The 60,042-nt window shown below is 33.1% G+C and overlaps 1 protein-coding gene across 1 annotated transcript; it reads right to left on the bottom strand.

Annotated features, from left to right (window-relative positions):
- Positions 1-6,351: 6,351 nt before the first annotated feature.
- LOC133331686 (furin-like protease 2) lies at positions 6,352-53,502 on the bottom strand (the record flags this gene model as incomplete). Its single annotated transcript, XM_061540067.1, has 10 exons — positions 53,349-53,502; positions 37,572-37,875; positions 33,717-34,850; positions 33,458-33,645; positions 33,170-33,326; positions 16,833-17,107; positions 14,138-14,414; positions 11,799-11,998; positions 7,381-7,659; positions 6,352-6,602 (listed from the first exon to the last, which is right to left on the bottom strand). Coding segments are annotated over exons 2-10 (3,057 nt in total), but the record flags the coding sequence as incomplete, so codon positions are not given.
- Between the last annotated feature and the right edge of the window lie 6,540 nt (positions 53,503-60,042).

Below are 60,042 nucleotides of genomic sequence, written 5' to 3'. Positions count from 1 at the left end.
TAAGAAAATCAACACCATATTTAAGATGGGTGGTGAGGGAATGCTTTTTGAAAATGAAAGTGCTCATTTCATTACTACAAATTTATATGTGCATACTTATGAACATTAATATGAAGAAAGTGTGAAAGTCAGCTCCAAAGTCTAAGCTTCAATAACTGGTAGCATATTTCTATATTACCAAAATGTTATACCCTCTGCGGCGGGAACAGTTTGAAGATTTCTGATTTTTTCAGAAAAATTAGGTCCTTTTTATAGAAAAAAGTTTCTTGGGCCATTTCAGAGGCATTTTTTCTGTAGAAATCAAAATCCTTGAAAATTTTTTAAGATAGAAGTTTTTCTTATTGAAAAAAATATGTTGCTCCACTTCTTTTCCTATAAAAATCCCCAGCCATTGAATAAATTATTTCATTTCTTCGGGAAAGAATATTTTTTAACTAAAAAAGTGGCAGGTGGTTTGTCGATAATATATTCCCTCAGCCTATGGTTTGCGGAGGTCTCCGGAATTACACACAGGTTTCATTAATCGCTTTACATATGCTATATGTTTTTATCAAAAAAGCTTTGGATTTAATGCTGATCAAATCAGTCATTCAATTCGCTGAAGATTATAAAATATTGATCCTTGTAAGGAGGGAACCAGATGGGTCGACGGGTCCCACCTTCGTTGGAAGGGTGACATTTGGCAGTAAAAAAATTATTTTGCTGGTTTTGGTTTGGTGCATTCAGTTGTGAGTTACAGGAATAAAGTGAATAAAGGGGAAATTCGGAACATTTTACATTGTTCTTTGATAAAGACGAAAATGCAAGCCAAGGGGCTAAAACTGTGAATGGTGTAAAAATCTAACATAACATTGTTTTAAACCATTTACAATTGACCAGAAACGGCCAGAATTGGCCAACAGGAGAGGTGTCGTGTTCCACCACATATATCTACACTGACTCGCCAAAAACTACATGGTCCCAAGCGGTTATCATCTATTCCTTACATGTCAAAATTTATTTAATGATAAAAATAGGCATCTAAGGATGATTGTGAAAATCGACTACTAGAGTTTTTTGCAAATAGAGAGCAGGACGTCTATAAGTTTTGAAGGCAATTTACAGGTGTCGATATATAAATAATATTTTTTCTATGCTGACTTTTAGGCGTTGATTTATTAACAATATATTTCTTGGTAGACTTTTAGGTATGGAATTATAAAGAAAATCTTTCTAGGCCGACTTGTAGACGTAGTTTTATAAAGAATATTTTTCTAGACCTAATTTTAGGTGTAGATTTATAAAGAAAATTTCTTTAGCTGATTTTAGGCGTAGATTTATAAAGACAAATTTTTTTAGCTGATTTTAGGTGTAGAATATTTTAGGTAAAGGTAAAGAATATTTTCTTATTTTTATCCTTATATTTTTAAAGACAATTTATTAGCTAGGATTGACCTGTAGAACAATTAAGATAGAGTGGTAAAATCTTCCCGACAAATGTTTATTACGAATGTTCGATTTTTGAGTATATCTTCCACATAAAGAACCATAGGTATTTTGTTGGTCCTTTAGAACCAACAGAACTATTTATTAGCTCTATGAAGAGGATGTAATTTGGAATTTAGAGTTTTTTCTTTGCAAAAAACATGTTCATTATAAGTACATGTTTCTACATAGACCCATACAAAGGTTTTTTAACCTTAGTATCTGCAGTTTGGTATTTTGTTTTCTTGTGACAGCAATTTACCACATGACTGTAGAAATGCTTGATTTGGGGTTTTTGAATGTCTAATTATTATCTTAATGTATTTTTCTTTTTCTAAGCCAATATTTGGTCCTGTATTGACAATAATCGGCAAAGACACAAAATTTTATTTGACAAAACATATCATACCAATATGTTCACGTGCCCACAATTTTCGATAAAAATCTTAGAGTATATTTTCAACATAAAATCTCTTTTTCTGAAATTTATGGAGAAAATGTTGACCAATAGGAATGCCTATTACAATTTTCAAAGCCCCATATTAGAATATAAATATTTTCCAAAAAACCGTGTGCTAGATCGTGTGTAACAAACCGTGAAAAAAACTGTCATACGAAATATATATTCCCCATGCTCAGTATACCATTTAAATTCCACAAAAATAGCAAGTGCCACATAACTAAAGCAATCCTTTAACACGGCCTCTCAAACCACCTCAACTTGAGCCTTAATAGTACTACAGCACTACATACATGTGTGTGCTGGCTTCTCTGGCACAAACACACTCATCCTCGCATACACACACCCAACCATTTGACAAATTGCCTACGAAACGTTTTTGTCATTACTTTAGTACTTGATGTCACTTCCATTACCACGCACATAAAACCCCTTGGCCCCATGCATATAACGACGAACCAAAAACAGAAAGGCGCACACAAGAAGAAAAAAAGAAAAATACAGCAACAACCTCACACCAAACTTCGATGTCTGAAAAATGAGTGAGTACGTATGAGTGTTTGTGTGTTTCTGTGGGTGTACCATATATATGGCAAAAAGGACGCAGGACCATATTTGCATATTTTATCCCTTTTTCCCTTCATCGACTAGAAGATGAGAAGTTATTGAGTCGATATTTTAAAGGAAATTGTAAAATTGTTATGGAAGAAGATTTTTACTAAAAGCTGGGGTTTCCTTTATGGCCTGCGTTATTCCTTTTTTTTGCCTTTTCGTTTTTGTCATTGAGGGCCTCCCAAAAAAAGGACAAAAATGGATTGTCATTTTTTGCTTCGTTTTACCGGTAAAAAGGAAATATAAATTGTACTCCTTTATATCATGTTAGAAATTTATATGGTGATTTAAGGTTGACATTTCACATTAATGTGATTTATCGATTAATTGTCAGGTAAGATTTTAGGTTCGATTAATTTTCTTTGATGGAAATAAAAAGATGGGTAACGGGGGCGGAAACGACAGAAAATGTTTAGTAAAACAAAATCACGTAACTGGTGATTAATAGGAGGGCGAAAAAGTTTTTAAATTAATTAGTAGAAGAAAACATTTCTGTTAGTAATATGAGCTGGCGAAGGAGATGAGGGTTTATTTATGTTAGAAATGAGCTGTCGAAGGATTTGGATAAGTGGAACAAATAAGAAACGTTGACCGGGACGATATTTTTGATAGACTTCACCATTTGAGAACTTTTCCATGTTTTTTTTGTCCTAGTATATTTAACAAAGATAACCCAGTTTGAAAAACTTCCTGAAACTTCTATGTACTGAAAATTAGGCGAATCATGAAATTGGATAGCTATTTAATAACATGGACATGTACTGAAAAACATGGACCTACCGGGAAAACGTGGTAATATATCAAAGAATATTGACATAAACTTTCAAAGTACCGAAATTGAGGAGAGGATCTTTATATGGAGCTATGTCAACACATAGGCATATTTTTAGAAATATTCTTCAGCCTCTATGAACCTGGCTATATCTTCAGGATTCTTAAAATTTTATAGAAACATTCTTGAATAAATGTAAATTCGAATTAAAATTTAATATTTAAACCAAAAACCAAATGGTGGACCATCACTTAAGTTGAAAATGCGGCATGGAAAACTATTTACAGCAAAATCGATACAGGCTATTCGGTACGCTGGGCTGTTAAAAATATAATTTTAATCAGACACCCGTCCGAAATGCATATGGAAGCTATGGCTGTATCTGTACCAATTTCAACAAAACGCAATAACGTCGGTCAAGTCTCAATTTGATACGTTGTTCACAATTTCTTGTTAATTGGACAAACATTAGAAGTTTGTGCACCATTTAGGTAAAACGGACGAATATATGTATATGTGGGAGCTATATCGAAAATTGAACCGATTTTTCCGAAACTTAGCACACATCATTCTAGACTCAATTTAGTATATAATATAAAGGGACTTTGGTGCACTATATACATAAAATCGGACGAAAATATATATGGGAGCTATATCTAAGTCTGAACCGATTTTCACGAGATTTAACACGTATCGTTCCACACTAATTTCAGTACGCTATGCTACATTTTGTGCAAATGGAAGGATGTGAAAGGACTTTGGTGCACCATTTACATAAAATCGGACGGAAATATATATGGGAGCTATATCAAAATCTGAACCGATTTTCCCGAAACTTACTACTCATAATTCTAGACTCAGTTCATTTCGCTATGCCAAATTTCGTGCAAATCGAAGGATACAAAGTGGCTTTAGTGCACTGTTTACCTGAAATCGGACGAAAATATATATGGGAGCGATATATAAGTCTGAACCGATTTTCACGAGATTTAACACGCATCGTTCCAGACTCAATTTAGTATGCTATGCTAAATTTCGTGCAAATCGAAGGATATATAAGGACTTTCGTGCACAATTTACATAAAATCGGACGAAAATATATATGGAAAATATGTAAATCTGAACCGATTTTTCCCAATTGCAATAGGCTTCGTCCTTGGGCCAAATAAATGAACTGTGCCAAATTTCATCCAATTCAAATCAAAAATTCGACCTGTACTGGGTTTACAATTTAACATGCATTTTATGAATGCAATTCATAAAACTTTATTTTTGGAGAGAGATAGAGTAAAAAAGAAGTATGGAGTTGTGTGTGGTTTTGGTGACGGATCGGTCGCCATACCACAGAAGAAGTAGTTGCAAAGAATTAAATCACAAGATTTCGTTGGCCAATTTCGTGATTTCAAAGTTCTGCATTTTAGGAACGCAATTCATAAAATATAAGTACTGTTTTCTTGTCGGAGAAAGATTGGCAATGTAAAGGGGGTTCCGACACGAGGTGGACTGTGAACGTAGGCCACACGAGAAGAAGTTGCAACGAATTAAATCATAAGTGTTCGTTGGGCAACTGTTATCACTAATTCGTGAACCCGGAAACTCTTAGTGTAAAATATCAATGGGTTCGTGGCATATGTGGGACGGAGCCCTGTATTGTTGAAAGTAAACATTGTCAATATAAAATCCGTTGGGATCCGATCACAAACATTAATTAAAAATATATAGATAGGGCAAGCCATCCAACATTAAACTGGTCATTCAACATTATTTTCGAAAATGTAAGATCCAATGACCCCGTTGGGTTATAAACCACAGTCATACGTTGAGGATGGGGCGGCTCCTTATCAATAGCTCTTGGAAAGTCTTTCATTTTTTATTAAATTTGTCAGATTTTAATTATGTTTTTGTTATTAAGATGTAATACCTTCATTGTAAAATTTGTTAATTCAATACTTCAATAGTTCTTATAGTGGAAATTGAATATTGCATTAATTTTACCTACTACCTTGGAAATTCGGAATCTGTATGGATCGATATATTCTTTAATATGTCGATAATTGTTCTGATTTAGAATATATTTATCAAATTGCACAAATATTCTAAGATATACTACCAGCAACTTAAAAATTTGAATTTATCAAAATATTGCCCTATGATAACCAATAATGAACATTTTCATAGCTCAAGAAATACTGGACGAATTGGCACATGCTGGAAATTTACCACTTGGAATTTAAAATAAGAAGTGGTTGGCTATTGATTTTGTCTGTTTTGAAAATTTATTTTTTTTTTAATTCAATTTTATATCCTAAAAATACAATATATACCTGAATAATTGTTTAATACATTAATATTTTTATATATCCCTTTAATATGTCTCTACACTTATAAAACCTCATAACAATGTCAACAAATTGTTTGACTTTGACACCATCTTATAACAACTGAAAAGCTGTTCAAAAACAAAACTGTCGTTATAGACAAGATGATACGGTAATCCGTATACGAGACAATGCCACATCAAACTACTGCCACATTTATCCACCATTACTACTAGAAAAGCCGCAGGACAATGTAAGGACATGATGTTGGATTTAACCAATGAAAAGTGTGGCACTTCACAAAGAAGTGGAAAACTCACACACAGAAAAAAATATACAATACTTCACACAATCGAATATGTGTAGAGTAGTAAGCAAGCAATGCAATGATGCAGCCATGACAATCTACAATATCCGGAAAGTTCTTACATTCCAACTTAGTTACACACGTATGCCGACACAAACATAGTATAACACCTTGGATTCATAATCCGCATTTTGATTTGTCTATAAAACCCCATTGGATATACAATTTGCCCCCCAAAAATCCACACCTATTCGCATACACACACACAAACACACCAAAACCAACCATTTGTGGTCTAGCACGGCCAAAACTTCTAGTTATGTGTACATGTGTGTGCGGTGGTTTACGACAAATACCAGAATTTGCTGCTAACAAGGGGGGCACAGAAGTAGAGTAACTATAAGAACTTAATACTAACCTGTAAGACGGCAAAAATGACAGCAAATACAGTAACAATGAGAAGACAGGCAGCAACCGCAATTGCTGTGATAGTTGTTAAAGGTGAACCGACACGTGAGAATAAACCACTAACACCTGTTGTTCCATCCGAATCATCTAACAGGTTACCGTAGAGACCACCACTGTTGCCATAAGAACTACCAAATTGTTGTTGTTCAGCAGCAGCGGCAATGCGACGTTTGCCAGCGGGTGAGGCATTGATGCAACCACCTATGGAAAGAAATATTTGAAAAGTTAAATGTAAATGATTTAATTTGTAAATTCGAGGGATTCAAATTTATAATAGGAGGAAGAATGAAATTATGTTATTAACAAATTCATTTAATTCTTTAAAAAAAACTTTGCAGTTAATTGGTTTGTTTCCGAACGAAAATTGGGTAAAACCTTTACAATTTATGAAGGGAAATACGAAAATTAATAAATAAAGGGCTAAACAGAATACTCGCGTTGAGCCTTCCGTCGCGTTTTATGTTATCGAAAATACAACAACCACGAGGAAACGGTATGCGTTTGTGTTATCGTTTCCTTGTGGTTGTTGTATTTTCGATAACATATAACACAACGGATGGCTCAGCGCGAGCATTCTGCTTAGCCCTTTATAGCAGATTTTTGCAGATTTTGGAACAGATTCAACGTAGCTCGAATTTCCAATAATCGATTTTTTTGCATTGAAAAATCGAAAATCGATTTTCGATTAATTGAAATTTTGTATTGAAACAAGAAATTGCAAAGTCGACTTTTAGTGAATGATTTAAAAATTTCTTTATAAATATTTGATTTATTATTACAAGAAGAGATTGACTAAAAAATATGTTATACATTTGAAAATTTGTTGGGAACAAAAACCGAAAAGTTCTGAAGTCGTTGCATATATTCTTCATTTGTCAGTAATAACTTCATATAACATTTTTTTGCATATCATAGTTTAAGTCTTTAAAATAAATGCGGAATAGTCACACCCATACACCTCCTCTGTTTCCATACATACCTGTATCTTTGTCACAATGACAGCAGGACTGATCTTCCGGCGATGCATCGTTGGCACAACACGGTACACACTGATTGTTCAAACGATCCAAATGTAATGGGAAGGCACATGTCTGACACGAATATTGACCGGGACCTGTACATGACCGACACGATTCATGACACGTTTTACACGTTTGTGTTGGTGAATCATAGTATTGTGAGCCCAAACATTCCATACAGAGGCCACCGTCCAACATAAAGTGAGCCGGGCATGAGGTGCAGGCTAATGGTCCAGCCCCTATTGAAAAAGAAGAGAGAAAAATTAAAAATAAATTAAAGTTGGAACTAAAAAATGGAAATATATTTTTGAAGAAATTCGGAGAAAAAAATTTTATCTATCCACGTTTATATTTACAGTCATGGCCTATTAATGTCTACCGGGTGGCGAATTCATGCCTTAGTCTTTTCTTACTGTCAAATACTAACCACAACGTATATTTGGGTTCATGGCCTATTAAATAAGGTCTACCGGGTGGCGAATTCATGCCTTACTCTTCTCTTAGTGTCATGTTTTTAATCGTGAAATACTAAATAGAACTGGATTAAAACTCAAAATATTTTTGAAAAAACGTAATGATAGTAATTTGCATATATATTTTGGTTCGAATAAAGACAATTTTTGTTCATTTATTCTTCAAACAATAAATTTGACAGTCAATGAAGACTTCGAATTCGCCTCCCTGTTAACCGTAGGAATAAACTTTGTTTGGATTTGAACAAGGTTTATTCATAAGGTTAACAGGGAAGCGAATTCATGCCTCAGTCTTCTCTTGCTGTCGGTTCAATTTATCCTGTTTCGTCTTTTTAATATTATTTAAGGAGGTTTTGACCGTATCAAGCGAGTTCAAATATATAATGCAAGTTTGGATTCATATCAGTACATTCTCCTAAGCATGACTGCAATATTGTAAAATGCTCTTGTTGGGGTGTTTAAGGTCAAAAAATAACACAATCGGAATATTTAGTAGGATGAAGTATTTAAGCATTGTATTTCACGATAAATTTGAATTATAATATTCGGATTTCTGAATTTTATGAACCCAATTCATGAAATATAAGTACAGGGTTCTTATGTGCTAGAGAGATAGAGAGAGAGGGAGAGAGGCAAGGGTAATGTAAAGTATTTTCCAATACGAAAAGTATTAGGGCATCGCATTTCACGATATATTTTATAATGTACGGATTCCAGAATTTTATGAATGCAATTCATAAAAATATAAGTACTGGTTTATTCTCTGTGAGAGAGAGGAAATGACAATGTACAGTGTTTTCCAATACGAGAAGGGCAGTGGATTTAAATCTCACTGGTCATTTGGCCACTGGTCACGTGATCAACAGTTCAAGAGATAACACGGTCCTGAATATTTTGCTAGTAGAGCAATGGGTTTTTTGCTTATGTGACAGTAGAGTCGTATTGTTGAAAGTTTTCGCTGTAAATTTCTGTACCATCCAATTCCGACCATAACAAATCATTAAGCATCTTTAGTTGGCGCAATCTATACACCGTAACTGTTGATTAGCTTCACATTTCCAAAATGTAATGACGGCCTATAAAATTCACCAAACACTCACTCTTCAAGGCTTCTCCAAAATTACACTCTTAGAGTTTCCGATCGCCGGATGCGACTATTCAACGTAGCCAAATATGTAGCTAGCCAGTATGCTTTTTCGATGGAAATTACCATAATTTCGTAGCGGAAACTTGAATTGGGTTTCGCAACCCTGACCCGGCAATTCGACGTACCCAAGGGACCTCATTAGACAAGATGATTTTTCAATGAAATTCTGATCCAGAAAACGATCTAGTTGATGATCGATCGTTTTAAGTTAATGCAATAACTGAACACTTTAAATCTTAAGGGTCAATTTTTTTATGAAAAATTACGCCATCTCTAGATAGTGAATATATTACCATAACTATTGATCCAACCTCATTTTTTAGGCCCAATGACCCCGCCGTACCATAAAGCGTATCACACAGTCACACTTTGACCCTACAAGATGCGACTTTTTGACGTAGCCACTCTGGACCTCATTATTTTTCGATGGAAATTCGGATAATTTTCAGTAAGGGTAAAACCTTGTCGGTGAACGGCCTGTTTGAGTTCTTGTGTTAACTGAAGTTTTTAAGCCCCCATTCTCGATTTCAAATTTCGACGATTTTCATCCCGCTGACAAATGAGCAAAGATTATGATAAAGACTTGCATACATGCATTTTAAGTCTTAAGGAAGAAAAAAATACATTTAAAAAATGTTGTTGCTGTTTTTTGTAATTAAAGAAAAGTATTTTTTCGGCAGCGGGCAATTCAAAAAGTATAAATCTGGCTCTGGTATGAACTAGGATCACTCGATTAGCAAAATGGAGGAATTAGGAAAGTTATTTTTTGGAGAATGGACTATTTTCGACCAAAAACCAAGCTAGAAAAAGGAAGATCTTGACCGATTACATTTACCCTAGTTCATACGATAGCTATGTATGTCCAAAATAACGATTTAATATTTGGAACCGATTCATAGTTTTTGAGTTATTGTACACTGTTTCGAAAAAAACACATTATTATTAAGAAGATCTCCCGTTGTCACCTGTCTCTTGAACATTCTATCATATCTTCAAGATCATTAGAAATTTTCACCTGATATTTTAAAGGGACATTCTTGATAAGTTATAGTTTCAAATTAAATTAAGGGGACCCCCCATTCTCGGGGACAATTTTTTTTGATTTAATTCGAATCTACACTAATTCAAGAATGTCAGTAAAAAATTTCAAGTGAAAACCTCAAGAACTCTGGAAGATATCGCCGATTTATTGTGTCAGCATAAAGTGACAGCTAAAGCGCTTCTCAAACTTTAAACGCGTTTTCCTCTTTTGCGAATGGCGGGCACGATAACTCAAAAACTAATAACCCAATCGATTCCAAATTTTTACACGTTTGATGCGTGATTACACGCATTGGTATTGCGTGAAAATTTAAAATCGTGAATGGGTCGTGTTCCCTTAAAATAAAAACATAGATCTTTTGAAACCAAGAAAGATGGCGGGGTCCCCTTAATGCCTACGAGTTTGTGAAAAAAAATCGTTTGAGGAATGCTGCAGCAATAATGCCCTCGGTAGTTCTTTACTATGTGTACGGGTCTTTTCTTCACATCATTTACATTACGCTCTAAATTTTGTCCACCAATTCCTATATTGCGGATCGACCAAAACATTCTATTGTATTGCGAACTCTGACTGCAAGATTTTCACAATTTTGTATTCTTCAATGGGTTGTTGGAGGAGATATTGTTAAATTGTTACCATACTCGTCCATATTGCAGGGGTGTGACCCTACAAAAATAGGTCCTAGACCCTAATTAGAATATAGATTGTCATATGTCGTCTAACAGAATCGATCAAGTCATATGTCTCTGCCTGTTAGTCTTTTTAGTGGTATTAGTGTAGGGTATTTTTTAGTTGGACCCGTGTAATTTGGTAATGGTATAGTTTCTATTTGTCAAATGCCAAAAAATAATACCTTCAATCGTAAGTGATGTGGCATATCTTATAATAGGCTCATTACCAACTTATAATGAACTTTCGTTACGCAGCGCCTGATTAAAAATTTGTTATTTCATTCATACTACACATCCTTCCAGTTACGAAAACCGAACCCCAACTCTATTAGAAAAATATAATCACGTTTCCACAAGCACATATTAGATTGTAAAATGGTTTGATTGCTATAACAACTATATAAGAAACCATAAAACTTTGATATTTAAAAAATATATATAAAATTCCTATTACTATTAAGAATACAACTTCTTTATAGACTTGTAGAAATTTATAACCTTTTTTACACAAATTATTATATAAACATGATTTTATGTCAGTATATAAAAACCTTGTATTTTTATAGTCTACTCTCATCCCCACAAAGTATGCCAAACATTTACTATTTAACATAACCCTAAAAGTATGCATTATATGTTTTCGCTTCACTTGCGAAAAACGATTTACTACAACAAATAACTATAATATATTTAAAAATATATCTTAACAAGCACATAAACAACAAGGCATGTGATGGAGACATTGAACAAATTTTAACCATAAAAAATCTCAGAACTTCCCATTAAATGTCAATTCACACTTTTTTTTTTAAAAAGAAAAAGTTATTGACAGTATTTCACCTCTGGGTGATGAATGCTCGTTATACTCCCACAAATAGAGTGGAGAGTCAAGAAGGTTTACAAATCTGACACCTGCAATTTTTTGTTTGGTTTTATTTTGCAGTACTAAACTGTAATAAATTGCAAGATACCACACACATTGCCACCATATTTTTTGATTCATGTTTTCTCTGTATAGGTAACCATAGCCGACTTTATAACTTACCGTTACAAGTTTTACAATAATGATGACACTTTTGACAACCAAACTCTGACTTGTAGAAACCTTCAGGACATTCAGGATGACATTCACCGCCCGCTAACTGCCAGCCACTGGGACATTGTACGCATTGATCACGACGTGGACCACTGCAGGTATGACAACTGAGATAACACTTGGCACAAGTGCCACGGTCACTGTAATAGCTGTAACGGGAAAAGAAACAAATTGAAAGGGCATGAAAAAAGTTAACAATAGAAGTTCGAAGAAAATAAAACAAAAGTTTGTAATTTTTCGAGAGAAAACAAAACTTCATCCTTTTCCGCCACTACTACTACTACTCTGTGCAGAACAAATTGTAACTCTGTTGAAATACAAATTTGAAAAAAAAGAAAATATGAAATGAATTGTCATATAAAAAATGTTGGCGATAGCATGGCTGTTAAAGTTTTCTCTTCGTTTGTTGTTGCGCCACCCTTCTTTCACATTGTTTTTCCAGACCCCAATAAAATAATATGAAATTATGCTAATAAAACGAATAGTGGCCATTAGCCATGGTCAAGTGCTTATGGAATTTAAAGTACTGTCAAATGGAAATATTGAAATTAAAGTTTATTGCCAGTTCAGTGTTGCCGCTTTATGTACTAATTGATCGACTAAATTTGAAATCATAGGAAAAAATAGACACGAGACATGTGAATACCACGCCTATGATAGAAGTTGAAAAAATATTTTTTTAATCCACGCCTATGATAATTGTTGAAAAAATAATTTTTTTAATCCACGCCTGTGATAATTGTTGAAAAAATATTTTTTTTTTAATCCACGCCTACGATGTTCACGAGACATGTGAATACCACGCCTATGATAGTAGTTGAAAAAATATTTTTTTTTAATCCACGCCTACGATGTTCACGAGACATGTGAATACCACGCCTATGATAGTAGTTGAAAAAATATATTATTTTAATCCACGCCTATAGTAATAGTTGAAAAAATATATTTTTTAATCCACGCCTATGATAATAGTTGAAAAAAATATATTTTTTAATCCACGCCTATGATAATAGTTAAAAAAATATTTTTTTTAATCCACGCCTATGATAATAGTTGAAAAAAATATATTTTTTAATCCACGCCTATGATAATAGTAAAAAAAATATTTTTTTTAATCCACGCCTATAGTAATAGTTATATTTTTTTTAATCCACGCCTATAGTAATAGTTATATATTTTTTAATCCACGCCTATGATAGTAGTTAAAAAAAATATTTTTTTTAATCCACGCCTATGATAGTAGTTAAAAAAATATTTTTTAATCCACGCCTACGATAATAATTGAAAAAATATTTTTTAATCCACGCCTACGATAATAATTGAAAAAATATTTTTTAATCCACGCCTACGATAATAATTGAAAAAATATTTTTTAATCCACGCCTACGATAATAATTGAAAAAATATTATTTAAAAAATCCACGCCTTTGATAGTACTAGAAAAAATCTGTTTTTTTAATCCACGCCTATTGATAGACCCTAAACATATTTTTTTTTAATCCACGCCTATGATAATAGTTGAAAAAATATTTTTTTTAATCCACACCTACGATAATTGGTAAAAAAAAATATTTTGTTAATCCACGCCTTTGATAGTACTAGAAAAAATATTTTTTTTAATCCACGCCTACGATAATTGGTAAAAAAATATTTTTTTAATCCACGCCTACGATAATTGGTAAAAAAATATATTTTTTTAATGCACGCCTATGATAATAGTTAAAAAATATATTTTTTTATTAGTTGAAAAAATAGTATTTAAAAAATCCACGCCTTTGATAGTACTTGAAAATATATTTTTTAAAAAATCCACGCCTTTTATTGACCCTTTTTTTTAAAATCAAGCCTATTCTTGAACCTAGAAAATTTGACCCTTGAAAAAAATATTTTTTCCTTGATTGTAAATTACCCTTAAAATCCGACCAATATACTTGATCAAACTACGCCCCAAAACGGCAACACTGTTCTTCCTTTCATAAATCCACATTCATTTTGATGATGTCCAGTGCATTATCCTCAACCAGCCACATCGGGCCAAAGCCATTCATTTCAGAAACAAATTATAATTATGTGTCACACCATTTTTATTGCTTTGCCAATATTGCAATGACAAGGAAACATTTTCATTTTCCAGCAACTGCAACAGCAGTTCATGAACAGTTGTGTTGTGAAACGTACGTATGTATGTCGATTACTACTATTATGTCCTGCCCGGTACACACACAGGATTTCATTTCATTGAAGAGAAAGAAACTTAAAATGCAATTCATATTTTTGTGTATAATTACCCATCAGCACAGGTGGTACGGCATTCGCCACTTTGTAGCTGTAATCCTTTGGCACATGCCGTGCAATTCATTCGTGACACACATTGGGTACAGGTATGCAAACATTTGGCACAAACGCCGGCCTCCATGTAGTAGCCATCATCGCAAGTGCTCACACAGTGATTATTCTGCAACAGTAGACTCTGGGGGCAACTTAAGCAATTCGATTCGGTGGGCCCATCACATGTCTCGCAAGTGCTATGGCATGGATGACAATGGTTGTTATCGTAATATTCAGCTGAAATTATAACAGATAAGAAGAAGAGTGGGAGAGAGAGATGGTGAGTGAGTGAGTCATACAAAAGTCGGTGATATTAACGAAAAGCAAATTAAAGGATATTTCAAAATTTATATGCGAATTTGCATAGTTAGTTAGTGTGAGTGTATGCATGTGTGTGTGTGGGAGTACAAATGTCAATGGATAATTGCTTTGTAACTTAGGTTGGCCTTCTAATCTAAAAGTGAGGGGGACATTTGTTAGGTGGAATAACCACACTCGGATAAAAATATATTTTCAAACATTTTCAAATTTAAATAGTTTTGATTTCCTTTGGGGGAACCCTTTTCCAAGCCTATTCCATTTTTTATATCCTTTACCACATTATGTTTGTAACAGGCAAAAATAATCGAGATAGACCTATGGTTCCTTTTGAATCACTTTCTGAGTCGATTTATGCATGTCTGTCCGTCCGTCCGTCTGTTGATGTTAAATTGTAAACAAAGTACAGGTCGCATTTTTGATTTGAATTGGCCTAAGGACGAACCCTATTGAATTTGGGAAAAATCGCTTCAGGTTTCGATATATAGTTTCGTCCGATTTAAGGTAAATGGTGCACCAAAGTCCCTGAAAATCATTCGATTTGCACGAATTTTGGCATAGCGTTCTTAATTAAGTCTAGAATGACGTGTTCTAATTTTCGTGAACATCTTCTTATTTAGATATAGCTCCCTGCACCAAAGTCCCTAAATATATGTCGATTTGCTTGAAATTTAGCATAGCGTATTGAATTAAGCCTAGGGTGCTAATTTTCGTGAAAATCGGATCTTATATAGATATAGCTCCCATATATATTTTCGTCCGATTTAAGGTAAATGGTGCACTCTATATATCTTTCCATGTGCACGAAATTTGGCACAGCTTATTAATTTAACTCTAGAATGATGTGTGTTAAGTTTTGTGAAAATCGGTTCTTATTTAGACATAGCTCCACACAAATATTTTCGTCCGATTTAAGACAAATGGCAAACCGAAGTCCCTATGTATCTTTCGATTTGCACGAAATTTTGCATAGCTTACTGAATTAAGAGTCGAATGATGTTATGTTTCGTGAAAATCGGTTCAGATTTAGATATATATTTTCGTCTGATTTAATGTAAAAGGTGCACCAATCTCCTATAAATTTTCCGATTGGCTAGAATGATGTGTCTTAACTTTTGGAAACATCTAAAGATGTTGTCTGTTCTATTTCCAGCATATTGTATATATTAGCGCCTGTTGTATGTACCCATAGTGGTGAAGGGTATCATATAGTCGGCCCCGTCCGACTTTTGAACTTTCCTTACTGTTTTTTTAAACAACTCCACACAATTATATCTCAAAATCTCAATTAACTACCTCGAGGGCGTATTTTAATAAATTTTAAAAATATTGTGTTATGGGTGGTTCCGCCCCCAAGTAATAACTACAAAGGGGTTTACAATATTACGGCGAATATTTATAGCCACTTAATGCTCAACGATGTCACTGCAAGCAAAATGCTTTTGCATAAAGAAATAACTTATTTTTCATTTTAAAATGTATTGCTTACTTTGTGGAGATTAAATAGCTTGATTAGACCAACATATGTTTAGGGGCTATGCAGTTAGTCCTAAATGAACTTTTGGAAAAGGTGAAGCAATGACTAATTTTTAATGACAACAATAAAAAACCAAGCCCATTTGTAAAATGTGTTATTTTTTTATTTTAAATGGTATAGCATATTTTTTGGCGTTTTAAAAATCTTAATTTAACGTATAAATATTTAGGGGCTGTACAATTTTTTTCGGTAAACAAATTTTAAATTGCCTGCCTTTTTAAGCGAAAAACAGGTGCAGCCATAAAACAGCTGTTTTGTAGGACCATTTAAATTGTCTTTTTACATTTTATGTACAATGTCTCCACAAAGCAATTTTATGTTCCATATCTCGCCCATTGGCATGTTTTTCGTTTCGTTTGCCACTTCATCATAATAAAAAGTCCATTTACCCGCAGCAAAATGAAAGCACCAGCAAGAAAAAAACTGGTAAACAATCACTCTCCATAAATCACAAAAGGAAACCTCAAACTACAATATCCTGACACCTAGAGGACAAACAAGAAATGTATAGACTTTTGAGTACACCACGCACATTTGTGAACATAACTTGGCTGGCAGTTTTTTTCTCTTTCTGCAGTGGTGGTCAGTAATATGGAAAGCAAGCAAAACAAAACATAACACCCAAGAACAGACAATAAGTCCTTTTAGCTCCCACCCACTCTTTCACACACACACACTCACACAACTTCACTAATAAATGCTTTTCACATGCATGTTCCCAACGCACACCCACACATTTCTGCGTTTGGGTGGCGATGGCAGGATACTCGTATACGAAAAAAATTCAAATTCATACTCACATTCATCGCAATTTTCACTGCCAGTGATAATACATTTGCCTTTTTTATTGCGCGTCCAGTTGTCTTGGCATGTAAGACAAAAACCATTGGTGGTACATGTGGCGCAGCCCGTTGGACAGGCAACACATTCTTGACGTTTTTTATCGGCATAGTAACCATCGGGGCAACTATTCAAACATTTACCATCGTGGGCAAAACGGCCGGAACGACAAGTGATGCATTGTGATTCGGCGGACCCATTGCATGTGGCACAAGATGAATGGCATGGAGCACAGCTGTAAAAAAAGAAAAGAAGAGAGAAAAACGCATGAATGTAGATAAAGCAATAGGTTGAGAATATGTAGCAGAGAGACGTATAGAAAAAAATACAACTTGAAATGGTAAAATGATGGGTGTAGTGTTTTTAAGCCTTTAAGACACTCTTTTTCGTTGAAATGGGCCTGCATATGACAGGTGATAATGAAAGTTTTCAGCGAGCCTAAAAGTAGGTTGCAAAAAAATTTTTTAAGAATGAAATGCTTGAATGTTATCTTTTGTCAGAGGAAATAAAAAATTGTGATGGAAGGATGTTTACATGCCAAATAAGAGATAAAACGAGTTTGGGAGGGATCAACTTTGAACGGTTCCGGCTTATAAGATAGTATATATGGGCGGAACATATAACAATGGAGCTATATAAAATCGTGTACCGATTAGTGTTTTTTTTTTTAATTTAGTTCTGTCCAATGTTTCAGATGTAATGTTGATTAATTCGGGTTTTCAAATAAAATTTACAAATTAATTTAATATTGACCTTTTTGGGAGGAGGTACCAGAGGGCAGACGGGTCCAAACTTCGGACTTAGGCTTCGTAAAGATAATAGGTTGTGCCAGAAGGAGTGAACTAATGGGTTCCATCTTCTAATTGTAAATCGACTCCAAATTTTCTGAAACGGATTTGGTCCAAAGAAGCATGGGGTCCAAAACTAATATTTCAATGAGGCACATTTCCACCGTATCAAAGTGTATATGTCCTCATTAGCCATAAGGCTGAGGGTATAAAAATCCACGAATATGCGTGGAGCTTGAACAAATATTTAAAAATATGACCTAAAAAATATTTTAAAAAATACACGTCTATGTTTAGGGTTTGAAAAATATTTTTAAAAAAATCCATGTCTATGTTTGGAGCTCGAAAACATATTTTTAAATATTTTTTTGAAAATGTGCATTAATTTAGTTATCTGACTTCTTCATGTCCGCCTGAGACCGTACACATGTAGAAATACGCATGGACTCAGACATATCATTTTGTATACCCTTCACTACACTGTGGTACAGGGTATTATGTCTTTGTGCATATGTTTGTAACAGGCAAAAGGAATCGAGATAGATCCATGGTTCCTTTTGAGAATATGCATAGAATCACTTTCTGAGTCGATTTACGCATGTCCATCCGTTCGTCGTATCATTCGATTTGGATGAAATTTGGCACAGTTCACTTATTTGGCCCAAGGACGAACTCTATTGAAATTGGAGAAAATCGGTTCAGATTTAGATATAGCTCCCATATATAGTTTCGTCCGATTTTATGTAAATGATACACCCAACTCCCAATATTTGTCCGATTGGGACAAAGTTTTGCACAGCCCACTGAATCAGGTCCCTGCTTACAGCACACTTGAGAAAAGCTTCAAGAACACACATTCCTACATATCAGCAATTCCACATTTACATCAATTAAAAAACAACATATGCAAAATTAAGTTCCCAATTAAAAATATTTTCTATCCATCATTTTCAATAGCACTACAGATTTCTAATCATTCAATCAATATTTTTTTTTCAAATCATATTTCATCCCTCCAAGGAGATTTGATTAATTATTCATATACATTTATCCTTCAAATTATGATAATCTATAGGCAGCATAGATGCTCACAAAATAATGACGACTGAGAATCAAACACTCATCATTGCTCGCACAATGTTAAAATACTTAAAACATTATAAAATTTCACAAAAAAAAAAATCTCCTTAATAATATTAATAATGTCATGCTGAAGGCCCTCTTTCCCACACAATAACAAAATGTGGGAGATGTAGCGCCATGAATCTTTTGCACTTGTGCGAAAATGAAGTGCTTTCAAAACAATGAATGAAGCTGGGATTTCATTAAATCACATTTGAAACGTGGCACACACATACTCTATATAGACATACATTCATTTTAACAATTTTCAATAGATATGGAATCAGCGCAATAATAGGCTGTAGATTTCCGTGTTGCTGGTGGTGCAGCAACAACAACAGTAACGCCATCACATTAATTTCCTATTCAATTAATGATATACAGTGCCAACCGGCCAGCCAAGCAACCGTATCAGCTACACTTCCCGGTAGTACAAAATGAAAAAATTCGCTGTTGCAAACATAAATTTACTGTGAAAAAAAATCACGCTGATGATGGGGATACCGATGCTACTACCCGGCTGATATTATTGACAATGATGTTGGTTTGTCGTAAATACTTCAAGTGTCAATTGCCAATATATATGTATGGGGTAATATGTACACAAACATATATATGTGTATGTATGCATTTAACCGTTTGAATTTGAAGATATGTTCAAACATTCTCAGTATTTCAAGTATGTTAGGTACAATTATTTTTTATAATGAGATTCACTTGAAAGTGGATTTTGATTGCCATCTCGCACATATGGTTTGAAAAAAATCTAAGGCATGTTTTTTTAGGAAACTCAGACATCGGGGAAAGGGGTTGAGAAGTTGATTTTGTTTTAAATATGCTATATATATATATATATATATATATGAATATAAATAGAATTATGGGAGTGGATTTTTTAAAATATTTTTCAAGGTATTTTCAAGATAGGCCTGGATTTGTTAAAAATATTTTCCCAAGGTCTAATGATAGGCGTGGATTTTTATACTCAAAACAACTATGTTGTCAGGGTATTATAGCTTTGTGCAGCCCCAAGAGTTTGTAACGCCGCGAAATATTGGTCCTAGACCCACCTTTAAGTATACCGATCGTCATATCTTGACTAGTTGAGTCGATGTACACATGTGTGTCCGTCCGTCTGTCCATTATAATTTGTAAACACGATACAGGCCTCAGTTATGTACTAATCTTCACAAAACTTTGCATGTAGGATGGGTTCTGCCCAATTAAGACCCCTATTGGTTTTGGTAAAGATCGGTTAATATTTAGGGGATGAAATGGACCAAATACTTATTTTTTGTCTGATTTTCTGGTTGCTCCAAAGCACTCAATTATGGCCCGAACATAGCGAAATTTTACATGGAGAAGGGGTTCGGGCAAAAGAATAAGAATGCCTGTTTGGATAAATATCGATCAATATTTAGCGATTTAAATTGACCCTGACTTTTATGTGAAAAATTACAAAATTTGTATTCTATGGCGTATATATTTACCCCTGAAGGATAGAGACCAGAGGAGTTGAGAATATATCCCAGAGGAATGGTTGACATTTAAATTGATACCAAATTGATATGAACTCGGATGTAGGAGATACACTTAAATATTTACAGGTGCTTACGTACTCATATATTATTTAGTAACCCATTAACACAAGAGGTCGGAAATATAACGCTGATTGCTCATTTCCATGAGGTTCCAATTATGGTCTAGGACAACGCCTATAATTTTGGGATGAAGTCAAAAACTTAATTTTTAGTAACCCATTAACACAAGAGGTCGGAAATATAGCGTTGATCGCTTTGAAAATTTCCATGAGGTTCCAATTATGAAGTCAAAAACTTAATTTTTTTTGAATCCACAATTATAAGCCGAACATCACAACACAACCCTCGGTGAGAGGAACCTCGACAAGTAAGTTAGAAGTTCTGTACTGAATATTAGTACTATTCGAAAAATATGTCAGTGCAAGGAAGAGGTGCTGTTGACCTCTTATCGGGCAAGAGGGTGCAGCTATCACGAAATATTGCCCAGGCTTGGAATAAACATTCGTGCTAGTTGTGTAGAGTTTCGTATGGTCGGCCCCGTCTGACTATACTGCTCCGCTCACTGGCTTAAAAATATTTTCCAAGGTCTAATCATAGGCGTTGATATTTAAAATTTTTTCTAGCGCTATAATAAGGCATGTATTTAATTAAATAATTTTTCAATGACTATAAAGAGGCATGTGTTTAATTAACCCTTTGAGCCCCGAATTTTTTCCACAATCTTAGAACAAATTTCTGTTCACAGATTTAATGCAACTATCCTAAATAGGATATGCACAACCTATTTTTAGATGAAATTGTATCCCACATCGTTCGTATTACAATTTTCCTCGAGACCATATTGCCTAAAGGTATACCGAGAGTGTTCGTATATTATGTGACACGCCTTAGATGTACAGAAAACTATTACAACAAACACATTATAATTTAATATTATTAAATAAACTGAGTTATATAGTTGTTTATTAATAGACAAACACACACATACACATTTATACACATACGTACATAATACACAAAGGACTAAAATATTTGCTCTTTCATTTCCGTTTCCTCTTGCACAACTCATAAATACAACAAGGACGATAGACAAACACAAATACACATTCTCCAACATGGCTGGCAACATTTCTTTGATGTCTTTGACGCACATGTGTATGCATGTTTATGTGTGCTTTTAGACTAGGTCATGTACGTATGTGAAAAGTAAAAATAGAAAAGAAAAAAACAACAACATAAGTGGGCGAAACCTGACTAAAAAAATTCAATTATGGTGGTAATGGTATTTAGTGAAAACCATTGGCGTTATCAAAGTTAGTTATTGCTGTTTTTGTTCATGTTGTTGTTGTTGATATATTGAAAAAGTTGTCTATTTTCTTGAAGAATATACAAAGTTTTAGTGGTTGTCTATGATAAATAAATATGCAACTTTGTAATTCATTACTGCTGCAAAGAGTTGTGAGGTGTCAAAACAATGTGATTGAAAGGTGGTTTGGTAAATACATAAAATTAATATTTTCTTAGACAATTTACCTAATAACTAACTAAATTTATTGGCAAATACATATTTGATATCAATTAATTTTTCTATTAAAAATCAATAAATAGGCGAGTTATTTATCCTTTTGAAATATGGATACATTGGGGCTTAAATGAAATCTTGAAATAATTTAAGATTATGGTTCTGAAGGGGGTTGATGAAAATTATTTTAAACATCCAAGCTTATGGTTCTGAAGGGGGTTGAAGAAAATTATTTTAAACATCCAAGCTTATGGTTCTGAAGGTCGTTGAGAAAAAAATATTTAAAATTACGTATTTATGGGTCAATAGATGGTGGAAAATATGATTTAAAACTCCACATTTATGGGTCAATAGGTGGTTGAAAAAATTTATTTAAAAAATCCACGCTTATGGGTCAATAGGTGGTTGAAAAAATTTATTTAAAAAAACCACGCTTATGGGTCAATAGGTGGTTGAAAAATTGTATTTAAAAAATCCATGCTTATGGGTCAATAGGTGGTTGAAAAATTGTATTTAAAAAATCCACGCTTATGGGTCAATAGGTGGTTGAAAAATTTTATTTAAAAAAATCCACGCTTATGGGTCAATAGATGGTTGTAAAAAAAAAATTATTTAAAAAATCCACGCTTATGGGTCAATAGGTGGTTGAAAAATTGTATTTAAAAAATCCACGCTTATGGGTCAGTAGGTGGTTAAAAAAAATTATTAAAAAAATCCACGCTTATGGGTCAATAGGTGGTTGAAAAAAATGTATTTAAAAAATCCACGCTTATGGGTCAATAGGTGGTTGAAAAAATTTATTTAAAAAATCCACGCTTATGGGTCAATAGGTGGTTGAAAAAAATTATTTAAAAAATCCACGCTTATGGGTCAAAAGGTATTTAAAAAATGTATTTAAAAAATCAACGTTTATGGGTCAATAGGTGGTTGAAAAATTTATTTGAAAAATCTACGTTTATGGGTCAATACGTGGTTGAAAAATTTTATTTAAAAAATCCACGCCTATGGATTATTTAAAAAATCCACGCCTATGGATTATTTAAAAAATCCACGCCTATGGATTATTTAAAAAATCCACGCTTATGGGTCAATAGGTGGTTGAAAAAATTTCTTTAAAAATCCACGCTTATCCACGTCCACGCTTATGGGTCAATAGGTGGTTGAATAAATATTTAAAAAATCCACGCTTATAGGTCAATAGGTGGTTGAAAAAAAATTAAAAAAATCCACGATTATGGGTCAATAGGTGGTTGAAAAAAAATATTTAAAAAAGTCCCACGCTCATGGGTCAATAGGTGGTTTAAATGAATTTAATATTCCTCACCTCTTTATTATTTTAATTTATATGTTCTTTTTAATTCAAATTTAAACGATTTTATATTCTACGAAAAAAAATTATAATAACAAATTCAAAGTTAAGCCTTTTAGCTTCTAGTATTAGCATTATGACCAAAAAGCTGTATTTTTTTGTGTCTATGTCACCAAAATGTTTAAATATTCATTCAGTCATCAATAACAAATTTTATGAAAAGCGTTGAAAAAAACATTTTTCGAATTTTAATTAAACCATTTATAATATAAGTGGTCGGTGATATGATAGATGCTAACTAATACGATGTGGAATACCCACACATACATATATGAAACAATTAATTATGGATTAAATTAAAAAAACAAAAACATACGCATATTTGCATTTATGAATTCAAACATTTATTAAAAACTTTAGAGTAGTTAAACATAAATATTTATTTAATATAGCTGTTAAAAACTTATCTAAATCTGACTGGAGGCTTGTTGATAAAATATATTATTAAAAAATTTAGAATATGATAAAAAATAAATGAATAAATAAAAAAGTAACAGTGGCTGTATAAATTACTAAACAAACTGTCAATTTAAATATTCATTTAACATGAATTTAATTGGATTGAAGTTTTGTGTTATTTTTTTGTGTATGTATTGTTTTGTATGCAAAATAAATAAACTAAACTTAAACAAATATTTGTATAGAAAATTTGATTTGGTGTTTGCTTTTTGATGAAGTTTTATTAACCCATTAAATGTTTTCATCAACTGCGGAAGGTGATTTTTTTAAAATTCTCAAGGGACATGAGCCAAAACAATGGACAACAGATATAAAAATAGTTTAATAAGTATCGCTAAAATAAAATAAAAACTTAATATATTTAAAAAACAATATTTTTAAATAATAATTATTTTCGGAAAAAATATTTTATCCACCACCCTTAAGCGTCAATAGGTGGTAGAAAAACATCTTTAAAAAATCCAAGCTTATGGGTCAATAGGTGATAGAAAAAAAATTATTTAACAAATCCACCCTTATAACATTTCATACATATTTGAAGAATATTTAATAAATATAAAACATATACAAAATTGTTTTTGTTATGTTTAAGAAATTTATTAAATGTTTTAAAAATCATTTAAATTGAAATATATATCTAAATATTTTTTAAAAATTAAAAAAATTTCTATAACTCTTCATAACATTGAGTGTAGAAACAAATGGGTTTCATACATAAGATCACTTCGCTGACATTTTTAATATTGTATGTCATATTATATACCGATCTATATATTATTTTCCCAATTTGTATAGATTTGCAAAACTTATAATTTCCTTGCACCATTAAATATTTTAAATACTAATTTTCTTATTGTTTATAGTAGTCAAAATCATATTCATATTTTTCGGATATAATTCCATGGAATCATGCGTAACCACCATCATGTTCATCTCCTTGACTATTGTTGATATTTTTGAATATATTTGGAAATTAATATTCTCTGCCATAACCACAACAATACAAATATTATGCTAATTAGAGATAAAATAAGGATGTCAAAATTTTCAAAGTTTTCACATATGTATGTATATAGAAAATGTTAACATCCTGTATACGTTCAGCTCATCACGAATTTCCTTTATTTGCATTAAACGAATTTCCTTTCGTCAAAAGTATAAACACAATTAGACATAGATATACGAGGAGTGTATGTGTGTTGTATTGAATGTTTTAGCAAAAGTTTGCATTGTTCTTAAACGAACACAGAATACACCACAAAATTATTCAAAATAAGATATTGTTATTTTTTTTTTCTCAGGGAACAAAACAAATGCCAAATTAAAATTCTATAAGGATTTTTTTATTTTCATAATAAATTAAATTTATATAAAATGTAACTCCTTTTACTCTCCTTATTATTTTTAATAATCTTGTTTAATCCAAAATATGATTTTTTTCCTAATTTCCTCTACCTTCATGATCAGATCATGGCATATAGTAATAAAATTTATTGCCTTTTGTATAATTGTGACATATTTACCAAAATTACATGTCAAAACTTATAAAACAAAATGTCAATCAAATGCACTCGTCGTTCTTTGTCACATGGTTGCAGATGTGTGTGAGTGTATGTGAAACTTTTCAAATATTGTAGGTATGCAAAAGGGATTCAATCAAATGCCTGTCAATGGGAAGACATTGGATAAGAGAGATAAATTGTTAAATTCCTGGAGAATAAAAATAAAAATTGTATTTGAGAGCCAAACGATATAGGTGGACATTGCCAAAACTGATGCCAGCTGCGAACTTTATGCAAATCTGTATTAGTTTATTTGACCTCCTCCATATTGACCGATACTGTTGACCCAGAACCCCATCTTCGTCTAAAATTTCATAAAATTTTGTAACTAAACGAAATTTATTCCTTTTTGGCGGTTCCTATGATTTCCGCTCACTGAAACATCTGAAACCAAATTACCAAACTTTGATAAGTTTTTTTTTTTTTTGAAAACGTTATATTTTTTAGCCGACATGATTTAAATAAGTTCATATGATAGCCATATATGTTGAAAATCGACTGAATCCTACCGATTATTGCTCCCAACATAATTTATATCTGTAGAAGCTGAATAAAACTCATTGAATAAAAACAATCGATTTTTTTGAAACGGAGAATGGGGGTGGTAAAACATCGACTCAGGGTCTAATTAACAGAATGAAAAATTAATAAGAAATGGTGACAACAATTTTAAAAGCATGCTCATTTCAGAGTCTCAGAGTTTCAAATGATGCAATTTGAAACAGTTTTTGGAGCCTTTTTTTATACAAATATGCCTAACCAAAATATTGATTTTAAGGGTCCAAGAAACAAGTCGACTGAATATCCGTTTGACTGGGCGTCACATGATAATTTTCTAGAGCAGTAATCGATTTATGCAAAATTGTCCTTGAAACGTAAATCAAATTCGAAGATAGAGAATATTGTTCAATATTTGTTGGTACCTGTCATAGGTGGATGGAAAAAATTCTGTAGAAAATCTACGATTATGGGACAATGGGTGCTGAACAAAATCCTTTACGAAATTCACGCTTATGGATCAATAGCTGGTTGAAAAAAAATCCTTAGAAAAGCCAAGGCTATCCATAGGAGGATGAAAAATCCGCACTTGTGGGTCAAAAGGTTGGTTGAAAAAAATTCTTTACGAAATTCACGCTTATGGATCAATAGGTGATTGAAGAAAAGTAATTAGAAAAGCCAAGGTTATCCATTGGTGTATGAAAAATCCACACTTATGGGTCAAAAAGTTGGTTAAAAAAAATATTTAACAAATCCATGCTTATGGGTCAATCAGTGGTCGAAAAAATTGTATTTAAATGATGAAAAAAATCCTTACAAATTCACGAATATGGGTCAATATGTGGTTGAAAAAATTTACCTAAAAAATCCACGCTTATGGGTCATTGGGTGTTTGAATTGTTTTTTTACAAAATCCACACTTATGGATTATTTTTTTTAATATCAAGCGAACGGACTATCCGATTTGAAAACTTCTTCCAACCTATTATCTTTACCAAGCCTAGATAGATGGAATCCATTGGTCCACTCCTTCTGGTATCTCTCCCACAAAGGATCAAAAATTTTCAATATTTTTAAATTAATATTGGGCGAATGGAATGATCGATGTGAACTAAGCCTTGCACAATCTATTATCTAGATCAAGTAGGAAGACGAGACCCAGTGGCCCAATCTTTCTGGTACCTCCCTCAAAAATTTGAATGTCCGCATTGAACCAAAACTTTTCACAACGTATTATATTTACCAACCCTACAATGACCCTTTGTGGCTCAATGTTGCCCACAGGCAACAAAATGTTTTAAAGCTTATATTTAATATGCAGCTAGTATATATATATTAGTTGGATTTCATATGTAAAGACCTGATTATGGACGACACGTATCAAAAGAAAAAAATCAAAATTGTGGTAAAGTTATGAGCTTTTCAATATAGAGAAGAGGGTAAATTTGTGTACAGTACTAATTTGGGTATACAGTCCAAATTATTTAAATCGCTTCGTATTCAAATTTTATGAATTCTGCCATCAGATTTATTTTTGATTCTTGTAAAAATTAAGATAGAGAGTTATTTAAAATGATTTTTCTGTCGATTTTAAATTTGGTTTTCTTGATATTGGACTTTAATTTTTCCGAAAGAATGTACTGTAACTCCCGAATGGAAGGATGTAGCGACGCCATATTTTGTGCATATCCTATTTAGGATAGTTTCATTAAATCTGTGAACAAAAATTTGTCCTAAAATAGCGGAAAACAATTTGGGGCTCAAAGGGTTAAGTAGGAAGATAGAACCCAATGGTCCACACCTTCTGGTACATCCCCACAAAGGGTCGACATTTTCAATATTTATAAATGGAATGGAATGTTCTGTCTTTACTAAGCCTAGATCAAGTCCGAAGATGGGACCCATTGGGCGCCTTAATCTGGTACCTCCCCCACAAATGGTCAACACTTTCAATATTTATAAATCCAATATTAGGCTATTATCTTTACAAGGTATAGATCATGTTCTCCCAAGAAAGGAATCTGGGTTCACTATTTTTCAGTTTGGATTTTGTCCCCAAAATTAGCTATTTGTAAAAAAGTCGAAAAAAAGAACTTTTCTTTATTTACAAAAAATCAAGACCACCACAACAGAACTTTGTGTATTTATTTTCTTCTTCTTTAAGTCTTCAAATACATGTATGCAAAGTTTTAAGTCTATAACAACACAGGTATATTTTGAACCGACTGGAACGGTTGAAAATCGTCGAAATTTGAAACTAAGAATTGGTGGGGACCAATTAAATCCAAATATCGGCATTGTAGATCAACCTAATTTTTCTAATATTTCATTAGTAAGTTTGAAAAGAAAAAACAAACTTATCATACAAAATAAAATAAGTCACTGCTGACCTGGAAAAAATAGTCAAAATATTAACTAAATAAGTTAATTTATTACTAATTATGTGATTGCTTTTATTTTTGGAAATATCATTATCAAGTTTTGAAAATTATTTAGCCTTGGAGGTATTGTATATTTCGTCTTCGAATCTTGACCCAGCATTTCTTGTTCCTCTCAAAATTATTTATTTTAGGTGATTTGGCTTAAATCAAGCAGGACTAAAATAATAGGAAAATCAGAGTTAAAATTATAATAACTGGACAGACATATGAAGACGCCAGACAGTTATTAATCATAGCCACAAGAGTCGATTTTTAAGAGAGGTATTTTTCAAGGAGCAAAGCTGGATAGAAGAAGGTTTTTAATATTTGCTGCAGGTGAAGAGAAAGTGTGGATTTTTAAAAGAATATTTTTTTATGAGAAAATTATCCGTAGTAAAAGGAATGTTACTTTTACTACGGATACTTACACCACAGTGCAACATTTTAATTTCCAACAAAATCAATCGTTACTACAATGATGTTGGTAAAAGTCGCCTCTGTGTGTGTGCGTTTTGTGTACTCTCAGTGCAATGACCATCAACTTCAACTTGCAACCAAAAATTCAATGTCCAGCACAACATCTACGTACATACATACATACATATATTGGGAAGCCATTAACTATGATGGACAGAGTCCATACAAAAGATGGAAATCAGTTAACATGAAAAGCAGTTCCAGCATGTATACAGGGTATCATCGTTTATACGAACATAACAACAAGAACGGTTTACCATCCCTTGTTTCCAATCGACTCCTTGATACGGGTCGAAAAACGTAATTCCTTTACAAGTACTCACTTACACACATATACATACTGGCAGAGATACACATACAATATAATATATCTTGACTGTTTACATGAAGTCAATTACAATTGACAGTGATCACTGACTGTTTGCTTCAGCTTCGGCTATCAGGGAAAAATGGTAATGCGTTAAGACACTGTAATGTGTAATTTATGTAGACCGATTGACTGGAGTTGGTGGCTTTGGAACCACGAAAATTTGTAGTCGTTCATTTTTTTTCTCCAAAAAACGCATATGGGTAGAAATGGTCGGTTGAATACAACCTCAGTTTTAACTAGGTATTTATTCCTAGGAAGTACTCACTTTCGTGTTGTTTGTGAGTGTTTATGTTTACCATGTAAATCGAGAAAATAAATTAACTGCCAATAGTTTTGTATGCTTTTTTGTCGATTTCCAATGTTGTTCATTTTAAATGGAAGAAAAGGCATGTCATCGACAGCCACACTTGTAGATAATTGAATTTCTATATTCCATTGAATATCTGTGGACATGTCTGTATAGCACACATAGTGTTTGACTATTGATTAAAATGTGATAAAGGGTAATTGTTGCTAATAGGACAACGACTTTTGATATTTGATTGATGTCTATTAAATATAAAATAAATATAAAAGAGTAAATAGGGGAACATTAAAATAAATAATTTTAGTAATAAATAATAATTCAAATTAATGTAGAGATAAGAAAACAAAGAAGCTCATATCAAAAAATAAAAAAAAATTAAACCTATATGATTTGTAACTTTTAAATCATTAGTTAACGAATTTAATTGAAACACATTTTGTTTGAGAGGAAAAATATGGTTGAAGTAGAAACACGGATCTGTTTGGAATTTCAGCCAAAATACTAATTCCTGTTCTCAGGCCTTAATGAATGCTCGTAAGGAAGAGACGATCGTCGAAATTCACGTGAAAACGACATTTCAAAAATGGGAATATGGGGGCAATTGACCTACATGAATATTTTTTTCCAGCAGAACATTTTCCAACAAGAAGGGTAGGTCCTCAGAGAACTCAAAATGTCGAATTAAAATCAATTCGGCCTGGAAAAATGTGACCTTAAACGTGGCGAGCCTTTATATTGAGACTATGTCAAAAAACCTAGAATTTTATTTACAAGAAGGTTTTCAACCATCTAAAAATCACTTGGGACCCTTTATGGGGTTTTGTCAAGATCTGGAACTAAACTGAAATTTGCTTTTTTTTCTCAAAGCAAGCAAAAATTGGGTAGGAAATGCGCCTAGGATCTTAAAAATAACAATTATGACTTGGAATCAAAATGTGGACTTTTATTGATAAATTTCTGTGAAAAGGAGAACTTTTACCTTCCATTTGACCATTTTCAGGAATTTTGCGGTTTATGGCAGAAATTGACCAACGTGGAAAATGTTCTCCAAGAAGTAATTTTAGCACATGAGAACCCAAAATGTCAATTATAATTAGATTGGAAAATGAGGCAGTTACATTGAAATTATACGAAATTAGAGGGATCTCTAAATATAAGGACTATATAAAAACTTGGATCTATATTGGCAATTTTTAAGAGTAATGCTGTGAAACCTCACATACACGAGAACATTTCCTGTTTTCAATTCGAAATTTTATACAGAATATATTAAGATTCGATGAATCAAGTTTTAATACAGAATACATAAGCATTTTTGGGGTGGACCTTGAACAAAAATATTCATTGAACAATCTACGCTTTGATGGAGCTAGAAAAAAATATCCTTTAAAAAATCTACCCTCTGATGGAAATTGAAAAAAAAAAAATATTCTTTAAAAAATCTACCCTCTGATGGAAATTGAAAAAAAATTCTTTAAAAAATATACGCTCTGATGGATCTTGAAAAAATATTCTTTAAAAAATATACGCTCTGATGGATCTTGAAAAAATATTCTTTAAAAAATATACGCTCTGATGGATCTTGAAAAAATATTCTTTAAAAAATCTACGCTCTAATGGACCTTGAAAAAAATATTCTTTAAAAAATCTACGCGCTGATGGACCTTGAAAAAAATATTGTTTAAATAATCTACGCCCTGATTGACCATGACAAAAAAATATTCTTAAAAAACCTCTGTAAGTCTTTCAAAAAAATGTCTTTATAAAATCTCGGTTCTGATAGCCCACGAAAAAAATTGATCTTCTAAAATTCGATATTTTGCGAGCTATTCGTGATAATCACTGCCAAAAATTGTATATCAAAATAATATTCTTATCTTATCTGCAGTTCAATCACGTATCACAACAACAAAAATTGTTGCATCAAACAAATCTATGTTGTCAACAGATAAACACCTGTTTTTTGCTAAAAACATTTATCCTGTGGTACTACTTAACCCTCGACAAGTGGTAGAGATTTCATCGTAGATATAATAATAGTTATGTAATATGTAAGACACAACCACAACACATACATATGCATGTATCACCATATCTACAACTAAAACAGCTCTTGTGCTCACTCATTAACGTGTAACATGACATTGCAACAAGAAGTGTGAACATTTTCATAGTAATTAGAATGTTGTCATAAAAAAAACTGAGGTGGAGAGGGAAAATGAGAGGAAAAAGAAAGCAAAAATTCAAACACTTTAGAAACGGCTATATGGAGTGGAAGCTTGGCATGTATTGCTGCTTCAATGAAACTTTATCTCAAGTATTTCGGTTGAGTAGATGATGATGACGATGCTGATGCTGACGACGCTGATGAAGAAAAAGAGACGAAACATTAAGTGGAATGATGTTTCGCAGCATTTAGTGCCACAGTAATGACAAAACGTTGAGCCAACGACAACAAAAAGAAAGACTTACTAATGAGGCACTTGTTGTACCCACCACTTTAATACTGATACACTTCACTAACTTCTACTTTGAGGACAGGGTCGCTGCTTTTCGAATACTGGTGAGGTGCGTACGGTAATATGGTAATATGTTAATTGATATAATTTATAGAATTTTAGAAATTATTTTACATCAAATATTTGCAACAAAAATTTGAACACTTTAGTGATGATTTGAAATTAACTGAATCTATGCTCTGATGAACCTTGAAACAATTTTTCTGTAAAAAATCTACTGTCTGATGGACAATGAAAAAAAAATTTTCTGCAAAAAATCTACTCTCTGACGGACCTTGAAAAATAAATATTCGGTAAAAAATCTACTCTCTGACGTACCTTGAAAATAAATATTCGGTAAAAAAATTACTCTCTTATGGACAATGAAAAAATATTCTGCAAAAAATCTACTCTCTGATGGACCTTCTGTTTGTCCTTTTCAAAAATATTCTTAGAAAAATCCACGCCTTCTGTTGGTCCTTTTCAAAAATATTCTTAGAAAAATCCACGCCTGCTGTTGGTCCTTTTCAAAAATATTCTGAGGAAAAATCCACGCCTTCTGTTGGTCATTTTCAAAAATATTCTTAGAAAAATCCACGCCTTCTGTTGGTCATTTTCAAAAATATTCTTAGAAAAATCCACGCCTGCTGTTGGTCCTTTTCAAAAATATTCTGAGGAAAAATCCACGCCTTCTGTTGGTCATTTTCAAAAATATTCTTAGAAAAATCCACGCCTTCTGTTGGTCATTTTCAAAAATATTCATAGGAAAAATCCACGCCTTCTGTTGGTCCTTTTCAAAAATATTCTTAGAAAAATCCACGCCTTCTGTTGGTCATTTTCAAAAATATTCTTAGGAAAAATCCACGCCTTCTGTTGGTCCTTTTCAAAAATATTCTTAGGAAAAATCCACGCCTTGTGTTGGTCCTTTTCAAAATTTCATAAAATATTCTTTAAAAAAGCTCGCTGTATAGACCTTTAAAAAATATTCCTTAAAAATTCTACGCTCAAATGGACTCTGTTGGTCCACCAAAAATATTATTCCACATTATAAAGTTATCTTCTTTTGCATTTCACTTGACGACATATTTAACTTTGAGGTTATATATATGTGAGCTGATTGGGAAGTATTTTATGTGGTATTTCGTCAAATTCCTCTTGGCAATATTATGATGAGGATGATGGGGAAAAAGTGTCAAGGTAAAGGAGTTTAATGTTGTATAAAATTTCAAACACTACCACCATCATAACTATACACACACAACACTTGATATTAAAAATAATTTCATATAAAAGAAAAACTACTTATACAAGTATATAAAAAATAAAAAAATAAGTATTAAAAATGCTGAAGAGCATGTACTTACTTGTATTCCTCCGTTTCATAGGTATGCAGCGGGCACGAGGAGAAACATTTGTGTTCATGCATCACTAAATGATGTTCACATGATGTACAATAATCGGGACGATCTTGACATGAACCACAATTAGCTTCACAGGGAACACAAGTTTTGTTGTCATAATCTGGAGCAACAAAAAAGAAAAGAAGAAGAATGAATAAACAATGAAGGAGCAGATTAAAAAATAAATAAATATGTACAGATGAAAGTTATTTTTTCTCCTTTTGTATTTTTCTCAGAGACTTTTCAACTTACTTTCATAATATCCTTCAGGGCAGACCTGCAGGCAAACAGCCAAGTCGGTTACATGCAAATGGGCTGGGGCACATGTTAAGCAGCTATCTTGGCCAGCGCCGGCACAGGTTTCACAAGATTCATGGCAAGGCCAGCAGACGCCACCTTGGTTGGGGAATGAACGTGGAGGACAGCGACTGACACAGGTGCTTTAAATAGAGAAAGGTATAAAAATTAAATTTTGAAAATATTTTTGAAATTTTCTGCAAAAAATACTCACTTATCTAAACGATAATGTTTACAGGCGACACACTGGGTCGGTCCCCGACCATAACAACCCTGCGAATCACATTCAGGATCACAATCATGTAATACCAATTTATTATTCGAATCGGCCATAACATTTTGTCGCTGGGGTGTGGGTATATTATGACCATCGACAGTGGTAACAGCCTGTTCCGGATTAGAACCAGCTCCGGTGTAGAGATTTTGGAAATTTAAAAAACTACTAAATTGATCGGTATTTATGGGTTGTCCGAGATCCGATTCCGTTGGAAATGTATATACCGGATCACGGATGGGTTGAGATACCAGATCACTCTTCAAACGCATTGGTTGTACAGCTGTGCCATAGAAAATCAATTGCCATTTCGATAGGATGCCAGGTTGATTGACACGACGGCGACCACCATTGATAATTTGCAACGTCCATCTACCCTCAGCCTTTTCACCCCAGAAATGGACACTCAAGAATGGCCAATCATCGAAATTCGATTTGATTATATCTCTGGGTCTCTCAAACAACAAAGTACTGGTCGTACCCATAGGCGAGGTAAGTAAAATACGTAAATTACCCCGAGGGAAGAAACGCAGAGTTATACGGCACTGTACATGTTCCAAATAACGTACTTCATTGATGGTTCCAGCACAACCATTAACATCCATATGAGTGGCCAAAGTGTAACCATAGGTCCCTTCGATTTTACGATCTTCATTATTTTCTCGAGATTTGCAAATATGTTGCGGCGGTACGGTAGTCCATTGTTCAGCCAATGAGACCATAGCTCCAGCATCCATTAGACCGTAACCGAATTTATGTGAATACTTGCGTTTAACACCATTCAACATCCAACCAGATTCCTTCTCCAAGGGTGCAGGGCGAGAGGTGTATACCACCAAATATTGCATATCACGCCAAGTTAAATTAGGGTTAGCTTCCAGAGCTAAGGCGCATATACCAGCAGCCAAGGGGGCGGAGGCCGAAGTACCAGTATGTTCAACGGTACAAATGTGATCGGGTCTCAGGCGGCCATCCATATCAACGGTAGCAACACTCTTATCGTGGCCGGGAGTTCCTGAACTGTATGTGGTGGCCAGAGTCGATGAACATTCTTCCAAATACCAGGGTTTGAAACTGAAAAGAGAAAAAAGAAGGAAATGAGTGAGTACTTGAAATATATGTACTAAATATTTCATATTACGGGTATTACGAACAAATCGGGGCAATGGAACCTAAGCGAAAAGAATATTTTTTTTTTAAATTCAAATTTGATTTTTTCAAGAATGAAGTATTAACACACCCGGGTTTTTAAAGAATATTTTTTCAAGGACCAGCACAAGGCGTGGATTTTTTAAAGAATATTTTTTCAAGGACCAGCACAAGGCGTGGATTTTTTAAAGAATATTTTTGAAAAGGAAAACACGAGGCGTTGATTTTTAAAGAATATTTTTGAAAATGAACAACACGAGACGTAGATTTTTTAAAGAATATTTTTGAAAAGGAACAACACGAGGCGTAGATTTTTTAAAGAATATTTTTGAAAAGGACCAACACAAGGCGTGGATTTTTTAAAGAATATTTTTGAAAAGGACTAACACAAGGCGTGGATTTTTTAAAGAATATTTTTGAAAAGGACTAACACAAGGCGTGGATTTTTTAAAGAATATTTTTGAAAAGGACTAACACAAGGCGTGGATTTTTTAAAGAATATTTTTGAAAAGGACTAACACAAGGCGTGGATTTTTTAAAGAATATTTTTGAAAAGGACTAACACAAGGCGTGGATTTTTTAAAGAATATTTTTGAAAAGGACTAACACAAGGCGTGGATTTTATAAAGAATATTTTTGAAAAGGACTAACACAAGGCGTGGATTTTATAAAGAATATTTTTGAAAAGGACTAACACAAGGCGTGGATTTTATAAAGAATATTTTTGAAAAGGACTAACACAAGGCGTGGATTTTATAAAGAATATTTTTGAAAAGGACCAGGCCAAGGACCATCACAAGGCGTGGATATTTTAAAGAATGTTTTTCAAGGACCAGCACAAGGCGTGGAGTTTTTAAAGAATGTTTTTAAAGGACCAGCACAAGGCGTGGCCTTTTTAAAGAATGTCTTTCAAGGACCAGCACAAGGCGTGGACTTTTTAAAGAAATTTTTTTCAGGTTCAACAGAGGCGTGGATTTTTAAGAAATATTTTCTCTAGGGCCAAGAGAAGACAGATTTCTGTTCTATAGGTCCAAGAGAAGACAGATTTCTGTTCTATAGGTCCAGGAGAAGACAGATTGAGAGAATATTTTTCAAGGGCCAAGAGAAAACATATTTTTGAAGGGTCAAGAGAAGATAGATTTTCAAACTAGTATTTTTTCAAGGGCCAAGAGAAGATAGATTTTCAAAGTAATTTTCTTCTTCTTCTTTTTTACGGGACATTTTATTCGAGGATCTCTAGACAAATAAGTAAACGTAATTAGATATCCAACCGAAATTTCAAATTAGTTAGGTCCAATCACATCGCTGGATCATAGGATCGCACAAATAGTTACACGTTGATAAAGGAATGGCTTATCAATAATAACTATTGGGTTTTCCGAGCCCCAGATGTGACAAGTTTGATTGTGGACATAGCCACAGAGTTGGTTATGGACCTCATCAATCAATCAGATTTTTTGATTAATATTTTTATGCGCCAAAATGTGGCACAGGGTATTATGTCTTTGTGTATATACTTGTAATGTAGAAATTTTGCACAGCTCAAGGCCCAAGGAGGAACCCTCTTGAAATTGGTGAAAATCGGCTGAGGTAGCTCCCACGTATAATTTCTGCAATCTCTCAAAGTTTGACAGATTGAGACGAAAATTACGCCTCATTTTGAAATTGAAACTCTATTATTAACCTATATATTTTTCAATAATTTTAAAATTTTTAAATGTTTTACTTCTATTTTTCAATTTAAAAATCCTTTCACATATATTTCCACAAAAAATAAGCATATTTTTGTGTGCACGCTCGAAGTTATTGCAGCTGTATTAATATTTGTACGAAATGAATATTTATTGGCTTTCAACAAATTAAATATGGTTTATATAAAAATGAATGCGAATGTGTGTGTGTGCGTTTTCGCCTATTAGGGGTTTTGTTGTTGTTAAAAGCTTTCACTTGAACATTATCGATTGCGGGTATAATTATTCATTAATTCTCGTAAGCGACCACCAAACGGCCACCCTACTGTTCTGTTGCTGGTTAATCATTTGGCCTGCCACATTATCATATTTTATTTGAATGCATTTTTGTTGTTGTTGTTGTTGTTTTGTTTTTGGTCCTGGCTTTATTTATTTATTTATTTTTATTTCAGTTCTGACATTGGCAATTTGGCTGAACATTAAGTGGGCCAAGAGATAATGAGCTGGATTATGTGGGAGTTTATAAGACTAGTAAGTGGATTTAAGTTGGTTGGTGTTTTTTGTTGTTGTTGTTGTTGCAATTTTAAATTGCATGTTTAACGACTTGTTAATAACCAACAAATGAAATAACATAAATACTATGTTGAATTTTTTATTGGTGTGAGCGAAAAAGATTAAATTAATTAAATCCAAGGTGGATTTGTGGATGTTGGGGGTGGAAATTAATTGAGGATATTTAAGGGTCAGATTCAATAATAAAGGTAGGCCCAATGAAAAATATAACACTTTCTTCACAAATTATTAGGAGAAGTTTAGAAATATTGTCTTTATATTCTCAGACAATTAAAAAAATTAAAAAATAAATGGCAAATCTCTATGTGCTTCTGCCCTAATAAAAATAAATGCCCTTATATTTTCAATTAATTAATATTTATTTTGTTTAATTTTTACTTACCCTCCTTGAGTAGCACTGGATATGGACAGGGTGAAAATCGAGTTGGTATAACCATCACAGTTACAGGAATCGGTATAACGTCCACCATTACCGGAAGCCCATACGAAAATTGAACCTTTACCCTGACGACCACTCGTCACACCATAAATAAATGCACGACGAGCCAATGGCCCAGGACCATCTACAGTCGAACCATCATCTTCAGGACCCCACGATGCACTGTAGATATCAATGTGTGATGGATTTAAACTTAACGCTTGAGCTTCGACGACATCATTCACCTTGCCATCCAACATACGAACACCTGAAATTAATGATAAATAATAAAAGGTGATTAATTATTGCGAAGATAAACTTATTAAATATAAATTAATTATTACTTATTAATATAATTGTTCTGCATATTTTGAATCTGAAACATGTGCTGAAAAAAGTTCCCCATGTTTTTGCATGGTATTAAGATCTGGTCTGATATTAGGAATTTTGAAAGGCCTACTTTTATTTTCGAACCAACAAAGTGTGTAAAATTTTCATGTTGGTTACTACAAAAAATTTCTAATATGGGTTCGCATTTCCGTAATATATAAAACGGGAAATTTGTGTATATTTCTAAAAAAACTTCTCATTTTGTGGAAATTTAAAGGTTTTAAAATTAATTTGGTATTTCTGGCTCTTAGGCATTAAATACCTTTTGAATTATAACAGTAATAAATTCGCTTTGTCGGAGCTATTCGAAGGTCCCAGATATAATTTACAAACTAAGTGACAATTTTGGGATATTGGAGGGCAAAATACTATCTGTCCTCATATAGTTGGGTGTAATTTGCCATTTCGAGTTCTCGGAAGGTGAAAATACCATCTTCATGATTTTTTCAATGTAGCCTTAAGTCCCAGCTGTATTTTACAAACATAAGATCTTTTGGAAGATATACAGGTTCGGCTCAGACCAAATTAAACCCGCTTATAACTGATAGTTACAGGATGATACTAGAGATAAGTAAATCGACTTTCGACTAATCGATTAATCGACTTTTTGTGCTAAAGTAAAGAAAATCGAAGTCAACTTTTGATCTTTGAGGAAATTTTGAAGATCGACTTTCGATTTTCTTTATAAATACTTGGTCTATTATCACAAAGCCCAAAAATTACTCATACCAGAACTGTATTTAATATATTAAAAACAATTTATATAAAAATCAAAATTTTAGTCGATTTTGCATAAGTCGGTAAAAGTCGAAAATCGATTTTGAACAGGTTTTACAAAATCGAAAGATCGTAAAGTCGACTTTTTAGTCAAAGACAAAAATCGAAAATTCTCGAAGTCGACTTTTGGGATCAACTACGTATCCCTAGATGAAACCCTGACCCAAAATGGTTAGTCGTTCGGAGGAAAAAATAGGTCTTACTTAATAAAAACCGGTGTTGCATTAAATTTCAATGCAGGACTAGAAATTTATTTTATAAGCCCCTAAAATTTTAACACATGCTCAAAATAGACTGAATGTTGACGTTCACTCTAATCGCTTCGTTCCAAGCGGACATATGCCATCAGCGAAGGAACTGTTAATAGCTAAGATATGGAAACATATTAGGTTGGGGAAAAATAAATCCATTATTTTTATACTATAGGACTTTATTTAACATGCTTCGGAATGTTCGATTTGGGCCAAATTTTGTTTTATGATTCGTTGTCATTTTAAAGGTAACTTCATAATGCCCCTCTTTCATAGAAGTCCTGTTCTCTATTTGAAAACAAACTCTAGTACTCCTAGGCAGTTTTACAATCCTCCCTAGATACCAATTTTTATCACTAAAAAAATTTCGCAATGCAAGAAAAATATGATAATCGCTTGGTACCAAGTCCGGACGGCGGATGCATTAAAATATCCCAACCAAGCTCCAGAAGTTTCTGGCGAGACACTGTAGATGTGTGTGGCCTAGCGTTGTCCCGGTAGAACACGATACCTCTCCTGTTGGCCAATTCTGATCAATTGCTATCTCCAAACGTCCAGTTGTTGAACGTAGAGATCAGAATTTAGCATTTGGCCATATGAAAGCAACTCATGATAAATAATTCCCTTCCAGTCCCACCAAATGCTTAACAGAACCTTCCTGGCTGTTAGTCCTGGTTAGGCCACCGTTTGAGGTGCTTCAGCGCTCTTTGACCACGATCGTTTTCGCACAGGGTTATCGTATGTGATGAATTTATCATCTCCAATCAGCATGAAAATTCGACCCTTCCTTTTTTCTGTTCATTGGTGTGGCACCCAAACATCGACGGTTTTTAGCTCCTGGGAGATGCTACGATTGCTAACATGCCGGTCAACTTCGATAATTTCTCGAATTTTATCGACATTTTCATAATGGATTTGTTTTTCCCCAACCTAATATAAATGTTCGTGGTTTTACCTTCTATCCTGCAACGATTCCCGTGATCAAAAGCAAGTTAACATTTTAAGTGTGGATATTATCCGGCCTATATAATATGTTGATTACAAAGAAACCTATATTTTTGTAGCATATGTTTCAGTTCCTTCATCCTGACATCAATCCTCATAATTGAGAAACTCATTCACCTGTCCCATGAACATTAAAGATCAACATTGGCTGGTTTACAATCTGTGTAATTTCTCCGCCATATTTTCATAATCCTAGTTTTCCGATCGCCAAATTGATATTGGTAATTTTGAAATTGAATTAATTTTACTTCATGTATAAAAAAAGAGATGATGCTGTAACTGCAAATCTAATCGAAGGGTTAATTTGATGAAGGGTTGAAGGTCGGGAAGCACAAGATTTCTTATGAAGATTATTAAGGTGTGAAATCATCTCCATCAGATTCTATAGGGGGTATATATATGAGAATATATCGTAAACTGTGACTGCAAAATCTGGTCAAATGTATGGCTATAGGAGGACTTTGATATCAGTATGGCTTCAGTTGATTTGTACTATTAACGTCGAATCGAATAGGATCGAATTAAACAAAAAACCGAAATTAAATGTTTTGAAACCCAATCTCCCTCAAACAAATCTCAGCTCCACAAGAGCAATGATATTTTAAAAAATACGATCGTGGTGCATCCAGAGATTGTCAATCATGGATCCATGGGAATGAGCCCGAAACAAAACAGAAATTGACTGTTCCAATGAAAGTTGTTCGCGGAAGAATCGCTTTGAAATAAAAGGTTGCTAGAATCGTATGAGTGACCTACCATATTTTTGAGTCGGCGGAGAGGATTCATTGCACACTATTACAATGCGAGTTTTTAAACATCGGCTTAAGTCATTGCCTACTCTCCCAAACATCGCGTTGATGTTGATTGATAATTATTGCCTCCCTGGTTTCGACATATATACATATATATATATATATATATATATATATATTACAGTTGTCCACTATATTACAGTTGTCTATATAATCGCATTTCAAACGATAACAATTCAGTATATCTATAATGTCAAATTTTTCTTCCAACTATTTTTAGAAGAGAATTAAATAAAACCTACTTGATAGCGATAGTGGTAGATAATGATTCTCACGGCTTAAATCAACCAAAAGATGCTATCTCTGATGTATATACATATCACCTCTTATTATATACATTAAACATGAAATTATTACAATTATTGAAACTCTTCAATTAGCTCTTAAATAGCTATTTATTATTCACAAGTAGCTCCTTCCGGATGGACAATGGATGAAAATAGCACTGAACACTCCTTTAGCGATGGATGTTGTGATAATATTTTAAAAATTCCTTTTATCTTCGATTTTTTTAACAACAACAAAATTCCACTCTGTTTAATGTCTTATTTATTATATTGACAGAGGATATTCTCTCGCCTGCTGCTGGTGGTGTGGTGTCCTGAAGTTATTCAATGAAATCTTATAAACCCACTTCAACAAAAGACAAAAATTGAGCACGAGAGAGGGAAAGGTAGCAAGAGATGTAGAACAAAAAAACAACACATGACTATAAGACATTCCCCGGGTATTGGAATTCTGCTTGTCATACCATAAATTTTCCTTTAAACAATCGATTCATCTTTTACAGTTAACTTCATGTATCGTATGAGTATGTGTGTCATACCAATACATTGGAAGAAAAAATGAGAGAGAAAAAAATCATAACAAACACCAAAGACTATTATCTGATGAAAGAATGTTTTTCATATGAAGTAAAGAATGTCTGTTGTTTTTCTTGTTTCGGCTTCTTCGATGTTTTTTCATCTCGTTGCTGTTGCTTGTTGTCGAAGGATGAACAGAACAGGAAAAAAACGAATATCCTTCATCAAGTCCAATGACAGTTTAAGTACTTTATGGGGTGTTGTTTGTTATTCCCTTAAGCGGTAAACTATAATGGAGGTGCGGCATCGTTGGCTTGTTGGAAATAAGAACAAAAAACCAGAACAGAGGTATGATATCTTGTGTGCTGGGAGTATTTTTTCTTTTAGTCCTTGTGCCAGTATTGTACTAAAATAATGGCATTTAATTTTCAATAATAAATGCTTGAGCATCCTTTGGTTGAGTTAAAAAGGTATATTTATATAGAAACTAAAATGGATGCTGTTAGTTCGAATATTTGATAGGGGCATTAAATTATATTAATCATAGTGATATAAGTAACTGTCAAATATGTTTGAGAAATATCAAACTAATATAAACAAGGATTTTGTAGATAGATCCCAGTAGGAATGTCGAAGGGATATTGATAACGAATTTAGTGTGTATTCATTGTGGGCAATACATAAACAATTACAACAAAAAAGTACATATACTGATTCATATCTTAGGTGTGAGTGTGGCGCCCAAATTGTGAAATTATAGAAAATTGTAATATGAAGCGAGCTTTTAATAACTGGGGAAGGGTATGCTTATTTTCCCAATCTTCGGACGCTTATTCCTTCAGATAAACGAAATAGCGGTAGCACCTTTTACACATTATTACAAGATACTTTGACTACTTCTATTGTGTTTTTAGTTGTGGAAAAAATTGGTTTCGATTTTTTGGTGCAGAGACGTATAGTTCTTCTATAAATAGACGATTTTCTAACACAGATTTTCAGCAGACATAAGACCTCCTATAAAGGTAAAGTAGACCGAAACAAATCTTGGAGGTCTACAGATCTTCAGAGATATAAGACTTCCTCAAGAGGTTCTGTAGACAGAAAGACTTTATCTCCTATAATGGTAAAGTAGACCGAAACAAATATTGGAGGTCTACAGATCTTCAGAGATATAAGACTTCCTAAAGAGGTTCTGTAGACAGAAAGACTGCAGAGGACCTCTATCGATAGAAGGCCTCATCCAGGTCGTATATGGAAGGATTACCTCATTCAAGTCAACTTCTATAGAAAATAATTCTGCATCGAGGTCTTCGACTATTTGAAGACTTTACAAAGGTGTTCTGCATATTAAATAACTCCTACAAGCCTTTTACATATAGACCACCTCCAACGTAGAATATATAGACAGAAACCACCCACTGAGGATCTAAATGTAGAATCTACGGATTGGGGACTTTCCAATGATCTTTTGCAGATTTAAGACCTTGTACAGCATTTTTTTGGCTAGAATTTCTGAAGGTAAAATAACTCTAACAGGTCATCGATTGTTGGAAAATCTCCTTCGGGACTTCTATGGATATGAACAATTCTACACGTTTTCTATATGCAGAACGGCTTTGACAGATCATCTATAGGTAGAAGACCTCCATGATTTGTTTCATAGGAAGGCCGACCTTCTACAAGACATATATATGTTGAAAAACTTACTTTATAGAATGTCATAGATTGAAAACCTTTATAGCTCTTCTATATGTAGAAAACGTCATTAAGGTATTCAATAGACCTGTCCAACAGATAGATGATGGTAGTGGTTGGATATTTGATATAAAATACCGCAACTTGAAGACAGATATTGATCAATTTGCGTAGGAAAATTAGCCACCCAATGAGATCCAAAAATTAATAATTACAGCCAATTCGGTTCAAAACGTCCCCAAAAAACCCAAATTCTGACTGATGAAGGGAACAATGTTAAATGGGGACTATCCCGAAATTTTGGTAAAAATATTTCGTAGCGGAATTTTCTATTCAATTATAATTCAAAAAATTAAATTTGGTTGAAAAACGTGCCCAAACTTTCTAAAATGCATATATTTGGCAGCCAATTTTTTATAGTGACTACCATTGAAGTTGGCAATTTTGGTAGAAATATTTGCTACTCATTGATAACCAAAATACAAAATTAAACATAAGAATATAGAGGGTATCGTTATATGGAGACTATTCCACAACGTGAACCGCTGATTTATATTTTCAATACAAAACATCTTGTTTGTGCCAAATACCAATGCTCTATCTGATTTTAAAAGAGGACAAAAGGGTATGGCTATGTCGATATAAAATTTTATTCGGATTAAAAAATGTATACTTTATAGGGTCTCCGGTCAATATTTCGAGGTGTTGCAAACGAATCGAAAAATTGAGTATACACCCTATACTGGAGGGCACAATACATATAAATCGTACGAAGTCCTTCCAACCTGCAACAAAGACATCCTTTTGGTCGTATATATAAATATTCGTCTTAGAATGCTTATAATAAAACTTCCATTAGACCTCAAATATGAATACAATATGCAGTAATACCCAATTCAAACCTCAGGTCTTCTACACTAGTATATAAGGACCCCATATCTCAGATTGTTTATAAAGAACCCTATCGTTTCGCCTATAAAGACTTGGTGATTCAACACGTCTGTAGGGAGAACTTGCTTTAGCTCATCCAAAGTTCGCAAATTAAGACTTTTTAAAGTTTATTTAACAAGCCTCCTACAATTCATTAATAAAGATTCCCTACTTCCAAATTGTCTATAAACATTACGTACAGCTATAGATTCTCTTCAGAAAGCCCATAAAAAACTTCCATTAAATCTCGAACATAAATACAATATGCAGTAATACCCAATTCAATCCTCAGGTTTTCTAAATTGTATAAAAAGACCCTCTTTCTCAGATTGTTTAAAAAGAACGTTATCGTTTCGACTGTAAATACTCTGTGTGTCAATTCAGACTTCTTAAAGCTCCTTTAAAAAGCATCCTACAATTCATTAATAAAGATTCCCTACTTCAAATTGTCTATAAAGATTAGTTACTGCAGTCTGTACAGGCATTCTGCAAATCTATAATTCTACAAATGCGATAATGTCTTCCTTCTTCAACTCGTCTATAAAGGCTCCCTTTAGTTCGTTTACAAATGACTCCTTTCGCCTATAAAGACTTGGTGATTCAAATCGCCTGTAAAAAACTCTCTTTTCTGCTCCAAAGTGTGTAAAGACTTCCAACAGCTAGTCTAAAAAGCATCCCCAATTCATTCCACACTTCAGATTGTCTATAAATGACTTACTGCATCAAGTTCAGTATATAAAAATACCCATTAGCTCCCTTTAGTTCGTTTACAAATGACTTCCTTCAGCTTGTCTATGAGGAATCCCAGCAGCTCTTGTTCAGAAAGACTCTCATCATCTCGTCTATAAAGATTCCTTTTTGCTCATCAGCTCGTACATAAAGACTCCCAACAGCTCGTCTATAAAGACTCCCTTTCTCTCACCTATAAAGAATCCCTTCAATTCGTCTATAAAAATGCCATTCAGCTCGTCCATTCTCTTAAGCTCATTAATAAACACTCCCTTTAGCTCGTCAATTTATACTCCCTTCAGCCTGTCTATAAACCCACCCTTCGGCTCGACGAAAAAGTCTCCTTTCAATTCGTTTATAAAGTCTTACTTCACCTCGTCTATCTAGACTTCTTATAGCTTTTTTATAAAGGCCCCGTCAGCTCGCCTTTCGGTTCTCCAATATTCATAATTCGCCTTAAAACTCATCCCCTATGCTGTATTAAGACTTCCATCAGCCAATGTTTCACCTCCTAAAGCCATAATTAATTTATCAACAATCAGCTGCACAAAAAATCCTCAAAAATTCTTCCAAGTTGTGGACAATATTTGCCAAAAATATTTGCAAACACTGTCAGTCAAAAAAGATTACAAAAAAACACAAAACAAAAATACCTCTACACAAAGATGAAACTAACAGCTAAGACAATCAAACAAGAAAAACTCAAAACAAAAAAAAAAAGGAAAAAGTTAAAAAAACTGTTCGTCAATATAAATTTGTTAACAACTCTCAAACCACAAAAACCACCAACACTTGATGTTGACAAGAGACACCATCATATCTATGGCAACACTAGACTTGAAAAGGAAACCAACAAAAAAAGAGGGAGAAATTATCAAGGAAGTAGACAACAACAACAAACCTTTAAAACTTTACACCAAACACAAAGCAGAAAAAACTGAAGAAAGATCGACAAACCAGATGAAAGAACGATGAAATGAATCGACATTGCCAAGTTTTGTAAGTTTCGCAAGGATGGGAGAAATGAATCTACGCAGATTTACAAAAAAAGTCTGGCTTTTGACGGATGAGTGTCGTTTCTAACACCACCAACAGCAAAAGTAGTAACATTGGTGATAGCGCCAAGGGCCCAGGCCCAACAGCAAATTCATTGCAGACAATTTTCTTTCAACTCCCCAATGGGATAAAATGTTTACCGAAAAAATATATACGAGAAAAAAAAAAAACAACAATTTTAAAAACACCAAGTACACATCCTCGTCCCACACCCAGTACAGAACACTTGCTTTGTTTCACCACTGACGCTACGGTCATGTTACCATAATTTATAGTAGATTCTAGCGAATATCTCTCCTAGCAATAAATTTTTCTCATTTACACATGTATATGTATGTATGAATGGAGGTTGAGGGGGATTTCAGCTTTCGTTTGAACTTCAGTTTGTTTGTGTATGACTTTTGGTGTGTGTGTGGAAGGAACACAGCAAACCTAAAGTCCTGTGAATATTGTGTCAATATTTTCCCAAAGTCTGAGATGACTTCGTTCGCCTTCACAACAACCTTTGTTTTCAGTTTTAAAAATTCTCTTTTATTTTAAACAAAATTGGTTTTTAGCCTTTTAGCCCGCTGTGTAATGAACGCACACATGTGTCCTGGTTAAGAAAACAACGACAACAACAAAAATGAAAATAACATGACTTTAGCATTATTGTGTACCTAGAGAGAGGGAGAGAGAGAGAATTTACACTTCTTCTGGTATTTTCGCTGGAAAAATTTGGTTTTCACGAAAAATTGTTGTTGTGTTCTTATTCTTTAACAGAAAACAAATCACGTATACTTTTTAATTTAATTATTTCGCATGCCAAATACATTATATAATAACTTCCTTGGAAGTGACAGGTCAACATTAGGTTAAGAAGTATTCATGATGATGTACATCATATTTTGTGGAGAAAAAATCGGAAACGGAAAATATAAAAAATGGGAAATTGAAAATTCAGAGAGTTCAATGAGACAAATAGCTGCAATTAGCAAAGAATTTTTCCATATTTCTCGACTCGAAATAGTATAAATATTCACAAGTATTTTTAAATGATTCTTAATAGAAGAGAATTTTAAAAGAATTAAAAAAGATTGGTTAAAAAAATCATAGAAAACCAGTAAGGAAAGTAGGAAAGTCGGACTCGGTTGCCTATATGATACCCTCCACCACTTTGGGTATATTCTACATATGTATCCTAACATATGTAGAATATATCTGAACCGATTTCAGGGAAACTTGCCAGAGATTAATTTATATTACATCAGTACGTTGTGTCAATCGGCCTAGCTATGGATCTTTTCACGAAATTTAGCAACATCATTTTAGACTTAATTCAGTACCCTATACCAATATATACCAAAATTCGTGCAAATCGATAGATATATAGGGACTTTGCTGCACCAATTACATAAAATCGGACAAAAAATATATGTGACCGCTATATATCAAAATCTGAACCAATTTTCACAAAATTTAGCACATGTCATTCAAGTCTTAATTCAGTACGCTATGACAAATTTCGTGCAAATCGAATGATTTTCAGAGATTTTGGTGCACCAATTAACTAAAATCGGATGAAAATATATATATCTAAATCTGAACCGATTTTCACGAAACTTTGCACACATTATTATAGACGCAATTCATTACGCTTTGTCGAATTTCGTGCAAATCGAAAAATATATAGGGTCTTTGGTGCACCAATTACCTTAAATCGGATGAAAATATATATGGGATCTGAACCGATTGTCATGAAACTTTGCACACATCATTCTAGTATCAATTCAGTACGATATGTCAAATTTCGTGCAAATCGAAGGATATATAGAGACTTTGGTGCACCATTTACATTAAATCGGACGAAAATATATATGGGAGCTATATCTAAATCTGAACCGATTTTCAGGAAACTGAACACACATCATTCTATACATAATTTGTTACGCTATGTCAAATTTCGTGCAAATCGAACGATATATAGGGACATTGGTACACCATTTACAGCTATATCTAAATATGGACCAATTTTCCCCAATTTGAATAGGGTTCGTCCTTGGGCCAAATAAGTGACCCATGCCAAATTTCATCCAATTCGGATCATAAATGCGACCTGTATTTTGTTTACAATTTAACATGGACAGACAGATGGACGGACGGACGGACGGACATGCATAAATCGACATAAAAAGTGATTCTATGCATATTCTAACAAGGAACCATGTGTCTATCTCGTTTCCTTTTGCCTGTTACAAACATATGCACAAAGACATAATACCCTGTACCACAGTGTGGTGAAGGGTATAAATACTGTATTTCTTAAAGAATATTTTTCAAGGAAAAAGAGTAGATTTTTTTACGAATATATTTTTCAATGATTTTAAAGTATATTTTTCAAGGTCTCTTAATAAGGCAGAGTTTTATGCCTTGATAGGGCAAAATATTATTCATGTAAACGTTGTTATTTATTTCTTTTTCGAGATGATCTACATGATCGATCGATCTTTCGCCCTAAAATGCATAAAACTATTTATTATTTATTTACTTTTTGTGAATAATTTCCCTAAGAAATGATTCTCCGATTCCATTAAGTTTTAAACCGAATAGTTAGAAAAAAAACCAAATTTTTGACCGATTTAAATAAATTCATATTTTTATGCTTGCCAAATTTCCTATTCCTTTATGACAACTTTCTACAGAGACATTGTTGAACATTTCAATAACACAAGATTATGTTGGTATTGTACTATCTATCAAAAATTCCAAATTTATTTTATATATAACCACAATAATTGCTAATGACTCCCAACGGAGATACCCCATAGATTATGGTCTACCTCGACTACCTTAATAAATATGATGTTCACATCAATGAAATCCATTGTCTAAAAGTGATGAAGCTTTAGCTTTACTCTCTTTATCATCACAACAATGATGTAAATATTGCTGCCACATATGTACCAACATAGATAATTATTTTACATGTACACATTTTTGGACTACAAATTAAAAACTATGCACGCACAGAACACCCACACACACACACATCTACCACATAATTTAACACACCCGTACAAAAATTATCTGTCATTTATGCAGGAGGTTCTTTAGTTATTCTCTTTTCTCTGTGATGGAAATTTGTTTATCTGTTGCTATATATATTGTCGATGTTGTGTTTGTGTATTGGTGTGTGGTTGCATGAAGTTGTTGCATGGTACTTTGGCCATGAGTACATTGCTGTTGCATTCAAAAGTTCTTAACGCACTGGGCGTTTGTGAGCCAGGCAATAATGGGGTTGTGTTTGGAATCCTTTGGCGGCTTTAGATAGATTCATGGCTGGCATCATAACACATTGCATGCAGCAAATGGAGAGAGTGGAGATGAAGTATAGCAGTGCTACACATATACATACACACACGTGTGTATATATACAAAATTGCAGCTATGATGCCACATAACCAACACAGTGGTTTCCTTTGTTTGTTGGTTTTGAAAGCCAGTCAGGGGTATTATCTATAATGTCTACCACTACAGACACAGTTTCTTTAGTCGTTGAATGATCGTTGTTGCATCACTCGTTCACTCTCTCTGTGTGTGTTGGTTATAATGTTCGGATAGTTGTTAGTGCTGAATTTTACCTCTGCTCCTGCTGTAGCAGTTTGTTGTGCTTTAAAGTACTTTAGCGGCTGTGTTAGTAACGCTTGACAACGACAATGTCTAGGATGACGACGTCGTCTGTGATGATGACGATGATACGGTGTCGATAATCACTATGACGATGATGGTACTTGTAAAACTTTTGAAGATATTATACAAGACTTTAGATGTTCCAGAAAAATGGTTGGGTTGAGGGGAAAGAACTTTGAAAAGAACTAAGGGAAAATAACAATATTTTCGGGGGCCATACATTTATTGGGGTTGGGATTCAAAACAGAAAGCCTAAAATTTCTATTGTATAGGATCGGTATAAAAATATCAGCCAAAACAGGGAATTTCCATTACATTCATTAATGACTTTCTATAGAATATTTTTCCAGGACCTTCCATAGATAGCGATGTGTTAAGAATGTTTTTTCAATGACTTCCCAAATGCATCGATTTTTAAAGAATATATATTCAATGACTTCTCATAGGCATGGACTTAAAAAAAACTTTCCATGGCTTTCCATAAGGGAGGTTTTAAAAAGAATATTTTTTCAAGGACTGCTGCAATAGGCGTGGATTTGTTTAGAATATTTTTTCAAGGACTACCAATAGGAGTGGATTTTTTTTATATTTTTTTCAAGGACTGCAATAGGCGTGGATTTTTTAAAGAATATTTTTTCAAGGACTGCAATAGGCGTGGATTTTTTAAAGAATATTTTTTCAAGGACTGCAATAGGCGTGGATTTTTTAAAAGAATATTTTTTCAAGGACTGCAATAGGCGTGGATTTGTTTAGAATATTTTTTCAAGGTGGTTACGTGGATTTTTTTTTGGTTCCCATTCCCGACATTTTTAACCCACCTCCACTATAGCTTATTCAACAAAAACACATTATGGTAGTTGCATTTGTGATGAGTAGGTTTATCAGAATGCTTTTTGTTGCCGCCATCGTAGTCCTCATCATCATCATCCACAGTGCAGTGACAAAAACACCATTGTCATTGTTGTTAGTACACCAAACAATCCGTTTGTAAATTTTGTTTTGTTGTTGTTGCTGCTGCAACTTTTGATATTGTTTGTTAGCGTTAGGGTTTTTTTCGCTCATTCTATAAAAATGGCATATTACGCTTAGCTGAATGAATGAAAAACCGAACGAATGGCGCGTTGCTGCTGCATTTTTTTCTGTGGGTGCATAAATTGTTGTGTCATTTGTTAAAAGTGCTCAATAGGAGAGGCGGCGGTAGGCATTGCTTGTTCGTTCGCTCGGCATGTTTGTTATCTTTCGCTACCAATATGAATGACATTTTTGTTGTTCTATTTAACAATAGTAGCAGTAGTTTTATGCGCGAAGTGTTTGTGGTACTCATGCGAATGAGGCGCCACGTAAAGTCTGTGTGTGTGCTTTATGCAAAATCGGCCGCCCAGTTATGCGTTGCATTTTCCACTGTCTTTTCTTTTTCAATGGTTGGAAAATAAACGAGCATTGCGATATGCAGAAAATGCGTGAGTTTACATTGTAGACATATGTGGCGTATGTATGCCACACGTATACAAACATATATAGTATGTGTGTAAATGGAAATAGTTGGATGTTGTTTGTACAAATTATTTTACATTCATTACATTTGTTTGTGTGTGTTCAAACAAATACATAGCTGTGATGTAAGTCTGTGTTGTAACATATCCTGTTTAAAACTTCATGACATGGTTACTACATAAGCATATTTCCTGTTATATAAGGTTCGATAAAAATTATATGTCAAGGTAGCAAGCTACGTTATGTGAACAGTGTACAAGGTATGTAGGCAAATATTGAAATAAAATTAAGTAATTTTAAGAAAGTTTAAATATTGTGTAATAAATTCAGCAAATTGATATTTTTAAAGAATTTTTTTTCAAGGGCTATCAGACCAAATAAGCGTGGATTTTTAAAAGATATTTTTTTAAGGACTATCCGAGCAAATAAGCGTGGATTTTTAAGGAATATTTTTTCAAGGACTATCCGAGCAAATAAGCGTGGATTTTTAAACAATATTTTTTCAAGGACTATCAGGATTTTAAAGAATATTTTTTCAAGGACTATCAGGATTTTTAAAGAATATTTTTTCAAGCACTATCAGGATTGTTAAAGAATATTTTATCAAGGACTATCAGGGTAAATGAGCGTGGATTTTTAAAGAATATTTTTTCAAGGACTTTCAGGATTTTTAAAGAATATTTTTTCAAGGACTATCAGGATTTTTAAAGAATATTTTTTCAGGGGCTATCAGGGCAAATAAGCGTGGATTTTTAAAGAATATTTTTTTCAAGGACTATCCGAGCAAATAATTGCAAATAAGAATTTTTAAAGAATATTTCTACAAGGGCTATCAGGCCAAATAAGCGTGGATTATTAAAGAATATTTTTTCAGGGCACATAAGCGTGGATTTTTAAAGAATATTTTTTCAGGGCACATAAGCGTGGATTTTTAAAGAATATTTTTTCAGGGCACATAAGCGTGGATTTTTAAAGAATATTTTTTCAGGGCACATAAGCGTGGATTTTTAAAGAATATTTTTTCAGGGCAAATAAGCGTGGATTTTTAAAGAATATTTCCTCAAGGCCTATCAGGGCAAATAAGCGTGGATTTTTAAAGAATATTTTTTCAAGGACTATCAGGATTTTTAAAGAATACATTTTCAAGGACTATCAGGATTTTTAAAGAATATTTTTTCAAGGCCTATCAGGGCAAATAAGCGTGGATTTTTAAAGAATATTTTTCCAAGGGCTATCTGTCCAAATAAGCGTGGATTTTAAATAATATTTCTCAAGAACTATCAGACCAAATAATCGTGGATTTTAAAGAACTATCAGACCAAATAAGCGTGGATTCTTATCTTCAATGGCGCAAACGGGAAGCTACAAAGGAGAAAGAATAATGTGGGTAAAACAGAATTTTCCCACATTTAGGCTCAATCATATTTATCTATGGAACAGCGTGACTTAATTATAAATTACCATCATGGAGAGTGAGATATTTAATACTTCACATCCATCTAGGGTCAGAATTGTGTATGCATATGTGTCATAAACCCTTTTCGATTTTTTGGCTACTTGTTCTAGAGGCCATTATTAACAATATGAAGAATTGGTACATAGAAAGCAGTCTCTATGAATTTGACAAAAAATCAAATAGGCAGACCAAAAATTCAAGGCTGTATTTGGTAGTCCCTTTTTGATCGCTGAACACAATAGGGAATTTGCTTTATTTATAATATTTTAATAAACATTTCTCAGCTCATCATTTACGATCAAAATTTAAAGATTATTTTTAACAATTAATTTGGGGAAAACTACCTTCAATACTCATAAAAAATAGCAAACATGAAAAAATTTGTAATTTTAATACCCATATGTGCATTAAGTTTCCACGGAATATAATCATTATATTTCGAAAAGAGAGAAAATTACAAAAAAATAAATACACTTTAATTAATTTCCATAATCATCAACAGCACTGTGTTCTCCATTTTTTTTTGTTTTTTTTGTAATATTTCAAATATTGTAATGGACATTACACAAAATTGTTCATATCAAACAAAATACATATGAATATACACTTACAAAGCTATACTTATTTATATAAAAACATTTATATGAGTATGTTTTCTGTGTGTGTGTACTTACCACCAATACTGGCATTGTATGCAACACCTACACCACAGTAATTATTGAAAGCCACACCGGCCACTTCGCCAGCACATCTGGTGCCATGCTTGTTATCGCCATTATCTTGTGGTGTTGGATCCGAATCATTGCCGTTAATGTCAAATGATGCATCTGGATCCTGTGTGGAAATATACGGAAAAACAACAACAACAATAATAAAACAAATAATGAGATACCATGAGATAATATTAAAGTATATGTGTATATACACATATATATGAAACTTTAATGCATATATGTATGAATACAAGTTATATATCCCTATATGTATATACATGTCGATAGATAGATGTGTGGAATTTAATGGAAATGTATATTGGGTGGAGAAGAAGGAAAATAATAATTGTGGAAGTACGAAAACAATATTAATTAAATTTTATATTATGGACATTATTTACAGCAGATATTTCCAGAGTTCTTCAAAAATATTCATAGAAACAAACTACGCTATACTTAAATTTGGTGGTCACCAAAGAAAATTACTCTAAATTCTTGAGGCTTCCTTGAATTATACAAATAAAAGGCATCTCCTTGAAATTTTCAAAATAGCAAAAGTTGTCACTATAGTTATATGGGGATATACTAAAACATGGACCAATATTCATAATTTTAATAGGTACATTTTACACATAATGAGAAAATACAAACAGCCAATTTGGTAGAAAGAAGGGCCAAAGAAGAGCCACTATGAAATGGCTCCCATCAGTTGAAATAAGCGTCGATTTGTAATTAATATTTTTCAAGGACTATCAGGTAAAAAAAGCATGGATTTGCAATGAATATTTTTTCAACGACTTTCAGACGAATTAAACGTGGATTTTTTAATAATATCATTTCAAGGACTATCAGACCAAATGAGATTCCAAAATATAGAATTACGGAAATTCTTTATAAAACGTACAAAACCTCCCCTGGTAATGAGAGGTACCATTATATGGACGTATCCCTAAGAAGTAGATAAATATTAAAAAAATAGTATGAAGATTTGTCAAGGATTTTTAAAGAATATTTTTTTCCAACCCCAATCGGACGAATTAAACATGAATTTTTAAAGATACTATTTCAAGGAATATCAGACCAAATAATCCTTAATTTTTAAAGAATATTTTACAAGGACTATCAGACCAAATAAGATTCCAAAATATAAAATTAAAGCAATTCATTACAAAACGTGAGCTAAACCCCCAAAATACCACATAATGGGTGGTACCATTAAATGGGCGTTGCACTAAAAAATAGATAAATATTAAATATTTTTAGTATGAAGTCTTAATCTAATACAAATCCAACATATTAAATTTCGTTTACACAATACTGAATGTACCATTATATAGGGGCAACGGTCCATGGTATATCGGTATATCGCTGGTCCGACAATCCTAATTAAAAAAAATTGATAAAAAAATCTACACTTGTTGGCCTTCTGTCCTTGTTCGACCCACAATCCTTATAAAACTATTTTTAAAAAATCTACATTTGTTGATCAAGCAACGCTTATAAAAGTATTATTAAAAAATCCAAGTATTTTGCCCTGACTATCCTCATAAAAATATTTGTAAAAAATCTAATCTATTCTGTTCTGTCAATCCGTCCGTCAATCCTTACAAAATTATTCTGAAACCAGTGAGCGGAGCAGTATAGTCGGACGGCGCCGACCATATGATACCCTACACAACTTTCAAGAAAATCTAACTTTGTGTGGTTTTATATTCTGATCTTTGGCAATATTTGCACTCTCTTGACCTCCACCGTGGATTGTGTTGTTATGTTCGGATTTCAATTGTGGCGTATGATCGAAAAAACAAAAAAAAAAAAAAAAAATAATAATAATAAGTTTTCGGTCCACTTCATCCCAATATTATTATCTGATCATCACCGAAAATTACAGGCGTTGTGCTTGACCATACCTGGACCCTCATGGAAAATCAGACAAAAATTAAAGTTTCAACAACTAAATATTAGCCGATCTTTAACAATACAATAGGGGTCTTCATTTGCCAGAACCCATCCAACATGCAAAATTTCGTGAAGATTGGTCCATAACTGTGGCCTGTATCGTGTTTACAAGTTATAATGGACAGGCGAACAGACGGACGGACGGATACACATGTCTAGATCGACTCAGCTAGTCGAGATATAACAATCGGTATACAAACTCTTGGGGCTGCACAAAGCTATAATACCCTGACAACATAGTTGTGTGGGGTATAAAAATCTACGAATGTTGGTCCGACAATCATTATAAAAATATGCTTAAAAAATAAAGCTGGCCTGATAGGCCTTATAAAAATATTCTTAAAAGAATTACGTTTATTGAGCCCATATTAAATATAAAACAATCCCTAAAAATCTCCGAAAATTTTTATTATATTTTACAATAGCCCTTATAAAAAATAGTCCTAAAAATGTCTCATCATATATGTGTCATAGGTATATTCTGAACAAAAATCTAGCATCTGTCTCTCATAGTCCTTGAAAAACATTCCTAACAATTCTTTGAAAAATATTCATAAAAAATCCACCCATCCACTCACTTTAAAAATATCCATAGAAATCCACGCTTCTAGCCTTGGTAGTGCTTTAAAAATATGCATAGAAATCCATGCTTCTGACTTTGATAGTTCTTGTGAAAATATATGTTAATTCGCATGTGGTTCAGATAGCCCTTAAGAAAAAATTTTTAAAAAATACACGTTTGTGGCTCTGAGAAAAAAAACATTGAAAAAATCCACACTTCTGGGTCTCATAGTCCTTGAAATAATATCCTTAGAAATTCACGCTTCTGTCTCTGACAGTCTTTAAGAAAATATATTTTCAAAAGTCCACGCTTCTGGCTCTGTTAGACCTTCTGAAAACATATTTTAAAAATTAAAGCTTATGTTGGTTCTTGGGAAATTCACGTTTCTGGGTCTTGAGAAAATATATTTAAAAAAAATCCACACATATGAATCTAAAAGTTCTTGAGAAATTATATTTAAAAAATCCACGCATCTGAATCTGATAGTTCTTGAGAAAACTTATTCAAAAACAACACGCTTCTGGCTCTGTTAGTCTTTGAGAAAATCTATTAAAAAAAACTCGCTTCTGGCTCTGTTAGTCCGTGAGAAAATATATTTTAAAAATCTAAGCTTCTGGGTCTGTTGGTTATTAAAAAAATATATTTTAAAAATTTAAGCTTCTGGGTCTGTTGGTTATTAAAAAAAATATATTCAAAAATCTACGCTTCTGGGTCTGTTGGTCATTGAGAAAACATATTTAAAAATTCAAAATTCCAAGCTTCTGTCTCTGATGGTCCCTGAGAAATATATATTTAATAATCAACACTTCTGGCTCTGTTAGTCCTTGGGAAAATTTATTTAAAAGAACACGCTTCTGACTCTGATAGGCCTTAGAAAAATAATTAAAAAAAATAATAATAAAAATACAGATTTCTGCCTCTGATAGCCCTTCAGAAAAATATATTTGGAAATCAACACTTGTGGCTCTAATAGCGGAATATACTGATACTGATGTTCTTTGTCCACCCTTATATTATTACCCAATTTGCCATGGCTTATAGGATATATATTTTCAGTTGTTTGCGAACTTGTCCTCATTTAAGAGTATGTACACATATGGACATTTTTTTTCTGTTTACATATGTTAATGGATATGCTATAAAATGACATATAATTAATAAAAATTAAACTTTTGCACACAAAGTTGCACAGACAAACACACTCACACACACGCCAAACAAACATTGGTGCAACAAAGCCCTCATCTTAATACAATAGAGTATTTAATAACACATTAAATTATCAATCTTTAATAGGAATTTAATAAATGAAATGAGAAGAGATACGCAGTGGGCTTTATTACTGTTATTGTCATTATTATGTTCTTCAATTACAAAAGTAATTTAAATAAATGAATTTTTGGGATATTTAAAGATTATTTCTTTTTCATTTTTGATTGAAGGGATATTATTTTTTACAATAGTAAATACTCGTTTGCAAAAGGAAAAATAATTTGACCTTTTAAATGAAAAATGTCACCCTTAAGCCACATCCCTTTGAATTCGGCCAATTTTCTACATTGTTTTTTAAAATTTACAATTTCCCCTGTTCATTTCATAAATAATGCCCCAGAAAAAGTAGTCCGCTATGGAATTCTAACAGTTGGTGCCAATCCACCACCATATACCTTTCTGTTTTTTGTTTGTTTTTTTTTTTTTTGGTATTTAATTTCACATTTTGGCTTTTGGCAAAGGAACAACTCTAACAACATTTATGATATATCTCAAATATTATTTGTGAGTGTGTGTCTTGTTTTGTTAAACTCCCATTACAAAAATGTTCAATAATCGAAATTGAATTTTCAATTTATCATCATGCACTCACAAACCGAGTACCAGTGAATGCCCAAACCGCCGCCATATTTACTAAACGAATGACTGGATAGATGCTTGGATGGCTCGTTTTGTTTGGCCCAATTTAGCAAAAGAACTTCAAACAATCGACCAATCGGCAAAATATAAAAGGTTAAACAATACTGAATACTGGGGCGAAGGGGCACACATTCCCCCACACACAAGCACACATATGTGAAGGATAACGCCCAAAGTAATGTAGTTATAACAATTGTTATTTGTCTGCTAAATTGTGTAGCCAAAAAGAGCATTTGTTTCCAATATTGAGGAAAATGCCAAAAACAAAACACAGGAAATTCCATTGTGTATTATGGGGTTATAAGAAAAGTAATTTCATAAAATATATTTGAAATATTCACGCTTATGATAGTCCTTGAAAAATATTCCTTCAAAAATGAACTCTTGTGATGGTCCATGAACAAATATTTCTTCAAAAATCAACTCTTCTGATAGACCATTAACAGATATTTTTAAAATATTATTGGTCTGATAGTCCTTGAAAAATATTCTTAAAGAAATCTTTTCCAAATGGTCTGATAGACCTTGAAACATATTCTCAAAAAAATCTTTTCCTAATGGTCTGATAGTCCTTGAAAAATATTCTTAAAAAAAATTTTTTCTAATGGTCTGATAGTCCTTGAAAAAATATTCTTTAAAAAATCCACGCCTATTGGTCTGTTAGTCCTTGAAAAAATATTCTTTAAAAAATCCACGCCTATGATAGTCCTTGAAAAAATATTCTTTAAAAAATCCACGCCTATGATAGTCCTTGAAAAAATATTCTTTAAAAAATCCACGCCTATGATAGTCCTTGAAAAAATATTCTTTAAAAAATCCACGCCTATGATAGTCCTTGAAAAAATATTCTTTAAAAAATCCACGCCTATGATAGTCCTTGAAAAAATATTCTTTAAAAAATCCACGCCTATGATAGTCCTTGAAAAAATATTCTTTAAAAAATCCACGCCTATTGGTCTGTTAGTCCCTGAAAAAATATTCTTTAAAAAATCCACGCCTATTGGTCTGTTAGTCCCTGAAAAAATATTCTTTAAAAAATCCACGCCTATTGGTCTGTTAGTCCTTGAAAAAATATTCTTTAAAAAATCCACGCCTATGATAGTCCTTGAAAAAATCCACGCCAACGATAGTCCTTGAAAAAATATTCTTTAAAAAATCCACGCCTATGATAGTCCTTGAAAAAATATTCTTTAAAAAATCCACGCCTATGATAGTCCTTGAAAAAATATTCTTTAAAAAATCCACGCCTATGATAGTCCTTGAAAAAATATTCTTTAAAAAATCCACGCCTATGATAGTCCTTGAAAAAATATTCTTTAAAAAATCCACGCCTATGATAGTCCTTGAAAAAATATTCTTTAAAAAATCCACGCCTATGATAGTCCTTGAAAAAATATTCTTTAAAAAATCCACGCCTATGATAGTCCTTGAAAAAATATTCTTTAAAAAATCCACGCCTATGATAGTCCTTGAAAAAATATTCTTTAAAAAATCCACGCCTATGATAGTCCTTGAAAAAATATTCTTTAAAAAATCCACGCCTATGATAGTCCTTGAAAAAATATTCTTTAAAAAATCCACGCCTATGATAGTCCTTGAAAAAATATTCTTTAAAAAATCCACGCCTATGATAGTCCTTGAAAAAATATTCTTTAAAAAATCCACGCCTATGATAGTCCTTGAAAAAATATTCTTTAAAAAATCCACGCCTATGATAGTCCTTGAAAAAATATTCTTTAAAAAATCCACGCCTATGATAGTCCTTGAAAAAATATTCTTTAAAAAATCCACGCCTATGATAGTCCTTGAAAAAATATTCTTTAAAAAATCCACGCCTATGATAGTCCTTGAAAAAATATTCTTTAAAAAATCCACGCCTATGATAGTCCTTGAAAAAATATTCTTTAAAAAATCCACGCCTATGATAGTCCTTGAAAAAATATTCTTTAAAAAATCCACGCCTATGATAGTCCTTGAAAAAATATTCTTTAAAAAATCCACGCCTATGATAGTCCTTGAAAAAATATTCTTTAAAAAATCCACGCCTATGATAGTCCTTGAAAAAATATTCTTTAAAAAATCCACGCCTATGATAGTCCTTGAAAAAATATTCTTTAAAAAATCCACGCCTATGATAGTCCTTGAAAAAATATTCTTTAAAAAATCCACGCCTATGATAGTCCTTGAAAAAATATTCTTTAAAAAATCCACGCCTATGATAGT

Source organism: Musca vetustissima, unplaced genomic scaffold (genome assembly GCF_032173495.1).
Source record: "Musca vetustissima isolate MV318-11 ecotype Yass unplaced genomic scaffold, APGP_CSIRO_Mvet_v1 utg4882, whole genome shotgun sequence".
Lineage (NCBI taxonomy): Eukaryota > Metazoa > Arthropoda > Insecta > Diptera > Muscidae > Musca > Musca vetustissima.
The sequence above is the reverse complement of the archived record's forward strand: the minus strand, read 5'-3'. Positions and strand labels throughout refer to the sequence as shown.